Below are 67,467 nucleotides of genomic sequence, written 5' to 3'. Positions count from 1 at the left end.
AGAGTGCAGTGGGGGGGAGTCCAGCTCTAGGGTACAGTGGGCAGGAGTCCAGCTCTAGGGTACAGTGGGGGGGAGTCCAGCTCTAGGGTACAGTGGGGGGGAGTCCAGCTCTAGGGTAAAGTGGGGGGGCAGTCCAGCTCTAGGGTACAGTGGGGGGGGATCCAGCTCTAGGGTGGGGTGGGGTGGGGGGGAGTCCAGCTCTAGGGTATGGGGGGTGGGCGGGGAGACCTGATCTAGGGTACAGTGGCGGGGGGGGGGGAGTCCTGCTCTAGGGTACAGTGGCGCGGGGGAGACCTGCTCTAGGGTACAGTGGCGGGGGGTACGGGGGGAGTCCAGCTCTAGGGTACAGTGGCGGGGGGGGGAGACCTGATCTAGGGTACAGTGGGGGGGCAGTCCAGCTCTAGGGTACAGTGGGGGGGGGATCCAGCTCTAGGGTACTGTGGGGTGGGGGGGAGTCCAGCTCTAGGGTACGGGGCGGAGGGGGAGTCCAGCTCTAGGGTACAGTGGGGGGGAGTCCAGCTCTAGGGTACAGTGGGGGGGAGTCCAGCTCTAGGGTACAGTGGGGGGGGAGTCCAGCTCTAGGGTACAGTGGGGGGGAGTCCAGCTCTAGGGTACAGTGGGGGGGAGTCCAGCTCTAGGGTACAGTGGGGGGGAGTCCAGCTCTAGGGTACAGTGGGGGGAGTCCAGCTCTAGGGTACAGTGGCGGGGGGAGACCTGATCAATGGTACAGTGGCGGGGGGAGACCAGCTCTAGGGTACAGTGGGGAGGATTCCAGCTCTAGGGTACAGTGGGGTTAGTCCAGCTCTAGGGTACAGTGGGGGGAGTCCAGCTCTAGGGTACGGTGGCGCGGGGGAGACCTGCTCTAGGGTACAGTGGCGGGGGGGGGAGTCCTGCTCTAGGGTACAGTGGCGCGGGGGAGACCTGCTCTAGGGTACAGTGGGGGGGGGGGGGGGGAGTACAGCTCTAGGGTACAGTGGGGGGCGACCTGCTCTAGGGTACAGGGGGGGGGGGGAGTCCAGCTCTAGGGTACAGTGGGGGGGGATTCCAGCTCTAGGGTACGGTGGGGGGGAGTCCAGCTCTAGGATACAGTGGGGGGAGACCTGCTCTAGGGTACTGGGGGGGGGGGGGGGGGAGTCCAGCTCTAGGGTACATTGGGGTGGGGAGTCCAGCTCTAGGGTACAGTGGGGGGTAGTCCAGCTCTAGGGTACAGTGGGGGGAGTCCAGCTCTAGGGTACAGTGGGGGGGGGGGTTCCAGCTCTAGGATACAGTGGGGCGGGTCCAGCTCTAGGGTACAGTGGTGGGGGGGAGTCCAGCTCTAGGGTACAGTGGGGGGGGGGGAGTCCAGCTCTAGGGTACAGTGGGGGGGAGTCCAGCTCTAGGGTACAGTGGGGGGGTGTCCAGCTCTAGGATACAGTGGGGGGTCCAGCTCTAGGGTACAGTGGGGGGGGGAGTCCAGCTCTAGGATACACTTGGGGGGGGAGGACCTGATCTAGGGTACAGTTGCGGGGGGGAGACCTGCTCTAGGGTACAGTGGGGGGGGGGGGGGGGAGTCCAGCTCTAGGGTACAGTGGGGGGGGGGGGGGGGGGGAGTCCAGCTCTAAGGTACAGTGGGGGGGGGGGGGGGGGGAGTCCAGCTCTAGGGTACACTAGTGGGGGGGGGGGCGGGGGGAGTCCAGCTCTAGGGTACAGTGGCGGGGGGGGAGACCTGATCTAGGGTACAGTGGCGGGGGGAGACCTGCTCTAGAGTGCAGTGGGGGGGAGTCCAGCTCTAGGGTACAGTGGGCAGGAGTCCAGCTCTAGGGTACAGTGGGGGGGGGAGTCCAGCTCTAGGGTAAAGTGGGGGGGGGAGTCCAGCTCTAGGATACACTTGGGGGGGGAGGACCTGATCTAGGGTACAGTTGCGGGGGGGAGACCTGCTCTAGGGTACAGTGGGGGGGGGGGGAGTCCAGCTCTAGGGTACAGTGGGGGGGGGGGGGGGGGGGGGAGTCCAGCTCAAAGGTACAGTGGGGGGGAGGGGGGGGGAGTCCAGCTCTAGGGTACACTAGTGGGGGGGGGGCGGGGGGAGTCCAGCTCTAGGGTACAGTGGCGGGGGGGGAGACCTGATCTAGGGTACAGTGGCGGGGGGAGACCTGCTCTAGAGTGCAGTGGGGGGGAGTCCAGCTCTAGGGTACAGTGGGCAGGAGTCCAGCTCTAGGGTACAGTGGGGGGGGAGTCCAGCTCTAGGGTAAAGTGGGGGGGCAGTCCAGCTCTAGGGTACAGTGGCGGGGGGAGACCTGCTCTAGAGTGCAGTGGGGGGGAGTCCAGCTCTAGGGTACAGTGGGCAGGAGTCCAGCTCTAGGGTACAGTGGGGGGGAGTCCAGCTCTAGGGTACAGTGGGGGGGAGTCCAGCTCTAGGGTAAAGTGGGGGGGCAGTCCAGCTCTAGGGTACAGTGGGGGGGGATCCAGCTCTAGGGTGGGGTGGGGTGGGGGGGAGTCCAGCTCTAGGGTATGGGGGGTGGGCGGGGAGACCTGATCTAGGGTACAGTGGCGGGGGGGGGGGAGTCCTGCTCTAGGGTACAGTGGCGCGGGGGAGACCTGCTCTAGGGTACAGTGGCGGGGGGTACGGGGGGAGTCCAGCTCTAGGGTACAGTGGCGGGGGGGGGAGACCTGATCTAGGGTACAGTGGGGGGGCAGTCCAGCTCTAGGGTACAGTGGGGGGGGGATCCAGCTCTAGGGTACTGTGGGGTGGGGGGGAGTCCAGCTCTAGGGTACGGGGCGGAGGGGGAGTCCAGCTCTAGGGTACAGTGGGGGGGAGTCCAGCTCTAGGGTACAGTGGGGGGGAGTCCAGCTCTAGGGTACAGTGGGGGGGGAGTCCAGCTCTAGGGTACAGTGGGGGGGAGTCCAGCTCTAGGGTACAGTGGGGGGGAGTCCAGCTCTAGGGTACAGTGGGGGGGAGTCCAGCTCTAGGATACAGTGGGGGGAGTCCAGCTCTAGGGTACAGTGGCGGGGGGAGACCTGATCAATGGTACAGTGGCGGGGGGAGACCAGCTCTAGGGTACAGTGGGGAGGATTCCAGCTCTAGGGTACAGTGGGGTTAGTCCAGCTCTAGGGTACAGTGGGGGGAGTCCAGCTCTAGGGTACGGTGGCGCGGGGGAGACCTGCTCTAGGGTACAGTGGCGGGGGGGGGAGTCCTGCTCTAGGGTACAGTGGCGCGGGGGAGACCTGCTCTAGGGTACAGTGGGGGGGGGGGGGGGGGAGTACAGCTCTAGGGTACAGTGGGGGGCGACCTGCTCTAGGGTACAGGGGGGGGGGGGAGTCCAGCTCTAGGGTACAGTGGGGGGGGATTCCAGCTCTAGGGTACGGTGGGGGGGAGTCCAGCTCTAGGATACAGTGGGGGGAGACCTGCTCTAGGGTACTGGGGGGGGGGGGGGGGGGAGTCCAGCTCTAGGGTACATTGGGGTGGGGAGTCCAGCTCTAGGGTACAGTGGGGGGTAGTCCAGCTCTAGGGTACAGTGGGGGGAGTCCAGCTCTAGGGTACAGTGGGGGGGGGGGTTCCAGCTCTAGGATACAGTGGGGCGGGTCCAGCTCTAGGGTACAGTGGTGGGGGGGAGTCCAGCTCTAGGGTACAGTGGGGGGGGGGGAGTCCAGCTCTAGGGTACAGTGGGGGGGAGTCCAGCTCTAGGGTACAGTGGGGGGGTGTCCAGCTCTAGGATACAGTGGGGGGTCCAGCTCTAGGGTACAGTGGGGGGGGGAGTCCAGCTCTAGGATACACTTGGGGGGGGAGGACCTGATCTAGGGTACAGTTGCGGGGGGGAGACCTGCTCTAGGGTACAGTGGGGGGGGGGGGGGGGGGAGTCCAGCTCTAGGGTACAGTGGGGGGGGGGGGGGGGGGGGGGGAGTCCAGCTCTAAGGTACAGTGGGGGGGGGGGGGGGGGGAGTCCAGCTCTAGGGTACACTAGTGGGGGGGGGGGCGGGGGGAGTCCAGCTCTAGGGTACAGTGGCGGGGGGAGACCTGCTCTAGAGTGCAGTGGGGGGGAGTCCAGCTCTAGGGTACAGTGGGCAGGAGTCCAGCTCTAGGGTACAGTGGGGGGGGGAGTCCAGCTCTAGGGTAAAGTGGGGGGGGGAGTCCAGCTCTAGGATACACTTGGGGGGGGAGGACCTGATCTAGGGTACAGTTGCGGGGGGGAGACCTGCTCTAGGGTACAGTGGGGGGGGGGGAGTCCAGCTCTAGGGTACAGTGGGGGGGGGGGGGGGGAGTCCAGCTCAAAGGTACAGTGGGGGGGAGGGGGGGGGAGTCCAGCTCTAGGGTACACTAGTGGGGGGGGGGCGGGGGGAGTCCAGCTCTAGGGTACAGTGGCGGGGGGGGAGACCTGATCTAGGGTACAGTGGCGGGGGGAGACCTGCTCTAGAGTGCAGTGGGGGGGAGTCCAGCTCTAGGGTACAGTGGGCAGGAGTCCAGCTCTAGGGTACAGTGGGGGGGGAGTCCAGCTCTAGGGTAAAGTGGGGGGGCAGTCCAGCTCTAGGGTACAGTGGGGGGGGATCCAGCTCTAGGGTACTGTGGGGTGGGGGGGAGTCCAGCTCTAGGGTATGGGGGGTGGGCGGGGAGACCTGATCTAGGGTACAGTGGCGGGGGGGGGGGGAAGTCCTGCTCTAGGGTACAGTGGAGCGGGGGAGACCTGCTCTAGGGTACAGTGGCGGGGGGGAGACCTGCTCTAGTGTACAGTGGGGGGGGGCGGGGTGTGAGTCCATCTCTAGGGTACAGTGGGGGGGGGGGGGGGGGGGGCTGTGAGTCCATCTCTAGGGTACAGTGGGGGGGAGTCCAGCTCTAGGGTACAGTTGTGGGGGGGGGGGGGGGGGGGAGTCCTGCTCTAGGGTACAGTTGCGGGGGGGAGACCTGCTCTAGGGTACTGGGGGGGGGGGGGGGGGGTCCAGCTCTAGGGTACAGTGGGGGGGAGTCCAGCTCTAGGGTACAGTGGGGGGGAGTCCAGCTCTAGGGTACAGTGGGGGGGGGGGGGGGGGGGGGGGGAGTCCAGCTCTAGGGTACAGTGGGGGGGGAGTCCAGCTCTAGGGTACAGTGGGGGGGGGTCCAGCTCTAGGATACAGCGGGGGGAGTCCAGCTCTAGGGTACAGTGGGGGGGGGGGTCCAGCTCTAGGGTACAGTGGGGGGGAGTCCAGCTCTAGGATACAGTGGGGGGGGGGGGTCCAGCTCTAGGGTACAGTGGGGGAGTCCAGCTCTAGGGTACAGTGGCTGGGGAGTCCAGCTCTAGGATACAGGGGGGGGGGGTCCAGCTCTAGGATACACTTGGGGGGGGGGGTCCAGCTCTAGGGTACAGTGGGGGGGAGTCCAGCTCTAGGATACACTTGGGGGGGGGGTCCAGCTCTAGGGTACAGTGGGGGGGAGTCCAGCTCTAGGGTACGGTGGGGGGGAGTCCAGCTCTAGGATACACTTGGGGGGGGGGGGGTCCAGCTCTAGGGTACAGTGGGGGGGAGTCCAGCTCTAGGGTACAGTGGGGGGGGAGTCCAGCTCTAGGGTACAGTGGGGGGGGAGTCCAGCTCTAGGGTACAGTGGGGGGGGAGTCCAGCTCTAGGGTACAGTGGGGGGGAGTCCAGCTCTAGGGTACGGTGGGGGGGGAGTCCAGCTCTAGGGTACAGTGGGGGGGGAGTCCAGCTCTAGGGTACAGTGGGGGGGGGGGGGAGACTCATTATTTATTGAAAATCGGCATCAAACTCATAGCGTGCACTTTGAACACCCTGTGAAGTTGACCATCATGTATTTTAATCTGTAGCCTAAGAAACGACATGGTCGTAGTGGAGGGACTGCACACCTTATCATCATGTGACTCCAACATTTGATCTGAGCTTTATCTTGGCCAGGTCGCAGTTGTAAATGAGGACTTCTTCTCAGCTAGCTTACCTGGTTAAATAAAGGTCAAATATAAATGTCTGTATAAATGTATTTGTGTATATAGGCGTTTCCACGGCCATATCTCCCATAATACATTTTACGGACACACAAAGATCCCATGTAATATGAACATGATCTGTAACCATTTTATAAAATTGTACTGAAATGTTGTTAATTGTTTGTATGGTATGGCTTTACTGACATATACACTTTGGCTGGAAACGTGGTCTCCGACGGGCCGTAGAATCTACTGCGGGCCGTGGGGTCTACTGCGGGCCGTGGGGTCTACTGCGGGCCGTGGGGTCTACTGCGGGCCGTGGGGTCTACTGCGGGCCGTGGGGTCTACTGGGGGCCGTGGGGTCTACTGCGGGCCAATATTACTCTGAATGATAAAATCACATTACAGCTACTACTGCCAGTCTGTCACTCCCACACACGTAATGTATTTTGAAGTCTGTTATAAAATGCATTTTAATGTTTAAAAATGGTTTTATAATGTATATTACTGCCTTAATGTTGCTGGCCCCAGGAAGACTAGCTGCTGCCTTGACAGGAACTAATGAGGATCCATAATAAACCCCAGGAAGAGTAGCTGCTGCCTTGGCAGGAACTAATGGGGATCCATAATAAACCCCAGGAAGAGTAGCTGCTGCCTTGGCAGGAACTAATGGGGATCCATAATAAACCCCAGGAAGAGTAGCTGCTACCTTGGCAGGAAGTAATGGGGATCCATAATAAACCCCAGGAAGAGTAGCTGCTGCCTTGGCAGGAACTAATGGGGATCCATAATAAACCCCAGGAAGACTAGCTGCTGCCTGGGTAGGAACTAATGGGGATCCATAATAAACCCCAGGAAGAGTAGCTGCTGCCTTGGCAGGAACTAATGGGGATCCATAATAAACCCCAGGAAGACTAGCTGCTGCCTTGACAGGAACTAATGGGGATCCATAATAAACCCCAGGAAGAGTAGCTGCTGTCTTGACAGGAACTAATGGGGATCCATAATAAACCCCAGGAAGAGTAGCTGCTGCCTTGGCAGGAACTAATTGGGATCCGTAATAAATACAAATATACATGACAGCCTGATTATTATTACTACTCTGAGGAGCTGATATACAGTATCTATAGTGTTCCAGCTACAGGACCGGTCTCCAGTCAGCCAAGCTGATCTATATATCTATATATCTATAGTGTTCCAGCTACAGGACCGGTCTCCAGTCAGCCAAGCTGATCTATATATCTATATATCTATAGTGTTCCAGCTACAGGACCGGTCTCCAGTCAGCCAAGCTGATCTATATATCTATATCTATGTATCTATATTGTGTTTCAGCACCAGAAGAGTTGAGCTGTATCATAGGAGAGGTACGCTACAGGACAGGTCTCCAGTCAGCCAAGCTGATCTATATATCTATATCTATGTATCTATATTGTGTTTCAGCACCAGAAGAGTTGAGCTGTATCATAGGAGAGGTATGCTACAGGACAGGTCTCCAGTCAGCCAAGCTGATCTATATATCTATATCTATATATCTATATTGTGTTTCAGCACCAGAAGAGTTGAGCTGTATCATAGGAGAGGTACGCTACAGGACAGGTCTCCAGTCAGCCAAGCTGATCTATATATATATATCTATATATCTATATTGTGTTTCAGCACCAGAAGAGTTGAGCTGTATCATAGGAGAGGTATGCTACAGGACAGGTCTCCAGTCAGCCAAGCTGATCTATATATCTATATCTATGTATCTATATTGTGTTTCAGCACCAGAAGAGTTGAGCTGTATCATAGGAGAGGTACGCTACAGGACAGGTCTCCAGTCAGCCAAGCTGATCTATATATCTATATCTATGTATCTATATTGTGTTTCAGCACCAGAAGAGTTGAGCTGTATCATAGGAGAGGTACGCTACAGGACAGGTCTCCAGTCAGCCAAGCTGCTGCGCCAGCTGAAGAGGAGAGACCGCCTCAGTCACAAGCTCCAGAAGAACTATGACATCATCACCGCCTGTCTGCAGGCCGTGTCCCAGAAGAGAAGTAAGGAGACGCGGTAGTGCCCTGTGTAGTCGTGCTCCCTATTCCCTATGTAGTGTCGTGCTCCCTATTCCCTGTGTAGTGTCGTGCTCCCTATTCCCTGTGTAGTGTCGTGCTCCTATTCCCTGTGTAGTGTCGTGCTCCCTATTCCCTGTGTAGTGTGGTTCTCCTATTCCCTGTGTAGTGTCGTGCTCCCTATTCCCTGTGTAGTGTCGTGCTCCCTATTCCCTATGTAGTGTCGTGCTCCCTATTCCCTATGTAGTGTCGTGCTCCCTATTCCCTGTGTAGTGTCGTGCTCCCTATTCCCTATGTAGTGTCGTGCTCCCTATTCCCTATGTAGTGTCGTGCTCCCTATTCCCTGTGTAGTCGTGCTCCCTATTCCCTATGTAGTGTCGTGCTCCCTATTCCCTATGTAGTGTCGTGCTCCCTATTCCCTGTGTAGTGTCGTGCTCCCTATTCCCTATGTAGTGTCGTGCTCCTATTCCCTGTGTAGTGTCGTGCTCCCTATTCCCTGTGTAGTGTGGTTCTCCTATTCCCTGTGTAGTGTCGTGCTCCTATTCCCTGTGTAGTGTCGTGCTCCCTATTCCCTGTGTAGTGTCGTGCTACCTATTCCCTGTGTAGTGTCGTGCTCCTATTCCCTGTGTAGTGTCGTGCTCCCTATTCCCTGTGTAGTGTCGTGCTCCTATTCCCTGTGTAGTGTCGTGCTCCTATTCCCTATATTACCCTGACCACACCCTCCAGACGGTGTGCCCAGGGCCTCCAGACGGTGTGCCCAGGGCCTCCAGACGGTGTGCCCAGGGCCTCCAGACGGTGTGCCCAGGGCCTCCAGACGGTATGCCCAGGGCCTCCAGACGGTGTGCCCAGGGCCTCCAGACGGTGTTCACACCCCTCCACTTTTTCCACATTTTATTGTTACAGCCTGAATTTAAAATGGATTCAATGTAGTTTTTTTGTTGCTGCGTACTGGTGTTCCCTATATTTATATTTCTATATTTTGGGGGCAATGAGCACATTTTATGTCTTGTGAGCGGAAACTTGAACATTGAGAAAGTTGTGCAACTTCCGGTGCACGTTCACAGTTTTAGACAGTAGCCAATAGGCTGTACCCTTACAGTTTCAGTAGCCAATAGGCTGTACCCTTACAGTTTTAGACAGTAGCCAATAGGCGGTGCCCTTAGTTTTAGACAGTAGCCAATAGGCTGTGCCCTTACAGTTTCAGTAGCCAATAGGCTGTACCCTTACAGTTTTAGACAGTAGCCAATAGGCGGTGCCCTTAGTTTTAGACAGTAGCCAATAGGCTGTGCCCTTACAGTTTCAGTAGCCAATAGGCTGTACCCTTACAGTTTTAGACAGTAGCCAATAGGCGGTGCCCTTAGTTTTAGACAGTAGCCAATAGGCTGTGCCCTTACAGTTTCAGTAGCCAATAGGCTGTACCCTTACAGTTTTAGACAGTAGCCAATAGGCGGTGCCCTTAGTTTTAGACAGTAGCCAATAGGCTGTGCCCTTAGTTTCAGTAGCCAATAGGCTGTGCCCTTACAGTTTTAGACAGTAGCCAATAGGCTGTGCCCTTACAGTGTTAGACAGTAGCCAATAGGCTGTATGTACCCTTACAGTTTCAGTAGCCAATAGGCTGTACCCTTACAGTTTCAGTAGCCAATAGGCTGTGCCCTTACCGTTTAGACAGTAGCCAATAGGCTGTATGTACCCTTACAGTTTCAGTAGCCAATAGGCTGTACCCTTACTGTTTTAGACAGTAGCCAATAGGCTGTGCCCTTACAGTTTTAGAGAGTAGCCAATAGGCTGTACCCTTATAGTTTTAGACAGTAGCCAATAGGCTGTGCCCTTACAGTTTTAGAGAGTAGCCAATAGGCTATTGTGGCTATTTTGAGCATAATGTAGTCCTACCAACAAAACCAATGGAACAAATTCCATGACATTTTCACATGGCAATAGCTTCTGATTTCTATGGCCTACAGTAGTCTGTCTATATGTGGTGTTCAATTCAGGCCTACATTGATGGGCTTGACATTAATGATAGATTTGACTTGATCTTTAACACCATGGGTCTGTAAATTGTATTGTGTTGTATGATGCAAGAAACCACGTATTGTTATTACCATGCAGTAAAGTAGACCACATTGTGGGCTACCCTTCCGCCTATTGGCTTATTTGCATATTCAAGCCTGTCTCAAAATACAACACTGCCCCTTTACGACATACGCTTGTTTACGTCGACTGTCTTTTCAGACTGCTTGAAATGTAGCCGACACGTGTTGTATACATGCCTTGTTATCTAGTGATGTAGCAGCGATGACAGTCTCTCCATTCACAATGGCTCTCTTTTTGGGGTTGTTGCTCTGCCGAGCTTCCCCTCTCCACCCCTCCCTTCACATTACTTCATCACGGCTTTCTTCTCCTCCGCCACCATACCGCATCCATCCATCCATCCCTCCCTCCCTCCCTGTGACGCTGGGTAGGGGTGTATACCGGGGCAGCAGCTCCTGAGACCGCTGCAGAGCCGCATCTCCTCCATATGGTTAGGGAGGGAGGGACAACTGATCATCGATTAAGACAGATCTATATCTTCTAGCAACTCTTGAATCAATGTTTTAAAGGCATAATTGCGCGTGATTTCCTCCTGGATGGATCGGACATCAAGGCCATTTCCTGTGTGCGCGAGACTGTTGACAGTTCTTGGGTTGGACCGGAGACGGAAAGATCAATGTGATTGATCAACCTCCCTGCTCCCTGGAAGACATCGGGCTGTCGTGGAGCAGCTGGGCGACGGGATTCGCGTGGGACGGAGGGAATAACAGACATTTTTAGATTGAAGCAGCGCACAAAGGGGAATAAACATCAATGTAGTCTACCGACAATTACTTTTAGGCTACATGGTGCGTGTTTCGGTTTGATTGGGAAATGAAGCAGGCCCGGTTTAACGCGGGGAGGAGGGCTCGGTCTGGGCCGTGTGTGTTGCGGCAGGGTTCGAGCGGTGTCGGTAACATCATCAGTAACGTCCTGAAGAAAAGGAACGGAATCTCCCGGAGAGCGCCCCGTCTGCTCTGCACGCTCGAGCCAGGTGACCGAACGGAGCCCGTTCAGCTCCGGCCTGATTGATACTCTGTTCGTTTTTGTCTCAGGGGAGGGAGCGCTGTGGTCTTGTCTGTACAGAATAACATGTCACTGCTAGTTGTGGTGGCGTCATGGGGGTTGTTCATTCATTGTGGTTCTGAAATCATGGCGATAGTTTACATAGGCGTTTCATTCATGTGATTCCCCGTCAACCTTGTGTTAGGGCTGATAGGACTGATATAACTAAAGCCCTGTAGTTGAATTCCTTCATGTCGTCTTGTATTGGATGCAGCTGTCCGATGTAGCCTAGCTACATGTAGCCTAGCCCATAGGTCTAGTCATATCTATCTCTAGGAGGAGGGTGTCATGGTCGCTGTAATGTAAACACAGTGTCGGGGGCGACTCTGGTGGCCAGCAGCTGACCAGCTATAGAAGACCTGGCCAGATCTCAACATGGAGGAGACAGACAGCGCTCAGAGAGACCCAGGTTGGAGCTATACTCTAAACTGTATAAAAGGTTAGTGTAGGTGGGGAGAGTTAGAGAGACCGGTGTGAGCTGGTAGCATGAAGCCGTGCAGAGCGGGGCAAATGGCGGCTGTGTGGTCGCTAGCTGGCCGCCTGACAGGTTAGGGCTGGAGGAACGGGTTCAGTCTGAATCATTCTCTTTCCCGTTTGTTTCATTTAAGGATGCTCTGATCTGGGTTATAGTTTCGTTACTTCCGTTGTGTGAGTTTCAGAGCGTCAGGTTGTGGTCGTTAGGACTTGTTGTAGTGTAACTCGAGAGCGAAACCGGAAAGGATTCAGCACCACAGTGGCGGACAGCAACATCTAATAAAACACAACCTGGGGCGAATTCGTCATGGAAACGTTTACCGTTTAAGAACCAAACGGAGGCAAACAGAGCAAAACTATAGTTTTTATTGGACAAATCCGGCTGGATGCCACCCTGTTTTAGTTCTGTTTGCTCCCGTTTTAAGAAACGTTTTGCAACAGAATTAGCTTAATGAATAGCCCCAGAGAGCCTAGCACCTCACAGCTGTTCGGTGGTGCTGAAAATAGATTAAGAGTAAATCATTGGAAGAACGCAAAGTCATTGTCACTAATATATTTCCACATCGCCATGTTTCAGTACCATGATACATGTGATTTGTTTAGCCCAGGTGCACACGGATAGCAGTGACCTCATTACATGTGATTTGTTTAGCCCAGTTGCACACGGATAGCAGTGACCTCATTACATGTGATTTGTTTAGCCCAGGTGCACACAGATAGCAGTGACGTCATTAGTAATGGACGTGCTTATTTTCCTCCCCGCATGTCACTGTACTTAGACTGATGATATGATGTACCTGATTAGTCAGTAGGCCTTGTTAGAGAGCTTTCTGTGTGTGTGGTGACTGACCGTTCTGCTACAGTGGAGTTCTTCAGTCTGTACACTGTTCTCTGTAGGAGTGGACACCAGGTTAAAGTTCACCATCGAACCTTCTCTGGGCAAGAACGGCTTCCAACAGGTCAGTATGGTCGTGTCCCATCACATCTTTAGCCCTGTTTCAGGTGTCTGTGTGTGTATCATATTTATGTGGATCTGATCTGTCTGAATCTGATCTGTGTGTTCTCTCTCTCCCCAGTGGTATGATGCTCTGAAGGCTGTGGTCAGACTTCCTACAGGCATCCCTAAAGAGTGGAGGAAGAGGGTACGTCATAGTAGTGCTACTGATATAACAGATGTGATGGTTCTTCCCATCTCTCTAGTGGTGTTTATTCTGACTGGCCAGCCAGAGGTCCCAGTTGATTGGTGTTTATTCTGACTGGCCAGCCAGCGGTCCCAGTTGATTGGTGTTTATTCTGACTTGCCAGCCAGCGGTCCCAGTTGATTGGTGTTTATTCTGACTGGCCAGCCAGCGGTCCCAGTTGATTGGTGTTTATTCTGACTGGCCAGCCAGCGGTCCCAGTTGATTGGTGTTTATTCTGACTGGCCAGCCAGCGGTCCCAGTTGATTGGTGTTTATTCTGACTGGCCAGCCAGCGGTCCCAGTTGATTGGTGTTTATTCTGACTGGCCAGCCAGCGGTCCCAGTTGATTGGTGTTTATTCTGACTGGCCAGCCAGCGGTCCCAGTTGATTGGTGTTTATTCTGACTGGCCAGCCAGCGGTCCCAGTTGATTGGTGTTTATTCTGACTGGCCAGCCAGCGGTCCCAGTTGATTGGTGTTTATTCTGACTGGCCAGCCAGCGGTCCCAGTTGATTGGTGTTTATTCTGACTTGCCAGCCAGGGGCCCCAGTTGATTGGTGTTTATTCTGACTGTAGACAGAAGGAAACACATCAGATGTGCAGGACAAGCAGTATTTTGATGGCTGTAGATTTCTGTTACCATGGAAATACCTGTGCATTAGCCAGGTGGTAATGCAGCCATTACAACTAGAGCATGCTAGTTAACTCTCTCCTGTAGAACACTGTGAGGGCCCACTGGGACAGGCTGAATTTCTTCAGCTTCCTGAGGTTGAAGAGTCGCAGTCTTCGCTACGGTGTCAGTGTGGTTTGACCATTTCAGCTCCTCTGAGATGGGTACGCAGAGGAACTTGAGGTTTTTGACAGTCTCCACTGCTGCCCGAATGATGAGGACGTGGACATACCCAGCCTGGTTCCTCCTGAAGTCCACAATCAGCTTCTTTGCTTTGCTGATGTTCAGGGAGAGGTTGTTTACCTGACACCACACCGTCAGAGTGCCTACCTCCTCTCTGTAGACCGTCTGGTCGTTGTTCAGGGAGAGGTTGTTTACCTGACACCACACCGTCAGAGTGCCTACCTCCTCTCTGTAGGTTGTCTGGTCGTTGTTCAGGGGGAGGTTGTTTACCTGACACCACACCGTCAGAGTGCCTACCTCCTCTCTGTAGGTTGTCTCGTTGGTAATCAGGTCTACTGTCTCGTCGTCAGTGAACTTGATGATGGAACTGTGTGAGGCCAGTCGTGTGTGTGTGTGTACAGGGAGTACACAAGGTGGTTGATGTGCTTAAATGTTGTGCTCTGAAGTTCAAGTACTGGAATATCTTGAAAATCTGACATTTTCTCCAGTTGGTACATGAAATGTACTTGAATTAAAATGAAGAGAACAGAATATTATCAAATGTTAATATGAAAAATGTATTGGTCTTGTGAATTCATTTCCAGGCAGACTAGAGTTATATTTCCTCACGTGTTTCGAGCTCTGGTTGCCAGGCGAGCTCGCTCATTCTGCCCACACTGCCACTCAGCCAGGTAGGTACAGAACTGACAATACTCAGAAGGCTTCTTGACCTGAGTTCTAATCGTTGATCAACGCCCAGAAGGCTTCTTGACCTGAGTTCTAATCGTTGATCAACGCCCAGAAGGCTTCTTGACCGGAGTTCTAATCGTTGATCAACGCCCAGAAGGCTTCTTGACCTGAGTTCTAATCGTTGATCAACGCCCAGAAGGCTTCTTGACCTGAGTTCTAATCGTTGATCAACGCCCAGAAGTTCTAATCGTGCCTACCTCTGAGTGGCTCATTATGAACAAGTGGAATCATGAATGATTCATGCGTGCTCATTATGTTCGTCTGCTCCCTCTGAATCATGAATAATATGTGCTCATTATGTTCGACTGCTCCCTCTGAATCATGAATGATTCATGTGCTCGTGTTCCCCTGGATTTGCCTTGTTAGCAGCTCGTTCATTCACCACTCTGTCTGACAGGAAACGCCGCCCACGACATACAGTAGGCAGAGAGGTGAAAAGAAATGGCTTAGTCCAGACCTAAAGTGGCAGAGAGGTGAAAAGAAATGGCTTAGTCCAGACCTGAAGTGTCAGAGAGGTGAAAATAAATGGCTTAGTCCAGACCTAAAGTGGCAGAGAGACAGTGGGGATTTTTTTAAACTTCCCTTGACACTATCACATCTATTTTGTGAAGTGCTCCAGTCCCTCCTGCAGCAAAGCACCCCCACAACATGATGCTGCCACCCCCATGCTTCACGGTTGGGATGGTGTTCTTCGGCTCGCAAGCCTCCCCCTTTTTTCTCCAAACATAACGATGGTCATTATGGCCAAACAGTTATATTTTTGTTTCATCAGACCAGAGGACATTTCTCCAAAAAGTACCATCTTTGTCCCCATTTGCAAACCGTAGTCTGGCTTTTTTTTCTAGAGGTTTTGGAGCAGTGGCTTCTTCCTTGCTGAGCGGCCTTTCAGGTTATGTCGATATAGGACTTGTTTTTACTGTGGATATAGATACTTTTGTACCTGTTTCCTCCAGCATCTTCAAGGTCCTTTGCTGTTGTTCTGGGATTGATTTGCACTTTTCGCACCAAAGTACGTTCATCTCTAGGAGACAGAACGCGTCTCCCTCCTGAGCGTTATGACGGCTGCGTGATCCCATGGTTTTCCTACTTGCGTACTATTGTTTGTACAGATGAATGTGGTACCTTCAGGCGTTTGGAAATTGCTCCCAAGGATGAACCAGACTTGTGGAGGTCTACAATTTTTTTTTTTTTTAGGTCTTGGCTGATTTCTTTTGATTTTTCCATGATGTCAAGCAAAGAGGCACTGAGTTTGAAGGTAGGCCTTGAAATACATCCACAGGTAAACCTCCAATTAACTCAAATTATGTCAATTAGCCTATCAGAAGCTTCTAAAGCCATGACATAATTTTCTGTAATTTTCCAATCTGTTTAAAGGCACAGTCAACTTAGTGTATGCAAACTTCTGACCCACTGGAATTGTGATACAGTGAATTATAAGTGACATTATTTTTCTGTAAATAATTGTTGGAAAAATTACTTGTCATGTACAAAGTAGATGTCCTAACCGACTTGCCAAAACTATAGTTTGTTAACAATACATTTGTGGATTGGTTGAAAAACAAGTTTTAATGACTCCAACCTAAGTGTATGTGAACTTCCCACTTCAACTGTACGCAGCCCTCGTTGTCCTCTGCAGCTCAGTTGTTTTGCTCAAAGCGGGAGAACGAGGGGTTTTAGCTCGTCCGGTAGGGCGGCATTGGCGTCCGCGACATGGCTGGCTTTTATTGTAATCCGTGAAAGTTAGGAGCCCCTGCCACAAACGCCTCGTGTCCGACCCGCTCAATTGCTCCTCCACTTTGTCCTATACTTCTGCTTTGCCATCTTGATCAATCTGCGTAGGTCGTATTTGTTCTGTTTAACCAAACTAGTGTCTCTGGTCACCCTGTCCGAAGCACCATCTCTCTCTCCTTCAGAGACGGCCCCTGGCTTCTTCACCTGCTGGATCGTCTGAGACCAGCCGAACAACTGATGAAACTGAGGAGGATTTCTGTCTGTAATAAAGCCCCGTTGTGGGAACAGAGTAATTCTGATTGGCTGGGCCTGGCTCCGCTGTGGGTGGCCCTATGCCCTCCCAGGCCCACCCATTGCTGTGCGCCTGCCCAGTCATGTGAAATCCATAGATTAGGCCCTAATTAATTTATTTCAGTTGACTGATTTCCTTCTGTGAACTATAACTTGTTGTGTTTTGTATTTTTATGTATATCTACCACCAAATATCTAACAGGTGACCAACCATACACATACACTGAGTGTACCAAACATTAGGAGCACCTTCCTAATATTGAGTTGCACCCCCTTTTGACAAGGTCCTGACACAAACCGGTGCACCTGGCACCTACTACCATACCCCTTTCAAAGGCACTTTACTGTGTCTCCTCTGTCAGGACTCTTTACTGTGGGTCTCCCCTGTCAGGACAGGACTCTTTACTGTGGGTCTCCTCTGTCAGGACAGGACTCTTTACTGTGTCTCTCCCCTCTTTCCTGTGCGTCTCCTCTGTCAGGACTCTTTACTGTGTGTCTCCTCTGTCAGGACTCTTTACTGTGTGTCTCCTCTGTCAGGACTCTTTACTGTGTGTCTCCTCTGTCAGGACTCCTCTGTCAGGACTCTTTACTGTGTGTCTCCTCTGTCAGGACTCTTTACTGTGTGTCTCCTCTGTCAGGACTCTTTACTGTGTCTCTCCTCTGTCAGGACTCTACTGTGTCTTGTCTCTGTCAGGACTCTTTGCTGTGTCTCTCCTCTGTCAGGACTCTTTATTGTGTGTCTCCTCTGTCAGGACTCTTTACTGTGTGTCTCCTCTGTCAGGACTCTTTACTGTGTGTCTCCTCTGTCAGGACTCTTTACTGTGTGTCTCCTCTGTCAGGACTCCTCTGTCAGGACTCTTTACTGTGTGTCTCCTCTGTCAGGACTCTTTACTGTGTCTCTCCTCTGTCAGGACTCTTTACTGTGTGTCTCCTCTGTCAGGACTCTTTACTGTGTGTCTCCTCTGTCAGGACTCTTTACTGTGTGTCTCCTCTGTCAGGACTCCTCTGTCAGGACTCTTTACTGTGTGTCTCCTCTGTCAGGACTCTTTACTGTGTGTCTCCTCTGTCAGGACTCTTTACTGTGTCTCTCCTCTGTCAGGACTCTACTGTGTCTTGTCTCTGTCAGGACTCTTTGCTGTGTCTCTCCTCTGTCAGGACTCTTTACTGTGTGTCTCCTCTGTCAGGACTCTTTACTGTGTGTCTCCTCTGTCAGGACTCTTTACTGTGTGTCTCCTCTGTCAGGACTCTTTACTGTGTCTCTCCTCTGTCAGGACAGGACTCTTTACTGTGTCTCTCCTCTGTCAGGACTCTTTACTGTGAGTCTCCTCTGTCATGACTCTTTACTGTGTCTCTCCTCTGTCAGGACTCTTTACTGTGTCTCTCCTCTGTCAGGACTCTTTACTGTGTCTCTCCTCTGTCAGGACTCTTTACTGTGTCTCTCCTCTGTCAGGACTCTTTACTGTGTCTCTCCTCTGTCAGGACTCTTTACTGTGTGTCTCCTCTGTCAGGACTCTTTACTGTGTCTCTCCTCTGTCAGGACTCTTTACTGTGTGTCTCCTCTGTCATGACTCTTTACTGTGTGTCTCCTCTGTCAGGACTCTTTACTGTGTGTCTCCTCTGTCAGGACTCTTTACTGTGTGTCTCCTCTGTCAGGACTCCTCTGTCAGGACTCTTTACTTTGTGTCTCCTCTGTCAGGACTCTTTACTGTGTCTCTCCTCTGTCAGGACTCTTTACTGTGTCTTGTCTCTGTCAGGACTCTTCGCTGTGTGTCTCCTCTGTCAGGACTCTTTACTGTGTCTCTCCTCTGTCAGGACTCTTTACTGTGTCTCCTCTGTCAGGACTCTTTATTGTGTGTCTCCTCTGTCAGGACTCTTTACTGTGTCTCTCCTCTGTCAGGACTCTTTACTGTGAGTCTCCTCTGTCAGGACTCTTTACTGTGCGTCTCCTCTATCAGGACTCTTTACTGTGTGTCTCCTCTGTCAGGACTCTTTACTGTGTCTCCTCTGTCAGGACTCTTTACTGTGCGTCTCCTCTATCAGGACTCTTTACTGTGTCTCTCCTCTGTCAGGACTCTTTACTGTGTGTCTCTCCTCTGTCAGGACTCTTTACTGTGCGTCTCCTCTGTCAGGACTCTTTACTGTGCGTCTCCTCTGTCAGGACTCTTTACTGTGTCTCTCCTCTGTCAGGACTCTTTGCTGTGTGTCGTCTAAGCACTAGTGTGTACAGTATAACTATATATGAATACTCTGTGTTCTCCAGGTATGGCTGACTCTAGCTGATCAGTACCTCCACAGTATCTCTATCGACTGGGACAAAACTCTCCGCTTCGCTTTCAACGAACGCAGTAACCCTGACGATGACTCACTGGGCATCCAGATTGTTAAGGTAACACCCAGACTGATGTTTGTGTAGCAGGATGTTTGTACATGGAATGCATCATGGAAACAACAGCTGTTTCCTCCTTCCCTTGTTCAGAGAGAACCATGAATTAGCAGGACAAGGTCCATATCTGTCTCTCTGTCTCTCTGTCTCTCTGTCTCTCTGTCTCTCTGTCTCTCTGTCTCTCTGTCTCTGTGTCTCTGTGTCTCTCTGTCTCTCTGTCTCTCTGTCTCTCTGTCTCTCTGTCTCTCTGTCTCTCTGTCTCTCTGTCTCTCTGTCTCTCTGTGTCTCTCTCTGTCTCTCTCTGTCTCTCTCTGTCTCTCTCTGTCTCTCTCTGTCTCTCTCTGTCTCTCTCTGTCTCTCTCTGTCTCTCTCTGTCTCTCTCTGTCTCTCTCTGTCTCTCTCTGTCTCTCTCTGTCTCTTTCTTTCTCTCTCTTTCTCTCTCTTTCTTTCTCTTTCTTTCTCTCTCTCTCTCTTTCTTTCTCTCTCTTTCTTTCTCTCTCTTTCTTTCTCTCTCTTTCTTTCTCTCTCTTTCTTTCTCTCTCTTTCTTTCTCTCTCTTTCTTTCTCTCTCTTTCTTTCTTTCTTTCTCTCTCTTTCTTTCTCTCTCTTTCTTTCTCTCTCTCTCTCTTTCTTTCTCTCTCTCTCTCTTTCTTTCTCTTTCTTTCTTTCTCTCTCTCTCTTTCTTTCTCTCTCTTTCTCTCTCTTTCTTTCTCTCTCTTTCTTTCTCTCTCTTTCTTTCTCTCTCTTTCTTTCTCTCTCCTTTCTTTCTCTCTCTCCCTGTAAAACTGTTGTTATATCATTAAATGCAGTCCTCTGGTTTGGCTGAATACAGTCTTGTTATTTCATGCAGTCCCCTAGTATGGATGAATAAAGTCTTGTTGTTCATTAGGACCTACACAGGACAGGTTGTAGTTCATACTCCGGCCAGGAGGGGGAGCAGGACCGGGTGGTGCTGAAGAGGGTGCTCCTGGCGTACGCTCGCTGGAATAAGGCTGTAGGATACTGTCAGGGCTTCAACGTACTGGCGGCGCTCATACTGGAGGTTACAGAGGGCAACGAGAGCCACGCACTCAAGGTACACACCAACACTGCTCTGAAAGGGGATGATTTATTACAACAACACTGCTGTGAAAGGGGATGATTTATTACAACAACACTGCTGTGAAAGGGGATGATTTATTACAATAACACTGCTGTGAAAGGGGATGATTTATTACAACAACACTGCTGTGAAAGGGGATGATTTATTACAACAACACTGCTCTGAAAGGGGATGATTTATTACACTCCAACACTGCTCTGAAAGGGGATGATTTATTACAACAACACTGCTGTGAAAGGGGATGATTTATTACACTCCAACACTGCTGTGAAAGGGGATGATTTATTACAACAACACTGCTGTGAAAGGGGATGATTTATTACAACAACACTGCTGTGAAAGGGGTTGATTTATTACACTCCAACACTGCTGTGAAAGGGGATGATTTATTACACTCCAACACTGCTGTGAAAGGGGATGATTTATTACAACACTGCTCTGAAAGGGGATGATTTATTACAACACTGCTCTGAAAGGGGATGATTTATTACAACACTGCTCTGAAAGGGGATGATTTATTACAACACTGCTCTGAAAGGGGATGATTTATTACAACACTGCTCTGAAAGGGGATGATTTATTACACTCCAACACTGCTGTGAAAGGGGTTGATTTATTACAACAACACTGCTGTGAAAGGGGATGATTTATTACACCAACACTGCTCTGAAAGGGGATGATTTATTACACTCCAACACTGCTGTGAAAGGGGATGATTTATTACAACAACACTGCTGTGAAAGGGGTTGATTTATTACAACAACACTGCTCTGAAAGGGGATGATTTATTACACTCCAACACTGCTGTGAAAGGGGATGATTTATTACAACAACACTGCTCTGAAAGGGGATGATTTATTACAACAACACTGCTCTGAAAGGGGATGATTTATTACAACACTGCTCTGAAAGGGGATGATTTATTACAACACTGCTCTGAAAGGGGATGATTTATTACAACACTGCTCTGAAAGGGGATGATTTATTACAACAACACTGCTGTGAAAGGCACTCACTTCCGTCATCATGAAGTGCTTTGAGAGACTAGTCAAGGACCATATCACCTCCACCCTACCTGACACCCTAGACCCACTCCAATTTGCTTACCACCCAAATAGGTCCACAGACGATGCAATCTCAACCACACTACACACCGCCCTAACCCATCTGGACAAGAGGAATACCTATGTGAGAATGCTGTTCATTGACTACAGCTCGGCATTCAACACCATAGTACCCTCCAAGCTCGTCATCAAGCTCGAGACCCTGGGTCTCGACCCCGCCCTGTGCAACTGGGTACTGGACTTCCTGACGGGCCTCTCCCAGGTGGTGAGGGTAGGCAACAACATCTCCTCCCCGCTGATCCTCAACACTGGGGCCCCACAAGGGTGCGTTCTGAGCCCTCTCCTGTACTCCCTGTTCACTCACGACTGCGTGGCCACGCACGCCTCCAACTCAATCATCAAGTTTGCGGACGACACAACAGTGGTAGGCTTGATTACCAACAACGACGAGACGGCCTACAGGGAGGAGGTGAGGGCCCTCGGAGTGTGGTGTCAGGAAAATAACCTCACACTCAACGTCAACAAAACTAAGGAGATGATTGTGGACTTCAGGAAACAGCAGAGGGAACACCCCCCTATCCACATCGATGGAACAGTAGTGGAGAGGGTAGCAAGTTTTAAGTTCCTCGGCATACACATCACAGACAAACTGAATTGGTCCACTCACACAGACAGCATTGTGAAGAAGGCGCAGCAGCGCCTCTTCAACCTCAGGAGGCTGAAGAAATTTGGCTTGTCACCAAAAGCACTCACAAACTTCTACAGATGCACAATCGAGAGCATCCTGGCGGGCTGTATCACCGCCTGGTACGGCAACTGCTCCGCCCTCAACCGTAAGGCTCTCCAGAGGGTGGTGAGGTCTGCACAACGCATCACCGGGGGCAAACTACCTGCCCTCCAGGACACCTACACCACCCGATGTCACAGGAAGGCCATAAAGATCATCAAGGACATCAACCACCCGAGCCACTGCCTGTTCACCCCGCTATCATCCAGAAGGCGAGGTCAGTACAGGTGCATCAAAGCTGGGACCGAGAGACTGAAAAACAGCTTCTATCTCAAGGCCATCAGACTGTTAAACAGCCACCACTAACATTGAGTGGCTGCTGCCAACACACGGACACTGACTCAACTCCAGCCACTTTAATAATGGGAATTGATGGGAAATGATGTAAATATATCACTAGCCACTTTAAACAATGCTACCTTATATAATGTTACTTACCCTACATTATTCATCTCATATGCATACGTATATACTGTACTCTATATCATCGACTGTATCCTTATGTAATACATGTATCACTAGCCACTTTAAACTATGCCACTTTGTTTACATACTCATCTCATTTGTACATACTGTACTCAATACCATCTACTGTATCTTGCCTATGCTGCTCTGTACCATCACTCATTCATATATCCTTATGTACATATTCTTTATCCCCTTACACTGTGTACAAGACAGTAGTTTTGGAATTGTTAGTTAGATTACTTGTTGGTTATTACTGCATTGTCGGAACTAGAAGCACAAGCATTTCGCTACACTCGCATTAACATCTGCTAACCATGTGTATGTGACAAATAAAATTTGATTTGATTTGATTTATTAAACTCCAACACTGCTGTGAAAGGGGATGATTTATTACAACACTGCTGTGAAAGGGGATGATTTATTACAACAACACTGCTCTGAAAGGGGATGATTTATTACAACAACACTGCTGTGAAAAGGCTTGATTTATCTGTTGTACTCATTCTAACTGATCCTCCGTCTCTCCTCCAGGTGATGATCTACCTGATAGACAAGGTGCTACCAGAGAGTTATTTTGCCAACAACCTGCGTTCTCTGTCTGTGGACATGGCTGTGTTTAGAGATCTCCTGAGGATGAAGCTGCCTCATCTCTCACAGCACCTACACCTCCTGCAGAAGACTGCTGATAGAGAGGCTGGAGGTGGGTCTGTCTCTGTCATACGGACCTCTACAACTCCCCTGACTAACGCCAGCGTGTGACACGGACCACTACAACTCCCCTGACTAACGCCAGCGTGTGACACGGACCTGACTAACGCCAGAGTGCGACACGGACCTGACTAACGCCAGCGTGCGATACGGACCTCTACAACTCCCCTGACTAACGCCAGCGTGTAATACGGACCAGACTAACGCCAGCGTGTGATACGGACCTCTACAACTCCCCTGACTAACGCCAGCGTGTGATACGGACCTCTACAACTCCCCTGACTAACGCCAGCGTGTGATACGGACCAGACTAACGCCAGCGTGTGATACGGACCAGACTAACACCAGCGTGTGATACGGACCAGACTAACGCCAGCGTGTGATACGGACCAGACTAACACCAGCGTGTGATACGGACCTCTACAACTCCCCTGACTTACGCCAGTGTGTGTCTTACAGGCAGCTACGAGCCTCCCCTGACCAACGTATTCACGATGCAGTGGTTTCTGACCATGTTTGCTACGTGCCTGCCCCCCAACACCGTGCTGAAGATCTGGGACTCTGTTTTCTTCGAAGGTTCTGAGGTTCTGCTGAGGGTGGCTCTGGCCATCTGGTCTCACCTGGGGGAGTGAGTACCCTAACCCCTACACACTGTATCCCTAACCCCTACACACTGCATCCCTAACCCCTACACACTGTATCCCTAACCCCTACACACTGTATCCCTAACCCCTACACACTGTATCCCTAACCCCTACACACTGTATCCCTAACCCCTACACACTGTATCCCTAACCCCTACACACTGCATCCCTAACCCCTACACACTGTATCCCCCAGGCATATAGAGTACTGTCAGACAGCAGACGAGTTCTACAGCACCATGGGATGGATCACTCAGGAGATGTTGGAGAACAGCCTCATAGACTGTAGCCACCTCATGCAGGTGAGAGATGTTGGAGAGCGGCCTCGTAGACTGTAGCCACCTCACGCGGGTTGGAGAGTGGCTTCGTAGACTGTAGCCACCTCATGCAGGTGAGAGATGTTGGAGAGCGGCCTCGTAGACTGTAGCCACCTCACGCGGGTTGGAGAGCGGCCTCGTAGACTGTAGCCACCTCACGCGGGTTGGAGAGCGGCCTCGCAGACTGTAGCCACCTCACGCGGGTTGGAGAGCGGCCTCGTAGACTGTAGCCACCTCACGCGGGTTGGAGAGCGGCCTCGTAGACTGTAGCCACCTCACGCGGGTTGGAGAGCGGCCTCGTAGACTGTAGCCACCTCACGCGGGTTGGAGAGCGGCCTCGTAGACTGTAGCCACCTCACGCGGGTTGGAGAGCGGCCTCGTAGACTGTAGCCACCTCACGCGGGTTGGAGAGCGGCCTCGTAGACTGTAGCCTCCTCACGCGGGTTGGAGAGCGGACTCGTAGACTGTAGCCACCTCACGCGGGTTGGAGAGCGGCCTCGTAGACTGTAGCCACCTCACGCGGGTTGGAGAGCGGCCTCGTAGACTGTAGCCACCTCACGCGGGTTGGAGAGCGCCCTCGTAGACTGTAGCCACCTCACGCGGGTTGGAGAGCGGCCTCGTAGACTGTAGCCACCTCACGCGGGTTGGAGATCGGCCTCGTAGACTGTAGCCACCTCACGCGGGTTGGAGAGCGGCCTCGTAGACTGTAGCCACCTCACGCGGGTTGGAGATCGGCCTCGTAGACTGTAGCCACCTCACGCGGGTTGGAGAGCGCCCTCGTAGACTGTAGCCACCTCACGCGGGTTGGAGAGCGGCCTTATTTAAAAAAGTGTTAAATAGATTTCCTTCTCACTCATCTACACACAATATCCTGTAATGAATAAGGTGAGAACTTGTCTGAACATTTTAGAAAAATCTTTGAGAATGAAAAGCCGAAATATCTCATTTACGTAAGTATTCACACCCCTGAGTCAATATGTTGTCTTGTTAGACTTCAGTGCAGATTTTGACATAATTAATCATAGTCTGCTGCTGGATAAACGTATGTGTTATGGCTTTACACCCCCTGCTATAATGTGGATGAAGAGTTACCTGTCTAACAGAACAGAGGGTGTTCTTTAATGGAAGCCTCTCCAACATAATCCAGGTAACAGAACACAGAGGGTGTTCTCTAATGGAAGCCTCTCCAACATAATACAGGTAGAATCAGGCATTCTCCAGGGCAGCTGTTTAGGACCCTTGCTGTTTTCAATTTTTACTAACGACATGCCACTGACTGAGTAAAGCCAGAGTTTCTATGTATGCGGATGACTCATTATACACATCAGCTACTACAGCGACTGAAATGACTGCAACACTCAACAAAGAGCTGCAGTTAGTTTCAGAGTGGGTGGCAAGGAATAAGTTAGCCCTAAATATTTATAAAACTTAAAGCATTGTATTTGGAACAAAACACTCACTAAACCTCAACTAAATCTTGTAATAGATAATGTGGAAATTGAGCAAGTTGAGGTGACTAAACTTATTGGAGTTACCGTGGATTGTAAACTGTCATGGTCAAAACATGTTGATGCAGTAGTAGCTAAGATGGGTAGAAGTCTGTCCATAAGAAAGCTCTGCTCTACCTTCTTAACAACACTATCAACAAGGCAGGTCCTACAGGCCCTAGTTTCTACCTTCTTAACAGCACAATCAACAAGGCAGGTCCTACAGGCTCTAGTTTCTACCTTCTTAACATCACTATCAACAAGGCAGGTCCTACAGGCCCTAGTTTCTACCTTCTTAACAGCACAATCAACAAGGCAGGTCCTACAGGCTCTAGTTTCTACCTTCTTAACATCACTATCAACAAGGCAGGTCCTACAGGCCCTAGTTTCTACCTTCTTAACAACACTATCAACAAGGCAGGTCCTACAGGCCCTAGTTTCTACCTTCTTAACAGCACGATCAACAAGGCAGGTCCTACAGGCTCTAGTTTCTACCTTCTTAACAACACTATCAACAAGGCAGGTCCTACAGGCCCTAGTTTCTACCTTAACAACACTATCAACAAGGCAGGTCCTACAGGCCCTAGTTTCTACCTTCTTAACATCACTATCAACAAGGCAGGTCCTACAGGCCCTAGTTTCTACCTTCTTAACAACACTATCAACAAGGCACGTCCTACAGGCCCTAGTTTCTACCTTCTTAACATCACTATCAACAAGGCAGGTCCTACAGGCCCTAGTTTCTACCTTTGTAACATCACTATCAACAAGGCAGGTCCTACAGGCCCTAGTTTCTACCTTCGTAACAACACTATCAACAAGGCAGGTCCTACAGGCCCTAGTTTCTACCTTCTTAACAGCACGATCAACAAGGCAGGTCCTACAGGCTTTAGTTTCTACCTTCTTAACAACACTATCAACAAGGCAGGTCCTACAGGCCCTAGTTTCTACCTTCTTAACATCACTATCAACAAGGCAGGTCCTACAGGCCCTAGTTTCTACCTTCTTAACAGCACTATCAACAAGGCAGGTCCTACAGGCCCTAGTTTCTACCTTCTTAACATCACTATCAACAAGGCAGGTCCTACAGGCCCTAGTTTCTACCTTCTTAACATCACTATCAACAAGGCAGGTCCTACAGGCCCTAGTTTCTACCTTCTTAACAGCACGATCAACAAGGCAGGTCCTACAGGCTCTAGTTTCTACCTTCTTAACAACACTATCAACAAGGCAGGTCCTACAGGCCCTAGTTTCTACCTTAACAACACTATCAACAAGGCAGGTCCTACAGGCCCTAGTTTCTACCTTCTTAACATCACTATCAACAAGGCAGGTCCTACAGGCCCTAGTTTCTACCTTCTTAACATCACTATCAACAAGGCAGGTCCTACAGGCCCTAGTTTCTACCTTTGTAACATCACTATCAACAAGGCAGGTCCTACAGGCCCTAGTTTCTACCTTCGTAACAACACTATCAACAAGGCAGGTCCTACAGGCCCTAGTTTCTACCTTCTTAACAGCACGATCAACAAGGCAGGTCCTACAGGCTTTAGTTTCTACCTTCTTAACAACACTATCAACAAGGCAGGTCCTACAGGCCCTAGTTTCTACCTTCTTAACATCACTATCAACAAGGCAGGTCCTACAGGCCCTAGTTTCTACCTTCTTAACAGCACTATCAACAAGGCAGGTCCTACAGGCCCTAGTTTCTACCTTCTTAACATCACTATCAACAAGGCAGGTCCTACAGGCCCTAGTTTCTACCTTCTTAACATCACTATCAACAAGGCAGGTCCTACAGGCCCTAGTTTCTACCTTCTTAACAACACTATCAACAAGGCAGGTCCTACAGGCCCTAGTTTCTACCTTCTTAACAACACTATCAACAAGGCACGTCCTACAGGCCCTAGTTTCTACCTTCTTAACATCACTATCAACAAGGCAGGTCCTACAGGCCCTAGTTTCTACCTTCGTAACATCACTATCAACAAGGCAGGTCCTACAGGCCCTAGTTTCTACCTTCGTAACAACACTATCAACAAGGCAGGTCCTACAGGCCCTAGTTTCTACCTTCTTAACAGCACGATCAACAAGGCAGGTCCTACAGGCTCTAGTTTCTACCTTCTTAACAACACTATCAACAAGGCAGGTCCTACAGGCCCTAGTTTCTACCTTCTTAACATCACTATCAACAAGGCAGGTCCTACAGGCCCTAGTTTCTACCTTCTTAACAGCACTATCAACAAGGCAGGTCCTACAGGCCCTAGTTTCTACCTTCTTAACATCACTATCAACAAGGCAGGTCCTACAGGCCCTAGTTTCTACAATCTTAACATCACTATCAACAAGGCAGGTCCTACAGGCCCTAGTTTCTACCTTCTTAACAACACTATCAACAAGGCAGGTCCTACAGGCCCTAGTTTTGTCACACCTGGACTACTGTTCAGTCGTGTGGTCAGGTGACACAAAAAAGGACTTAAAAAATTGCAATTGTCTCAGGACAGCACGGCTGGCCCTTGGATGTACACAGAGCGCTAATATTAATAATATGCATGTCAATTTCTCCTGGCTCAAAGTGCAGGAGAGATTGACTTCATCACTACTTGTATTTAGCTGTCTGTTCGAACTACTGGCACACAGCTCAGACACCCATACATACCCCACAAGACATGCCACCAGAAGTCTCTTCACAGTCCCCAAGTCCAGAACAGACTATGGGAGGCGCTCAGTACTACATAGAGCCATGACTACATGGAACTCTATTGCACAGTACTACATAGAGCCATGACTACATGGAACTCTATTCCACAGTACTACATAGAGCCATGACTACATGGAACTCTATTCCACAGTACTACATAGAGCCATGACTACATGGAACTCTATTCCACAGTACTACATAGAGCCATAACTACATGGAACTCTATTCCACAGTACTACATAGAGCCATGACTACATGGAACTCTATTCCACATCAGGTAACTGATGCAGCAGTAGAATAAGTTTTAAAAAACAGATAAAAAACACCTTATGGAACAGCGGGGACTTTGAAGCAACACAAACATTGGCACAGACACATGATAACACACACACACATGCTAGCATACGCACTATACACACACACACACACACATGCTAGCATACGCACTATACACACACACACACATGGATTTAGTACTGAAGATATGTGGTAGTGGTGGAGGAGGGGCCTGAGGGCAGACAGTGTCTTGTGAAATCTATGAATGTATTGTAATGTTTTAAAAATTGTATAAACTGCATTAACTTTGCTGGCCCCAAGAAGAGTAGCTGCTGCCTTGGCAGGAACTAATGGGGATCCATAATAAACCCCAGGAAGAGTAGCTGCTGTCTTGGCAGGAACTAATGGGGATCCATAATAAACCCCAGGAAGAGTAGCTGCTGTCTTGGCAGGAACTAATGGGGATCCATAATAAACCCCAGGAAGAGTAGCTGCTGTCTTGGCAGGAACTAATGGGGATCCATAATAAACCCCAGGAAGAGTAGCTGCTGCCTTGGCAGGAACTAATGGGGATCCATAATAAACCCCAGGAAGAGTAGCTGCTGTCTTGGCAGGAACTAATGGGGATCCATAATAAACCCCAGGAAGAGTAGCTGCTGTCTTGGCAGGAACTAATGGGGATCCATAATAAACCCCAGGAAGAGTAGCTGCTGCCTTGACAGGAACTAATGGGGATCCATAATAAACCCCAGAAGAGTAGCTGCTGCTTTGGCAGGAACTAATGGGGATCCATAATAAACCCCAGGAAGAGTAGCTGCTGTCTTGGCAGGAACTAATGGGGATCCATAATAAACCCCAGGAAGAGTAGCTGCTGTCTTGGCAGGAACTAATGGGGATCCATAATAAACCCCAGGAAGAGTAGCTGCTGTCTTGGCAGGAACTAATGGGGATCCATAATAAACCCCAGAAGAGTAGCTGCTGTCTTGGCAGGAACTAATGGGGATCCATAATAAACCCCAGGAAGAGTAGCTGCTGCTTTGGCAGGAACTAATGGGGATCCATAATTCAACCACACCTTTATTTATATATATTTTTTTACCTTAGCTAGGCAAGTCAGTGAAGAACACATTCTTATTTTCAATGATTGCTTTGGAACAGTTGGCTAACTGCCTTTCTCAGCGGCAGAATGACAGAGTTGTACCTTGTCAGCTCGGGATTTGATCTTTCAACCTTTCAGTTACTAGTCCAACGCTCTAACCACTAGGCTACGCTTCCGCCAAATACAAATACTTGGTAGAAGCACCTTTGGCAGCGTTTACAGCTGTGAGTTTTTCTGAGTGAGATTCTAAGAGCTTTGCACACCTGGATTGTACAATATTTGCACATTATTCTTCAAGCTCTGTCAAGTTGGTTGTTGATCATTGCTAGACAGCAATTTTCAAGTCTTGCCATAGATTTTCAAGACCATAAAATATATATTTTTTAATATATATATATATATATATATATATTTTTTTACATTTTATTTTAAGTCAAAACTGTAACTAGGTTGCTCAGGAACATTCACAATGTCTTCTTGGTCAGCCACTCCAGTGTATATCTGGCCTTGTGTTTTAGGTCGTTTTACTTCAGTGGCTTGTTGGAAACAGGATGCATGTTCTTTCCACTTTGTCTTATAGATTACTATTGTGGAGTAACTACAATGTTAATCCATCCTCAGTTTACTATCACAGCCATTAAACTCTAACTGTTTTAAAGTCACCATTGGCCTCGTGGTGAAATCCCTGAGCGGTTTCCTTCCTCTCTGGCAACTGAGTTAAGGAAGCCTGTATCGTTGTAGTAACTGGGTGTATTGATACACCATCAATAGTGTAGTAACTACACCATGCTCTAACAGATATTCAATGTCTGCTTTTTATTTGATTTTTTTACCCATCTAACAATAGGTGCCCTTTGCGAGACATTGGAAAACCTCCCTGGTCTTTGTGTTTTGAAATTCTGTGCTTGACTGAGGGACCTGACAGATAATTGTATGTGTGGAGAACAGACATGAGGTAGTCGTTCAGAAATCATGTTGAACACTATTATTGCACACAGAGTCCAGGCAACTTGTGACTTGTTGAGCACATTTTGACTCCTGAACTTTTTGACTCCTGAACTTATTTAGACACTTATTTACTGAAGACATTTCAACTTTTATATATATTTTAACGTAATTTGTAAACATTTCAAAATATATAATTTGTCTGAGTTTTTGTGTGTGTAGGCCAGTAACAAAACCTTTATTTCATCCATTGTAAATTCAGTAGTCATCTATCTATTCTGAACGCACTGTGTATCCACTCTAACACACAGCCTTTATTTACATCCACAAATGTTACATGAGTCATTTAGCAGACTCTCTTATCCAGAGCCACTACAGTAATGAGTCATTTAGCAGACTCTCTTATCCAGAGCCACTACAGTAGTGAGTCATTTAGCAGACTCTCTTATCCAGAGCCACTACAGTAGTGAGTCATTTAGCAGACTCTCTTATCCAGAGCCACTACAGTAATGAGTAATTTAGCAGACTCTCTTATCCAGAGCCACTACAGTAGTGAGTCATTTAGCAGACTCTCTTATCCAGAGCCACTCCAGTAGTGAGTCATTTAGCAGACTCTTTTCCAGAGAGACTTAGTAGTGAGTCATTTAGCAGACTCTTATCCAGGGAGACTTAGTAGTGAATCATTTAACATACTCACTGATTCAGAGCCACTACAGTAGTGAGTCATTTAGCAGACTCTCTGATCCAGAGCCACTATAGTAGTGAGTCATTTAGCAGACTCTTTGATTCATAGCCACTACAGTAGTGAGTCATTTAGCAGACTCTCTGATCCAGAGAGACATTTTCAAATTTGTTGGTACTGGTCCCTCGTGGGAATCGAACCCACAACCATGCCGCTGCAAGTGCCAACTGAGCCACACGGGACCAATCAGAATGCATGGATGTAATATCGGAGGAAAAAGCCCTTTCTCCTCCTCTGTGTTTCCCAGCTGTTTAAGCTGCCACCCTGATCCCTCTTTTCTCTCCAGACGGTGTACTCCATGGCTGTGTTTCCATTCCCTCAGCTGGCTGAACTCCGAGAGAAATACACCTACAACATCACCCCCTTCCCCACCTCCAACCCCAATGGCAGGTTGGTCAATGTCCCTACAGCATCACCCCCTTCCCCACCTCCAACCCCAACGGCAGGTTGGTCAATGTCCCTACAGCATCTCCCCCTTCCCCACCTCCAACCCCAACGGCAGGTTGGTCAATGTCCCTACAGCATCACCCCCTTCCCCACCTCCAACCCCAACGGCAGGTTGGTCAATGTCCCTACAGCATCACCCCCTTCCCCACCTCCAACCCCAACGGCAGGTTGGTCAATGTCCCTACAGCATCACCCCCTTCCCCACCTCCACCTCCAACCCCAACGGCAGGTTGGTCAATGTCCCTACAGCATCACCCCCTTCCCCACCTCCACCTCCAACCCCAACGGCAGGTTGGTCAATGTCCCTACAGCATCACCCCCTTCCCCACCTCCAACCCCAACGGCAGGTTGGTCAATGTCCCTACAACATCACCCCCTTCCCCACCTCCAACCCCAACGGCAGGTTGGTCAATGTCCCTACAGCATCACCCCCTTCCCCACCTCCAACCCCAACGGCAGGTTGGTCAATGTCCCTACAACATCACCCCCTTCCCCACCTCCAACCCCAATGGCAGGTTGGTCAATGTCCCTACAGCATCACCCCCTTCCCCACCTCCAACCCCAACGGCAGGTCTCCAACCCCAACGGCAGGTTGGTCAATGTCCCTACAACATCACCCCCTTCCCCACCTCCAACCCCAACGGCAGGTTGGTCAATGTCCCTACAGCATCACCCCCTTCCCCACCTCCAACCCCAACGGCAGGTTGGTCAATGTCCCTACAGCATCACCCCCTTCCCCACCTCCAACCCCAACGGCAGGTTGGTCAATGTCCCTACAACATCACCCCCTTCCCCACCTCCAACCCCAACTGCAGGTTGGTCAATGTCCCTACAACATCACCCCCTTCCCCACCTCCAACCCCAACGGCAGGTTGGTCAATGTCCCTACAGCATCACCCCCTTCCCCACCTCCAACCCCAACGGCAGGTTGGTCAATGTCCCTACAACATCACCCCCTTCCCCACCTCCAACCCCAACGGCAGGTTGGTCAATGTCCCGTAGTGTGTCTATCAGCTGATATCTACAGGCTGGTAAAGTGATGTTGTATCTCAGAGGAGGTCTCTGGGGCTGGTAAAGTGATGATGATGTTGTATCCCAGAGGAGGTCTCTGGGGCTGGTGAAGTGATGATGATGTTGTATCCCAGAGGAGGTCTCTGGGGCTGGTATAGTGATGATGTTGTATCCCAGAGGTCTCTGGGGCTGGTAAAGTGATGATGATGTTGTATCCCAGAGGAGGTCTCTGGGGCTGGTAAAGTGATGATGATGTATCCCAGAGGAGGTCTCTGGGGCTGGTAAAGTGATGATGTATCCCAGAGGAGGTCTCTGGGGCTGGTAAAGTGATGATGTATCCCAGAGGAGGTCTCTGGGGCTGGTAAAGTGATGTTGTATCCCAGAGGAGGTCTCTGTGGCTGATAAAGTGATGTTGTATCCCAGAGGAGGTCTCTGGGGCTGGTAAAGTGATGTTGTATCCCAGAGGAGGTCTCTGTGGCTGATAAAGTGATGTTGTATCCCAGAGGAGGTCTCTGGGGCTGATAAAGTGATGTTGTATCCCAGAGGAGGTCTCTGGGGCTGGTATAGTGATGATGATGTATCCCAGAGGAGGTCTCTGGGGCTGGTAAAGTGATGATGATGTATCCCAGAGGAGGTCTCTGGGGCTGGTGAAGTGATGATGTTGTATCCCAGAGGAGGTCTCTGGGGCTGGTAAAGTGATGTTGTATCCCAGAGGAGGTCTCTGGGGCTGGTAAAGTGATGTTGTATCCCAGAGGAGGTCTCTGGGGCTGGTGAAGTGATGTTGTATCCCAGAGGAGGTCTCTGGGGCTGGTATAGTGATGATGTTGTATCCCAGAGGAGGTCTCTGGGGCTGGTAAAGTGATGTTGTATCCCAGAGGAGGTCTCTGGGGCTGGTATAGTGATGATGTATCCCAGAGGAGGTCTCTGGGGCTGGTATAGTGATGTTGTATCCCAGAGGAGGTCTCTGGGGCTGTTGAAGTGATGATGATGTATCCCAGAGGAGGTCTCTGGGGCTGGTAAAGTGATGATGATGTTGTATCCCAGAGGAGGTCTCTGGGGCTGGTATAGTGATGATGATGTTGTATCCCAGAGGAGGTCTCTGGGGCTGGTAAAGTGATGATGTTGTATCCCAGAGGAGGTCTCTGGGGCTGGTGAAGTGATAATGTTGTATCCCAGAGGAGGTCTCTGGGGCTGGTATAGTGATGATGTATCCCAGAGGAGGTCTCTGGGGCTGGTAAAGTGATGATGATGTTGTATCCCAGAGGAGGTCTCTGGGGCTGGTATAGTGATGATGTATCCCAGAGGAGGTCTCTGGGGCTGGTAAAGTGATGATGATGTTGTATCCCAGAGGAGGTCTCTGGGGCTGGTGAAGTGATGATGATGATGATGTATTCCAGTGGTGGTCTAGGTGGCTGGGAGGGTGATGAAGACGAGGATGAAGATGAAGATGCAGTGGTGACAGCAGCGTTGGGATGTTTGGGTCCACTGGGGGGGCTGCTAGCTCCAGAACTACAGCGGTACCAGAGACACATTAAAGGTTGGTCTGACCCCTGACCTCTTACCTATTATCATGTACAGGACCCATAAGTCAGCATCTCACTGTTAGTCTACACCTGTTGTTTACCATGAATGTGACAAATAACATGTGATTTAATCCTCGTCAAGAGTTAATGTTTGTACCAGTGTCTCTCTACCCCCCCCCCCACCCCCCACTTGATCCTTCATTCTCTCATTCTCTTAAAGGGTCAAGGCCTTCACACCATTCTTTAGTCTCAACACTGTTGGCACCTAGATGCACTTCTGAGGGAGATTGGAATCAAATCTGTCACTGAACGTGGAATGTTAGTGATTATCTAGTAAGCCAAGTAGACATCCATGAGACTGGACAGAGTAGGTGACCTGTATATACAGAATAAAGACTGGACAGAGTAGGTGACCTGTATATACAGAATAAAGACTGGACAGAGTAGGTGACCTGTATATACAGAATAAAGACTGGACAGAGTAGATCCACTGTGTATATACAGAATAAAGACTGGACAGAGTAGGTGACCTGTATATACAGAATAAAGACTGGACAGAGTAGGTGACCTGTATATACAGAATAAAGGCTGGCAGAGTAGATCCACTGTGTATATACAGAATAAAGACTGGACAGAGTAGGTGACCTGTATATACAGAATAAAGACTGGACAGAGTAGGTGACCTGTATATACAGAATAAAGACTGGACAGAGTAGATGACCTGTATATATAGAATAAAGACTGGACAGAGTAGATGACCTGTATATACAGAATAAAGACTGGACAGAGTAGGTGACCTGTATATACAGAGTAAAGACTGGACAGAGTAGGTGACCTGTATATATAGAATAAAGACTGGACAGAGTAGATTACCTGTATATACAGAATAAAGACTGGACAGAGTAGGTGACCTGTATATACAGAATAAAGACTGGACAGAGTAGGTGACCTGTATATATAGAATAAAGACTGGACAGAGTAGATTACCTGTATATACAGAATAAAGACTGGACAGAGTAGGTGACCTGTATATTATTATTATTATTTACCTTTATTTAACCAGGTAGGCAAGTTGAGAACAAGTTCTCATTTACAATTGCGACCTGGCCAAGATAAAGCAAAGCAGTTCGACAGATACAACAACACAGAGTTACACATGGAGTAAAACAAACATACAGTCAATAATAAAGTATAAACAAGTCTATATACAATGTGAGCAAATGAGGTGAGAAGGGAGGTAAAGGCAAAAAAGGCCTTGGTGGCAAGGTAAATACAATATAGCAAGTAAAACACTGGAATGGTAGTTTTGCAATGGAAGAATGTGCAAAGTAGAAATAAAAATAATGGGGTGCAAAGGAGCAAAATAAATAAATAAATTAAATACAGTTGGGAAAGAGGTAGTTGATAGGGCTAAATTATATGTGGGCTATGTACAGGTGCAGTAATCTGTGAGCTGCTCTGACAGTTGGTGCTTAAAGCTAGTGAGGGAGATAAGTGTTTCCAGTTTCAGAGATTTTTGTAGTTCGTTCCAGTCATTGGCAGCAGAGAACTGGAAAGAGAGGCGGCCAAAGAAAGAATTGGTTTTGGGGGTGACTAGAGAGATATACCTGCTGGAGCGTGTGCTACAGGTGGGAGATGCTATGGTGACCAGCGAGCTGAGATAAGGGGGGACTTTACCTAGCAGGGTCTTGTAGATGACATGGAGCCAGTGGGTTTGGCGACGAGTATGAAGCGAGGGCCAGCCAACGAGAGCGTACAGGTCGCAATGGTGGGTAGTGTATGGGGCTTTGGTGACAAAACGGATTGCACTGTGATAGACTGCATCCAGTTTGTTGAGTAGGGTATTGGAGGCTATTTTGTAAATTACATCGCCAAAGTCGAGGATTGGTAGGATGGTCAGTTTTACAAGGGTATGTTTGGCAGCATGAGTGAAGGATGCTTTGTTGCGAAATAGGAAGCCAATTCTAGATTTAACTTTGGATTGGAGATGTTTGATATGGGTCTGGAAGGAGAGTTTACAGTCTAACCAGACACCTAAGTATTTGTAGTTGTCCACGTATTCTAAGTCAGAGCCGTCCAGAGTAGTGATGTTGGACAGGCGGGTAGGTGCAGGTAGTGATCGGTTGAAGAGCATGCATTTAGTTTTACTTGTATTTAAGAGCAGTTGGAGGCCACGGAAGGAGAGTTGTATGGCATTGAAGCTTGCCTGGAGGGTTGTTAACACAGTGTCCAAAGAAGGGCCGGAAGTATACAGAATGGTGTCGTCTGCGTAGAGGTGGATCAGAGACTCACCAGCAGCAAGAGCGACCTCATTGATGTATACAGAGAAGAGAGTCGGTCCAAGAATTGAACCCTGTGGCACCCCCATAGAGACTGCCAGAGGTCCGGACAACAGACCCTCAGATTTGACACACTGAACTCTATCAGAGAAGTAGTTGGTGAACCAGGCGAGGCAATCATTTGAGAAACCAAGGCTGTTGAGTCTGCCGATGAGGATGTGGTGATTGACAGAGTCGAAAGCCTTGGCCAGATCAATGAATACGGCTGCACAGTAATGTTTCTTATCGATGGCGGTTAAGATATCGTTTAGGACCTTGAGCGTGGCTGAGGTGCACCCATGACCAGCTCTGAAACCAGATTGCATAGCAGAGAAGGTATGGTGAGATTCAAAATGGTCGGTAATCTGTTTGTTGACTTGGCTTTCGAAGACCTTAGAAAGGCATGGTAGGATAGATATAGGTCTGTAGCAGTTTGGGTCAAGAGTGTCCCCCCCTTTGAAGAGGGGGATGACCGCAGCTGCTTTCCAATCTTTGGGAATCTCAGACGACACGAAAGAGAGGTTGAACAGGCTAGTAATAGGGGTGGCAACAATTTCGGCAGATAATTTTAGAAAGAAAGGGTCCAGATTGTCTAGCCCGGCTGATTTGTAGGGGTCCAGATTTTGCAGCTCTTTCAGAACATCAGCTGAATGGATTTGGGAGAAGGAGAAATGGGGAAGGCTTGGGCGAGTTGCTGTTGGGGGTGCAGTGCTGTTGACAGGGGTAGGAGTAGCCAGGTGGAAAGCATGGCCAGCAGTAGAAAAATGCTTATTGAAATTTTCAATTATGGTGGATTTATCAGTGGTGACAGTGTTTCCTATCTTCAGTGCAGTGGGCAGCTGGGAGGAGGTGTTCTTATTCTCCATGGACTTTACAGTGTCCCAGAACTTTTTTGAGTTAGTGTTGCAAGAAGCAAATTTCTGCTTGAAAAAGCTAGCCTTGGCTTTTCTAACTGCCTGTGTATAATGGTTGCTAGCTTCCCTGAACAGCTGCATATCACGGGGGCTGTTCGATGCTAATGCAGAACGCCATAGGACGTTTTTGTGTTGATTAAGGGCAGTCAGGTCTGGGGAGAACCAAGGGCTATATCTGTTCCTGGTTCTAAATTTCTTGAATGGGGCATGTTTATTTAAGATGGTTAGGAAGGCATTTTAAAAAAATATCCAGGCATCCTCTACTGACGGGATGAGGTCAATATCCTTCCAGGATACCCCGGCCAGGTCGATTAGAAAGGCCTGCTCGCTGAAGTGTTTCAGGGAGCGTTTTACAGTGATGAGAGGAGGTCGTTTGACCGCTGACCCATTACGGATGCAGGCAATGAGGCAGAGTAGGTGACCTGTATATACAGAATAAAGACTGGACAGAGTAGGTGACCTGTATATATAGAATAAAGACTGGACAGAGTAGATGACCTGTATATACAGAATAAAGACTGGACAGAGTAGGTGACCTGTATATATAGAATAAAGACTGGACAGAGTAGGTGACCTGTATATACAGAATAAAGACTGGACAGAGTAGGTGACCTGTATATACAGAATAAAGACTGGACAGAGTAGATGGCCTGTATATATAGAATAAAGACTGGACAGAGTAGATGGCCTGTATATACAGAATAAAGACTGGACAGAGTAGATCCACTGTGTATATACAGAATAAAGACTGGACAGAGTAGGTGACCTGTATATACAGAATAAAGACTGGACAGAGTAGGTGACCTGTATATATAGAATAAAGACTGGACAGAGTAGATGGCCTGTATATACAGAATAAAGACTGGACAGAGTAGGTGACCTGTATATACAGAATAAAGACTGGACAGAGTAGGTGACCTGTATATACAGAATAAAGACTGGACAGAGTAGGTGCACTGTGTATATACAAAATAAAGGCTGGACAGAGTAGATCCACTGTGTATATACAGAATAAAGACTGGACAGAGTAGGTGACCTGTATATAAAGACTGGACAGAGTAGGTGACCTGTATATAAAGACTGGACAGAGTAGGTGACCTGTATATACAGAATAAAGACTGGACAGAGTAGGTGACCTGTATATACAGAATAAAGACTGGACAGAGTAGGTGACCTGTATATACAGAATAAAGACTGGACAGAGTAGGTGACCTGTATATACAGAATAAAGACTGGACAGAGTAGGTGACCTGTATATACAGAATAAAGACTGGACAGAGTAGGTGAACTGTGTATATACAGAATAAAGACTGGTCAGAGTAGATCCACTGGGTTTATACAAAATAAAGGCTGGACAGAGTAGATGCACTGTGTATATACAGAATAAAGACTGGACAGAGTAGGTGACCTGTATATACAGAATAAAGACTGGACAGAGTAGATGCACTGTGTATATACAGAATAAAGACTGGACAGAGTAGATCCACTGGGTTTATACAAAATAAAGGCTGGACAGAGTAGATGCACTGTGTATATACAGAATAAAGACTGGACAGAGTAGATCCACTGGGTTTATACAAAATAAAGGCTGGACAGAGTAGATCCACTGTGTATATACAGAATAAAGACTGGACAGAGTAGATCCACTGGGTTTATACAAAATAAAGGCTGGACAGAGTAGATGCACTGTGTATATACAGAATAAAGACTGGACAGAGTAGATCCACTGTGTATATACAGAATAAAGACTGGACAGAGTAGATCCACTGGGTTTATACAAAATAAAGGCTGGACAGAGTAGATGCACTGTGTATATACAGAATAAAGACTGGACAGAGTAGGTGACCCGTATATACAGAATAAAGACTGGACAGAGTAGGTGACCTGTATATATAAAATAAAGGCTGGACAGAGTAGGTGACCTGTATATACAGAATAAAGACTGGACAGAGTAGGTGACCTGTATATACAGAATAAAGACTGGACAGAGTAGGTGACCCGTATATACAGAATAAAGACTGGACAGAGTAGGTGACCTGTATATACAGAATAAAGACTGGACAGAGTAGGTGACCTGTATATATAGAATAAAGACTGGACAGAGTAGGTGACCTGTATATACAGAGTAAAGACTGGACAGAGTAGGTGACCTGTATATACAGAATAAAGACTGGACAGAGTAGGTGACCTGTATATACAGAATAAAGACTGGACAGAGTAGATGACCTGTATATACAGAATAAAGACTGGACAGAGTAGGTGACCTGTATATACAGAATAAAGACTGGACAGAGTAGGTGACCTGTATATATAGAATAAAGACTGGACAGAGTAGATGACCTGTATATACAGAATAAAGACTGGACAGAGTAGGTGACCTGTATATACAGAGTAAAGACTGGACAGAGTAGGTGACCTGTATATACAGAATAAAGACTGGACAGAGTAGGTGACATGTATATACAGAATAAAGACTGGACAGAGTAGGTGACCTGTATATACAGAATAAAGACTGGACAGAGTAGGTGACCTGTATATACAGAATAAAGACTGGACAGAGTAGGTGACCTGTATATACAGAATAAAGACTGGACAGAGTAGATCCACTGTGTATATACAGAATAAAGACTGGACAGAGTAGGTGACCTGTATATACAGAATAAAGACTGGACAGAGTAGGTGAACTGTATATATAGAATAAAGACTGGACAGAGTAGGTGACCTGTATATACAGAATAAAGACTGGACAGAGTAGATGGCCTGTATATACAGAATAAAGACTGGACAGAGTAGATGCACTGTGTATATACAGAATAAAGACTGGACAGAGTAGATCCACTGGGTTTATACAAAATAAAGGCTGGACAGAGTAGATCCACTGTGTATATACAGAATAAAGACTGGACAGAGTAGATCCACTGGGTTTATACAGAATAAAGACTGGACAGAGTAGATCCACTGTGTATATACAGAATAAAGACTGGACAGAGTAGATCCACTGGGTTTATACAGAATAAAGACTGGACAGAGTAGATCCACTGTGTATATACAGAATAAAGACTGGACAGAGTAGATCCACTGTGTATATACAGAATAAAGACTGGACAGAGTAGATCCACTGTGTATATACAGAATAAAGACTGGACAGAGTAGATCCACTGTGTCTATATAAAATAACTGAATACCCTTCAAATTAGTGGGTTCGGCTATTTGAGCCACACCCATCGCTGACAGGTGCATAAAATCGAGCACACAGCCATGCAATGTTCCAACATCTAGTGGAAAGCCTTCCCAGAAGAGTGGAGGCTGTTATAGTAGCAATGTTCCAACATCTAGTGGAAAGCCTTCCCAGAAGAGTGGAGGCTGTTATAGCAGCAATGTTCCAACATCTAGTGGAAAGCCTTCCCAGAAGAGTGGAGGCTGTTATAGCAGCAATGTTCCAACATCTAGTGGAAAGCCTTCCCAGAAGAGTGGAGGCTGTTATAGCAGCAATGTTCCTACATCTAGTGGAAAGCCTTCCCAGAAGAGTGGAGGCTGTTATAGCAGCAATGTTCCAACATCTAGTGGAAAGCCTTCCCAGAAGAGTAGAGGCTGTAATAGCAGCAATGTTCCAACATCTAGTGGGAAGCCTTCCCAGAAGAGTAGAGGCTGTTATAGCAGCAATGTTCCAACATCTAGTGGAAAGCCTTCCCAGAAGAGTGGAGGCTGTTATAGCAGCAATGTTCCAACATCTAGTGGAAAGCCTTCCCAGAAGAGTGGAGGCTGTTATAGCAGCAATGTTCCAACATCTAGTGGAAAGCCTTCCCAGAAGAGTGGAGGCTGTTATAGCAGCAATGATCCAACATCTAGTGGAAAGCCTTCCCAGAAGAGTGGAGGCTGTTATAGCAGCAATGTTCCAACATCTAGTGGAAAGCCTTCCCAGAAGAGTGGAGGCTGTTATAGCAGCAATGTTCCAACATCTAGTGGAAAGCCTTCCCAGAAGAGTGGAGGCTGTTATAGCAGCAATGTTCCAACATCTAGTGGAAAGCCTTCCCAGAAGAGTGGAGGCTGTTATAGCAGCAATGTTCCTACATCTAGTGGAAAGCCTTCCCAGAAGAGTAGAGGCTGTAATAGCAGCAATGTTCCAACATCTAGTGGGAAGCCTTCCCAGAAGAGTGGGGGCTGTTATAGCAGCAAAGGAGGGACCAACTCCATATTAATGCCCATGACTTTGTAATGAGATGATGGCTGAGCAGGTCTCCACATACTTTTACAGTGCAGTGTATGTAGACCTAGAGTCCTGCTCTGCTCTCTCCTCCAGCCAGGTCCATTAGTTTAATGTAGTGGTAGACAGGGTTATCTGGGAAGGTGTCATGTCAGCTGCTGTTGATGTCAGACCTGAAAACACAGGAACAGCTGTGTCTCTACATGGTGTCAACACTGAGGTAATTTCCGAGGTGATATTTGAATCTCTCCTCTCCAGACCAGCGTGGGGGGGAGCAGGGCGGTAACATGGCAGACCTGAGTCCCGGGGCGGTGGATGGTGGCGGCAGAGCGGAGCATCAAGCGGCCATCAACAGCATGCTGCAGGAGAGAATGAGTACTGACATCACCGCTCTGAAGAAACAATACTCACGTATCAAGAGACATCAGCAACAACAGGCCAGGCAGCTGTACATACACACAGGTAACACACTGTCAACTCTACACACACACACTGTCAACTCTACACAACAACAGGCCAGGCAGCTGTACATACACACAGGTAACACACTGTCAACTCTACACACACACACACTGTCAACTCTACACAACAACAGGCCAGGCAGCTGTACATACACACAGGTAACACACTGTCAACTCTACACAACAACAGGCCAGGCAGCTGTACATACACACAGGTAACACACTGTCAACTCTACACAACAACAGGCCAGACAGCTGTACATACACACAGGTAACACACAGGTAACACACTGTCAACTCTACACAACAACAGGCCAGGCAGCTGTACATACACACAGGTAACACACTGTCAACTCTACACACACACACTGTCAACTCTACACACACACTGTCAACTCTACACACACACTGTCAACTCTACACAACAGGCCAGGCAGCAGTACATACATACAGGTAACACACTGTCAACTCTACACAACAACAGGCCAGGCAGCTGTACATACACACAGGTAACACACAGGTAACACACTGTCAACTCTACACAACAACAGGCCAGGCAGCAGTACATACACACAGGTAACACACTGTCAACTCTACACAACAACAGGCCAGGCAGCTGTACATACACACAGGTAACACACTGTCAACTCTACACAACAACAGGCCAGGCAGCTGTACATACACACAGGTAACACACTGTCAACTCTACACACACACACTGTCAACTCTACACAACAACAGGCCAGGCAGCTGTACATACACACAGGTAACACACTGTCAACTCTACACAACAACAGGCCAGGCAGCTGTACATACACACAGGTAACACACTTTCAACTCTACACAACAACAGGCCAGGCAGCTGTACATACACACAGGTAACACACTGTCAACTCTACACAACAACAGGCCAGGCAGCTGTACATACACACAGGTAACACACTGTCAACTCTACACAACAACAGGCCAGACAGCTGTACATACACACAGGTAACACACAGGTAACACACTGTCAACTCTACACAACAACAGGCCAGGCAGCTGTACATACACACAGGTAACACACTGTCAACTCTACACACACACACTGTCAACTCTACACACACACTGTCAACTCTACACACACACTGTCAACTCTACACAACAGGCCAGGCAGCAGTACATACACACAGGTAACACACTGTCAACTCTACACAACAACAGGCCAGGCAGCTGTACATACACACAGGTAACACACAGGTAACACACTGTCAACTCTACACAACAACAGGCCAGGCAGCAGTACATACACACAGGTAACACACACACACTGTCAAATGTCATGGAAATGTCCTGTATTTACCAAATCATGAGAGCAAACCACACACAAGTCAGAGTTATCATAAAGTCCATCTTTAATTATATGAGCTCCATCACAACCCTGTGACTCTCAGATAAATTCAGTGTCTATAAATGAATTCTCTGAGAGTCCCTTACACATTGCAACTGAGATCCTTTATAGCAAAGACACACATAGCCAGACAGCATTGGCTATAAATTATCGTTCAGCTTTGTCTCCTAAACTATGTTCTTATCTCGCTCTCAGAACATAAAACAAAACCTCATCAACATCCATATATCAAATACACCCTCCTTGACAAGATCACAGAGACACAGTGACTGGCACACAGACATACAAGCTTGACCTCTCCCCTCTCTGCGGCCCAAGTAACTGAACCCTGACAGAGAACAGATAACTGCAACCGGCCAACAGTATTATCCAAAAATAGACATTCTGATGAGAAGTAACTCATCAGCAAATAATGAATATAAAACATCTTATCTATGTTACCCAACTAATTCTGATTATTCCCCCACACAACTCTACACACACACACTGTCAACTCTACACAACAACAGGCCAGGCAGCTGTACATACTGGGGCAAAAACATATTTAGTCAGCCACCAATTGTGCATGTTCTCCCACTTAAAAAGATGAGAGGCCTGTAATTTTCATCATAGGTACACTTCAACTATGACAGACAAAATGAGGGAAAAAAATCCAGAAAATCACATTGTAGGATTTTTAATGAAATTATTTGCAAATTATGGTGGAAAATAAGTATTTGGTCACCTACAAACAAGCAAGATTTCTGGCTCTCACAGACCTGTAACTTATTCTTTAAGAGGCTCCACTTGTTACCTGTATTAATGGCACCTGTTTGAACTTGTTATCAGTATAAAATACACCTGTCCACAACCTCAAACAGTCCCACTCCAAACTCCACTATGGCCAAGACCAAAGAGCTGTCAAAGGACACCATAAACAAAATTGTAGACCAGCACCAGGCTGGGAAGACTGAATCTGCAATAGGTAAGCAGATTGGTTTGAAGAAATCAACTGTGGGAGCAATTATTAGGAAATGGAAGACATACAAGACCACTGATAATCTCCCTCGATCTGGGGCTCCACGCAAGATCTCACCCCGTGGGGTCAAAATTATCACAAGAACGGTGAGCAAAAATCCCAGAACCACATGGGGGGGACCTAGTGAATGACCTGCAGAGAGCTGGGACCAAAGTAACAAAGCCTACCATCAGTAACACACTACGCCGCCAAGGACTCATATCCTGCAGTGCCAGACGTGTCCCCCTGCTAAAGCCAGTACATGTCCAGGCCCGTCTGAAGTTTGCTAGAGAGCATTTGGATGATCCAGAAGAAGATTGGGAGAATGTCATATGGTCAGATGAAACCAAAATATAACTTTTTGGTAAAAACTCAACTCGTCGTGTTAGGAGGACAAAGAATGCTGAGTTGCATCTAAAGAACACCATACCTACTGTGAAGCATGGGGTGGAAACATCATGCTTTGGGGCTGTTTTTCTGCAAAGGGACCAGGACGACTGATCCGTGTAAAGGAAAGAATGAATGGGGCCATGTATCGTGAGATTTTGAGTGAAAACCTCCTTCCATCAGCAAGGGCATTGAAGATGAAACGTGGCCGGGTCTTTCAGCATGACAATGATCCCAAACACACCGCCCGGGCAACGGAGTGGCTTCGTCAGAAGCATTTCAAGGTCCTGGAGCGGCCCAGTCTCCAGATCTCAAACCCATAGAAAATCTTTGGAGGGAGTTGAAAATCTGTGTTGCCCAGCAACAGCCCCAAAACATCTCTGCTCTAGAGGAGATCTGCATGGAGGAATGGGCCAAAATACCAGCAACAGTGTGAAAACCTTGTGAAGACTTACAGAAAACGTTTGACCTCTGTCATTGCCAACAAAGGGTAATAACAAAGCATTGAGAAACTTTTGTTATTGACCAAATACTTATTTTCCACCATAATTTGCAAATAAAGTCATTAAAAATCCTACAATGCGATTTTCTGGTTTTTTTTCCACTTTTTGTCTGTCATAGTTGAAGTGTACCTATGATGAAAATTACAGGCCTCTCGTCTTTTTACGTGGGAGAACTTGCACAATTGGTGGCTGACTAAATACTTTTTTGCCTCACTGTACACACAGGTAACACGCTGTCAACTCTACACCACAACAACAGGCCAGGCAGCTGTACATACACACACACTATCAACTCTACACACACACTGTCAACTCTACACAACAACAGGCCAGGCAGCTGCACACACACACACACACACACACACACGTATATTGATCCGTACATCTATACAGACAGATGGTCACACCTATACAGACAGATGGTCACACCTATACAGACAGATGGTCACACCTATACAGACAGATGGTCACACCTATACAGACAGATGGTCACACCTATACAGACAGGTGGTCACACCTATACAGACAGGTGGTCACACCTATACAGACAGGTGGTCACACCTATACAGACAGGTGGTCACACCTATACAGACAGGTGGTCACACCTATACAGACAGGTGGTCACACCTATACAGACAGGTGGTCACACCTATACAGACAGGTGGTCACACCTATACAGACAGGTGGTCACACCTATACAGACAGGTGGTCACACCTATACAGACAGGTGGTCACACCTATACAGACAGGTGGTCACACCTATACAGACAGGTGGTCACACCTATACAGACAGGTGGTCACACCTATACAGACAGGTGGTCACACCTATACAGACAGATGGTCACACCTATACAGACAGGTGGTCACACCAACTGTAGATGGAGGAGGTGGTGGTGTCGATAGATGGATAGGTTGAGGAGGTGATGTCTATAGATGGATAGATTGAGGAGGTGGTGGTGTCGGTAGATGGATAGATTGAGGAGGTGGTGTCGATAGATGGATAGATTGAGGAGGTGGTGGTGTCCGTAGATGGATAGATTGAGGAGGTGGTGTCGATAGATGGATAGATTGAGGAGGTGGTGGTGTCCGTAGATGGATAGATTGAGGAGGTGGTGGTGTCCGTAGATGGATAGATTGAGGAGGTGGTGGTGTCCATAGATGGATAGATTGAGGAGGTGGTGGTGTCCGTAGATGGATAGATTGAGGAGGTGGTGGTGTCCATAGATGGATAGATTGAGGAGGTGGTGGTGTCTGTAGATGGACAGATTGAGGAGGTGTTTGTGACCTGTCTGTCAGGAAGCAGCAGGCTCTGGAACGGAGGGGGGTTTCTGGGCTGCTGTTAGCTGGTCTGGGGTGAGGATCTGCTGTTAGCTGGTCTGGGGTGAGGATCTGCTGTTAGCTGGTCTGGGGTGAGGATCTGCTGTTAGCTGGTCTGGGGTGAGGATCTGCTGTTAGCTGGTCTGGGGTCAGGATCTGCTGTTAGCTGGTCTGGGGTCAGGATTTGCTGTTAGCTGGTCTGGGGTCAGGATCTGCTGTTAGCTGGTCTGGGGTTAGGATCTGCTGTTAGCTGGTCTGGGTGAGGATCTGCTGTTAGCTGGTCTGGGGTTAGGATCTGCTGTTAGCTGGTCTGGGGTGAGGATCTGCTGTTAGCTGGTCTGGGGTGAGGATCTGCTGTTAGCTGGTCTGGGGTGAGGATCTGCTGTTAGCTGGTCTGGGGTCAGGATCTGCTGTTAGCTGGTCTGGGGTCAGGATCTGCTGTTAGCTGGTCTGGGGTCAGGATCTGCTGTTAGCTGGTCTGGGGTCAGGATCTGCTGTTAGCTGGTCTGGGGTTGGATGGTGCTGGTCTGGGGTCAGGATCTGCTGTTAGCTGGTCTGGGGTGAGGATCTGCTGTTAGCTGGTCTGGGGTTGGATGGTGCTGGTCTGGGGTCAGGATCTGCTGTTAGCTGGTCTGGGGTTAGGATCTGCTGTTAGCTGGTCTGGGGTGAGGATCTGCTGTTAGCTGGTCTGGGGTCAGGATCTGCTGTTAGCTGGTCTGGGGTCAGGATCTGCTGTTAGCTGGTCTGGGGTGAGGATCTGCTGTTAGCTGGTCTGGGGTGAGGATCTGCTTTTAGCTGGTCTGGGGTGAGGATCTGCTGTTAGCTGGTCTGGGGTGAGGATCTGCTGGTAGCTGGTCTGGGGTTGGATGGTGCTGGTCTGGGGTTGGATGGTGCTGGTCTGGGGTTGGATTTTGCTGGCTCTTCTCTGTGACTGACAGGAGAGTGTCAGTCTGTCTGGCCTGTTGGCTCCCCATCTAAACGCAGCATTACCTAATAGGAATCTACTACTTGTGTAACAGACTTCCATTGGATTTGGCTCCCGAGCTTCTATTCCCCAAACTATTTTTCTAACTCCCAGATGTGTCTGTCTTCAGTAATCAGGACTCAAAGCTCCTTATAACCCAAAGCAGTATTTTATGTAACTCTGTAAGCTTCTTCATCTTGTTCCCATGATAAATGTAAGCTCTGTGCTGAGGTCTGAGGTTGGGGCAGAGCCAGATTGTTGTCTTAATGCTAGATGTTTCTTATTGCTGCATGTGGAATCCTCTTTATGATCACGTCATGCTATGGTGTTATTATTGTCCTGCTGCTGCAGTAGGCAGACAGAACATTGACCTGTGTGTGTTCTCTCTGTAGATAGATGTCCAGCCACCAGCGTGTTAGCATCTCAGCTACATCCTTCTCCTGTCGTCAACCACCTGTTGCTAGGCAGGAAGCCCAGGAACAGCCTGAAACACCCTCCCTCCTCTCCCTCCAGCCTGCGAGGTGTCCCCCTGCCTCAGGCACAGTCCAGCCCTGCCACCCCTGGCCCTGCCCCTAACCCCACCCCTAGCGGTGAGAGGGGGAGGAACAGACTGGTATCTCAGGCTGAAAACTGTCAGAGCAGGGTGGGGTCCCCCTGGCGTGCCCACGTACGTGCCCACCGCAGGAACATAGCCCGGGCACGGGTACAGCTAGGGTTTGGAGACATGGAGGACAGACACCCTCATAAGTCGGAGGAGGACGGACACCCTCATCAGACGGAGGAGGACAGACACCCTCATCAGACGGAGGAGAGAGATGGAGTGGGTGAGGGAAAGGCTGATGATGATGAGGGTAGTCACCTCCCTGTGTCTCCTGCCCAGGCCTCCAGTAAGGAGGTGCCAGCTGTGGTGGAAGAGGAGGAGCACCTGTTGTCTCTAGAGCTGGACTCTGGATCAGAACTAAACCAGACCCCACCTCCACTACCCTCCTCTCCTGGTGAGACTGACCCAGACACACTACCCTCCTCTCCTAGAGGGACTGACCCACCTCCACTACCCTCCTCTCCTAGAGAGACTGACCCACCTCCACTACCCTCCTCTCCTAGAGAGACTGACCTAGACACACTACCCTCCTCTCCTAGAGGGACTGACCCACCTCCACTACCCTCCTCTCCTAGAGAGACTGACCCACCTCCACTACCCTCCTCTCCTAGACAGACTGACCCAGACCCACTACCCTGCTCTCCTAGAGAGACTGACCCAGACACACTACCCTCCTCTCCTAGAGAGACTGACCCAGACACACTACCCTCCTCTCCTAGAGAGACTGACCCAGACACACTACCCTCCTCTCCTAGAGAGACTGACCAACCTCCACTACCCTCCTCTCCTAGAGAGACTGACCCAGACACACTACCCTCCTCTCCTAGAGAGACTGACCCAGACACACTACCCTCCTCTCCTAGAGGGACTGACCCAGACACACTACCCTCCTCTCCTAGAGGGACTGACCCAGACACACTACCCTCCTCTCCCACCATCCCAGAGCTGTCTGTCCTGCCTCCTCTTCCTCGACCACCCTCATCACACCACCATCACCAGTCTGACCCTTCAATCTCCTCTCAGAACATCTACTGTATGAGACTCTCTCCTGGTAGCCCTGTTACCCTCACTAACACCTCTCCCCCTGTTACCCTCTCTAACCCCCCTACTCCTGTTACCCTCACTAACCCCCCTACTCCTGTTACCCTCACTAACCCCCCTCCCCCTGTTACCCTCTCTAACCCCCCTCCCCCTGTTACTCTCACTAACCCCCCTCCCCCTGTTACCCTCACTAACTCCCCTACTCCTGTTACCCTCACTAACCCCCCTCCCCCTGTTACCCTCTCTAACCCCCCTCCCCCTGTTACCCTCTCTAACCCCCCTACTTTTGTTACCCTCTCTAACCCCCCTCCCCCTGTTACCCTCTCTAACCCCCCTCCCCCTGTTACCCTCTCTAACCCCCCTCCTCCTGTTACCCTCACTAACCCCCCTACTCCTGTTACCCTCACTAACCCACCTACTCCTGTTACCCTCACTAACCCCCCTCCCCCTGTTACCCTCACTGACCCCCCTCCCCCTGTTACCCTCACTAACCCCCCTCCCCCTGTTACCCTCACTAACCCCCCTCCCCCTGTTACCATCACTAACCCCCCTCCCCCTGTTACCCTCTCTAACCCCCCCACTCCTGGGACCCTCTCTAAGCCCCCTCCTCCTGTTACCCTCTCTAACCCCCCTACTCCCCTCTCTTCCCCTGGTACCCTCACTAACCCCCCTCCTCCTCCTCCCCTCTCTAACCCCCCTACTCCCCTCTCTAACCCCCCTCCCCCTGGTACCCTCACTAACCCCTGCACTCCTGGTACCCTCTCTAACCCCCCTCCCCCTGGTACCCTCACTAACCCCCCTACTCCCCTCTCTAACCCCCCTCCCCCTGTTACCATCACTAACCCCCCACCCCCTGTTACCCTCACTAACCCCCCTCCTCCCCTCTCTAACCCCCATACTCCTGGTACACCGCTATCCCCCTCCATCCCTCTCTCCTGCCCCTCCACGCCCCAGGACCAACCCAGGGCCACCCCCCAGCAGGTGTTCTCTCCCTTCCCGAGTGTGAAACAGCACAGGAGGTCAGCTGCAGCCCGTAACCTGGGTCTCTACGGTCCCACAGCCAGAACCCCCACAGTTCACTTCCCTCAGCTCAGCCTGAACCGTCCCTCCTCCACTCTCTCCACCAGGAAGCGCTAGAGGCCACTCTTCACTGACTGACTGACTGGCTCTGGAAAATATACAGCCTGATTCTCTCTGATGGTCTGGATCTGTGGCGTTGGGACAGGGGACTGTACCTGAGAGGAACAGGCAGGGACAGTATCAGCTATGGTCTGATCCACTGCTGTAGTTAGGCCTTTAACTCTTCACAGTGTAGGTCACTCCCCTCTCAACCACTGGGAGAGGAAAAGCTGCTATGAAACCCACTATGTTGTAGTCATCTCCCTGCAGGAAGCTGTAAACTGGGTCTGTCTGGCTGAATGTCATCATGGGACATCTCTGTCCACTCACCTTCTCTTCCAGGTCAAGTTCTCTTCACCATAACACAATGTTGAACCCTTAAAGCTCCTTCCTCCTCTCAGCTGATTTCTGTTTCCACTTCCTGTCTGCCTGTTACTTCCTGTCAATGTCTCTCCACAGTAAGACTCCATACTAAAAGATCCATAGACCATATCATGCCATTGATCTGATTGTATTGTTCTCTACAGTCTGCCATTGATCTGATTGTGTTGTTCTCTACAGTCTGCCATTGATCTGATTGTGTTGTTCTCTACAGTCTGCCATTGATCTGATTGTGTTGTTCTCTACAGTCTGCCAATGATCTGATTGTGTTGTTCTCTACAGTCTGCCATTGATCTGATTGTATTGTTCTCTACAGTCTGCCAATGATCTGATTGTGTTGTTCTCTACAGTCTGCCATTGATCTGATTGTGTTGTTCTCTACAGTCTGACAATGATCTGATTGTATTGTTCTCTACAGTCTGACAATGATCTGATTGTATTGTTCTCTACAGTCTGCCATTGATCTGATTGTGTTGTTCTCTACAGTCTGCCATTGATCTGATTGTGTTGTTCTCTACAGTCTGCCAATGATCTGATTGTGTTGTTCTCTACAGTCTGCCAATGATCTGATTGTATTGTTCTCTACAGTCTGACAATGATCTGATTGTGTTGTTCTCTACAGTCTGCCAATGATCTGATTGTGTTGTTCTCTACAGTCTGCCATTGATCTGATTGTATTGTTCTCTACAGTCTGCCAATGATCTGATTGTATTGTTCTCTACAGTCTGCCATTGATCTGATTGTATTGTTCTCTACAGTCTGCCAATGATCTGATTGTATTGTTCTCTACAGTCTGACAATGATCTGATTGTATTGTTCTCTACAGTCTGCCATTGATCTGATTGTATTGTTCTCTACAGTCTGACAATGATCTGATTGTGTTGTTCTCTACAGTCTGACAATGATCTGATTGTGTTGTTCTCTACAGTCTGACATTGATCTGATTGTATTGTTCTCTACAGTCTGCCAATGATCTGATTGTGTTGTTCTCTACAGTCTGACAATGATCTGATTGTATTGTTCTCTACAGTCTGCCATTGATCTGATTGTATTGTTCTCTACAGTCTGCCATTGATCTGATTGTATTGTTCTCTACAGTCTGCCAATGATCTGATTGTGTTGTTCTCTACAGTCTGCCAATGATCTGATTGTATTGTTCTCTACAGTCTGCCATTGATCTGATTGTATTGTTCTCTACAGTCTGACAATGATCTGATTGTATTGTTCTCTACAGTCTGCCATTGATCTGATTGTATTGTTCTCTACAGTCTGACAATGATCTGATTGTATTGTTCTCTACAGTCTGCCATTGATCTGATTGTATTGTTCTCTACAGTCTGCCAATGATCTGATTGTGTTGTTGGTAAATGAACCCACACCATCCTGGTGTCAGAGGTCACTGCACTCCTAATAAAGAAGGTGAAAAGTTGCTGTCGGCTGTTTCATTTCATCTTGGTTAGAGCTCCATTCAATCTGCCTATAAAATGTCAATGTTCTGAGACGATAACGCAGACCTTCCATGCTACAGGTTGACCGCCCGGTTTCAGTGCTTTGGCGAGCTTGAAATGTACAAGTATTTTCCCATTGAGCAGATATATGCAGCGTGTACCGTAAACGCTGTCTCCACTAACGTTGCCTTTAAACTTCAATAACACTGTAGCTCTGAACTCAGGGTTATAACACTGTAGCTCTGATCTCAGCGTTATAACACTGTAGCTCTGAACTCAGGGTTAAACACTGTAGCTCTGAACTCAGACCATATAACACTGTAGCTCTGAACTCAGACCATATAACACTGTAGCTCTGAACTCAGACCATATAACACTGTAGCTCTGAACTCAGACCATATAACACTGTAGCTCTGAACTCAGACCATATAACACTGTAGCTCTGAACTCAGACCATATAACACTGTAGCTCTGAACTCAGACCATATAACACTGTAGCTCTGAACTCAGACCATATAACACTGTAGTTCTGAACTCAGACCATATAACACTGTAGCTCTGAACTCAGACCATATAACACTGTAGCTCTGAACTCAGGGTTATAACACTGTAGCTCTGAACTCAGGGTTATAACACTGTAGCTCTGAACTCAGACCATATAACACTGTAGCTCTGAACTCAGGGTTATAACACTGTAGCTCTGAACTCAGGGTTATAACACTAGCTCTGAACTCAGGGTTATAACACTGTAGCTCTGAACTCAGGGTTATAACACTGTAGCTCTGAACTCAGACCATATAACACTGTAGCTCTGAACTCAGGGTTATAACACTGTAGCTCTGAACTCAGACCATATTACACTGGAGCCAGGGTGGTCTAGGAGGGAGCCAGGGTGGTCTAGGGAGGAGCCAGGGTGGTCTAGGAGGGAGCCAGGGTGGTCTAGGGAGGAACAAGGGTGGTCTAGGGAGGAGCCAGGGTGGTCTAGGGAGGGAGCCAGGGTGGTCTAGGGAGGAACCAGGGTGGCCTAGGCAGGGAGCCAGGGTGGTCTAGGAGGGAGCCAGGGTGGTCTAGGGGGGGAGCCAGGGTGGTCTAGGGAGGAACAAGGGTGGTCTAGGGAGGAGCCAGGGTGGTCTAGGGAGGAGCCAGGGTGGTCTAGGGAGGGACCAGGGTGGTCTAGGGAGGGAGCCAGGGTGGTCTAGGGAGGAACCAGGGTGGCCTAGGCAGGGAGCCAGGGTGGTCTAGGGAGGGAGCCAGGGTGGTCTAGGGAGGGACCAGGGTGGTCTAGGGAGGGAGCCAGGGTGGTCTAGGGAGGAACCAGGGTGGTCTAGGCAGGGAGCCAGGGTGGTCTAGGGAGGGAGCCAGGGTGGTCTAGGGAGGGACCAGGGTGGTCTAGGGAGGAGCCAGGGTGGTCTAGGAGGAACCAGGGTGGTGTAGGGAGGGAGCCAGTGTGGTCTAGGGAGGGAGCCAGGGTGGTCTAGGGAGGAGCCAGGGTGGTCTAGGGAGGGAGCCAGGGTGGTCTAGGGAGGGAGCCAGGGTGGTCTAGGGGGGAGCCAGGGTGGTCTAGGGAGGGAACCAGGGTGGTCTAGGGAGGGAGCCAGGGTGGTCTAGGGAGGAACCAGGGTGGTCTAGGGAGGAACCAGGGTGGTCTAGGGAGGGAGCCAGATGGGGATAGGAGAAACATTAGCAAGAGGAACTTCCCAGGGTAAAGAGTGTGTGCCAGTGTCTGTAGCATTTCATTAACCAAAGGAATGTCCCATCTAGATGATGAGGGGTCATTAAACATGGAAAGTCATTAACCTCTTCTGTCCACATACTGGTTATGATGGGTATTACTGCTGTCCTCCTCATGGTTATAATGGAAATTACTGCTGTCCTCCTCGTGGTTATAATGGGTATTACTGCTGTCCTCCTCATGGTTATAATGGGTATTACTGCTGTCCTCTACATGGTTATAATGGCTTTACTGCTGTCCTCTACATGGTTATAATGGCTTTACTGCTGTCCTCTACATGGTTATAATGGGTATTACTGCTGTCCTCCTCATGGTTATGATGGGTATTACTGCTGTCCTCTACATGGTTATAATGGGTATTACTGCTGTCCTCCTCATGGTTATAATGGATATTACTGCTGTCCTCCTCATGGTTATAATGGGTATTACTGCTGTCCTCTACATGGTTATAATGGGTATTACTGCTGTCCTCCTCATGGTTATAATGGGTATTACTGCTGTCCTCCTCATGGTTATAATGGATATTACTGCTGTCCTCCTCATGGTTATAATGGGTATTACTGCTGTCCTCCCCGTGGTTATAATGGGTATTACTGCTGTACTCTACATGATTATAATAGGTATTACTGCTGTACTCTACATGGTTATAATGGGTATTACTGCTGTCCTCTACATGGTTATAACGGGTATTACTGCTACATGGTTATAATGGGTATTACTGCTGTCCTCTACATGGTTATAATGGATATTACTGCTGTACTCTACGTGGTTATAATGGATATTACCGCCGCCCGTCTAGCATCACTACTCTGGACGGTTCTGACTCGGTTCTGAATATGTGGACAACTACAAATACCTAGGTGTCTGGTTAGACTGTAAACTCTCCTTCCAGACTCACATTAAGCATCTCTAATCCAAAATTACATCTAGAATCGGCTTCCTATTTTGAAACAAAGCATCCTTCACTCATGCTGCCAAACATACCCTCGTAAAACGGACTACTCCCTAGAAAGGCCAGAACCTAGGAAGAAACCTAGAGAGGAACCAGGCTATGAGGGCTGTGTCCTCTTCTGTCTGTGCCGGGTGGAGATTATAACAGAACATGGCCAAGATGTTCAAATGTTCATAGATGACCAGCAGGGTCAAATAATAATAATCTCAGTGGTTGTAGAGGGTGCAACAGGTCAGCACCTCGAGTAAATGTCAGTTGGCATTTCATAGCTGAGCATTGATAGTATCTCCACCGCTCCTGCTGTCTCTAGAGAGTTGAAAACAGCAAGTCCTGGACAAGGTAGCACGTCCGATGAACAGGTCAGGATTCCATAGCCGCAGGCAGAACAGTTGAAACTGGAGCAGCAGCACGGCCAGGTGGACTGGGGACAACAAGAAGTCATCATGCCAGGTAGTCCTGAGGAATGGTCCTAGGGCTCAGGTCCTCCGAGAGAAAGAAAGACAGAGAGAACTAGAGAATTAGAGAGAGCATACTTAAATTCACACAGGACACCTGATAAGACCGGAGAAATACTCCAGATATAACAAACTGACCCTAGCCCCCCGACACATAAACTACTGCAGCATAAATACTGGAGGCTGAGACAGGAGGGGTCAGGAGACACTGTGGCCCCATCCGATGATACCCCCGGACAGGGCCAGGCAGGATTTAACCACACCCCAACCCCACTCAGGTCCTCCGAGAGAGAGAGAGAGAAAGAAAGAGAGAATTAGAGAGAGCATATGTGGGGTGGCCAGTCCTCTTCTGGCTGTGCCGGGTGGAGATTATAACAGAACATGGCCAAGATGTTCATAAATGACCAGCATGGTCGAATAATAATAAGGCAGAACAGTTGAAACTGGAGCAACAGCACGGCCAGGTGGACTGGGGACAGCAAGGAGTCATCATGTCAGGTATCTCTGTTTTGTCTGAGTATAAAAGTAGAGCATTTGCCGCCATCCACTTCCTTATGTCTGAAACACAGGCTTCCAGGGAGGGTAATTTTGGGGCTTCACCATGTTTCATCGAAATGTACAGCTGTGTGTCATCCGAATAGCAGTGAATGTTAACATGATGTTTCCGAATGACTTCACCAAGAGGTAGAATATATAGTGAAAACACTAGTGGTCCTAAAACAGAGCCATGATGGGGTCTAAAACCCCATCGTATACATTGTTTGTCTTCAGGAAGGCAATGAGTTGCTGCACAACAGCTTTTCCTAACATTTTTAAGAGGAATGGGAGTTTCGATATAGGCTGATTAGTTTTTATGTTTTCTGGGTCAAGGTTTGGCTTTTTCAAGAGAGGTTTTATTACTGCCACTTTTAGTGAGTTTGGTACACATCCGGTGTTTAGAGAGCCGTTTATTATGTTCAACATAGGAGGGCCAAGCACAGGAAGCAGCTCTTTCAGTAGTTTAGTTGGAATAGGGTCCAGTATGCAGCTTGAAGGTTTAGAGACCATAATAATTTTCATCATTGTGTCAAGAGATATAGTATTAAAAAATGTGAGTGTCTCTCTTGATCCTAGGTCCTGGCAGAGTTGTGCAGACTCAGGACAACTGAGCTTTGGAGGAATATGCAGATTTAAAGAGGAGTCTGTAATTTGCTTTCTAATGATCATGATCTTTTCCTCAAAGAAGTTCATGAATTTATCACTGCTAAAGTGAAAGTCATCCTCTCTTGGGGAATGCTGCTTTTCAGTAAACTTTGCGACAATATCAAAAATAAATTTTGGATTGTACTTATTTTCCTCAATTAAGTTGGTAAAATAGGACGATCGAGCAGCAGTGAGGGCTCTTCGATACTGCACGGTACTGTCTTTCCAAGCTAGTCGGAAGACTTCCAGTTTGGTGTGGCGCCATTTCCGTTCCAATTTTCTGGAAGCTTGCTTCAGAGCTCGGGTATTTTCTGTGTACCAGGGAGCTAGTTTCTTATGACAAATGTTTTTTGTTTTTAGGGGTGCGACTGCATCTAGGGTATTGCGCAAGGTTAAATTGAATTCCTCAGTTAGGTGGTTAACTGATTTTTGTCCTCTGACGTCCTTGGGTAGGCAGAGGGAGTCTGTAAGGGCATCGAGGAATCTGTGTTGTCTGAGAATTTATAGCACGACTTTTGATGCTCCTTGGTTGGGGTCTGAGCAGATTATTTGTTGCAATTGCAAACGTAATAAAATGGTGGTCCGATAGTCCAGGATTATGAGGAAAAACATTAAGATCCACAACATTTATTCCACAGGACAGTGAGTAGGTCCAGAGACATGTTGGACAAAACTGAGTCGACGATGGCTCCCAAAGCCTTTTGGAGTGGGTCTGAGGACTTTTCTATGTGAATTTTAAAGTCACCAAAAATTAGAATATTATCTGCTATGACTACAAGGTCCGATAGGAATTCAGGGAACTCAGTGAGGAATGCTGTATACGGCCCAGGAGGCCTGTAAACAGTAGCTATAAAAAGTGATTGAGTTGAGCTGCATAGATTTCAAGACTAGAAGCTCAAAAGACGAAAACGCAGTCTTTTTTTTTTTTGTAAATTGAAATTTGCTATCATAAATGTTAGCAACACCTCCGCCTTTGTGGGATGCGTGGGGGGACCATAGGTCACTAGTGTAACCAGGAGGTGAGGCCTCATTTAACACAGCAAATGCATCAGGCTTAAGCCATGTTTCAGTCAGGCCAATCACATCAAGATTATGATCAGTGATTAGTTCATTGACTATAACTGCCTTGGAAGTGAGGGATCTAACATTAAGTAGCCCTATTTTGAGATGTTAGGTATCACAATCTCTTTCAATAATGGCAGGACTGGAGGAGGTCTTTATCCTAGTGAGATTGCTAAGGCGAACACCTCCATGTTTAGTTTTGCCCAACCTAGGTCGAGGCACAGACACGGTCTCAATGGAGATAGCTGAGCTGACTACACTGACTGTGCTAGTGGCAGACTCCACTAAGCTGGCAGGCTGGCTAACAGCCTGCTGCCTGGCCTGCACCCTATCTCATTGTGGAGCTAGAGGAGTTAGAGCCCTGTCTATGTTGGTAGATAAGATGAGAGCACCCCTCCAGCTAGGATGGAGCCCGGCACTCCTCAAGCAAGTCAGGCTTGGTCCTGTTTGTGGGTGAGTCCCAGAAAGAGGGCCAATTATCTACAAATTCTATCTTTTGGGAGGGGCAGAAAACAGTTTTCAACCAGCGATTGAGTTGTGAGACTCTGCTGTAGAGCTCATCACTCCCTATAACTGGGAGGGGGCCAGAGACAATTACTCGATGCCGACAAATCTTTCTAGCTGATTTACACGCTGAAGCTATGTTGCGCTTGGTGACCTCTGACTGTTTCATTCTAACATCGTTGGTGCCGATGAGGATAACATCTCAATACTCTCTACACTCGCCAGTTTTAGCTTTAGCCAGCACCATCTTCAGATTAGCCTTAACGTCTGTAGCTCTGCCCCCTGGTAAACAGTGTATGATCGCTGGATGATTCGTTTTAAGTCTAATACTGCGGGTAATGGAGTCGCCAATGACTAGGGTTTTCAATTTGTCAGAGCTAATGGTGGGAATCTTCGGCGTCTCAGAACCCGTAACGGGAGGAGTAGAGATCAGAGAAGGCTCTGCCTCTGACTCCGACTCGCTGCTTAATGGGGAAAACCGGTTGAAAGTTTCTGTCGGCTGAATGAGCGACACCGGTTGAGCATCCCTACAGCATTTCCCTCCAGAAACCATGAGAAAGTTGTCCGGCTGCGAGAAGATTTCTACAACTACAGTGCCTTGCGAAAGTATTCGGCCCCCTTGAACTTTGCGACCTTTTGCCACATTTCAGGCTTCAAACATAAAGATATAAAACTGTATTTTTTTTGTGAAGAATCAACAACAAGTGGGACACAATCATGATGTGGAACGACATTTATTGAATATTTCAAACTTTTTTAACAAATCAAAAACTGAAAAATTGGGCGTGCAAAATTATTCAGCCCCCTTAAGTTAATACTTTGTAGCGCCACCTTTTGCTGCGATTACAGCTGTAAGTCGCTTGGGGTATGTCTCTATCAGTTTTGCACATCGAGAGACTGACATTTTTTCCCATTCCTCCTTGCAAAACAGCTCGAGCTCAGTGAGGTTGGATGGAGAGCATTTGTGAACAGCAGTTTTCAGTTCTTTCCACAGATTCTCGATTGGATTCAGGTCTGGACTTTGACTTGGCCATTCTAACACCTGGATATGTTTATTTTTGAACCATTCCATTGTAGATTTTGCTTTATATTTTGGATCATTGTCTTGTTGGAAGACAAATCTCCGTCCCAGTCTCAGGTCTTTTGCAGACTCCATCAGGTTTTCTTCCAGAATGGTCCTGTATTTGGCTCCATCCATCTTCCCATCAATTTTAACCATCTTCCCTGTCCCTGCTGAAGAAAAGCAGGCCCAAACCATGATGCTGCCACCACCATGTTTGACAGTGGGGATGGTGTGTTCAAGGTGATGAGCTGTGTTGCTTTTACGCCAAACATAACGTTTTGCATTGTTGCCAAAAAGTTCAATTTTGGTTTCATCTGACCAGAGCACCTTCTTCCACATGTTTGGTGTGTCTCCCAGGTGGCTTGTGGCAAACTTTAAACAACACTTTTTATGGATATCTTTAAGAAATGGCTTTCTTCTTGCCACTCTTCCATAAAGGCCAGATTTGTGCAATATACGACTGATTGTTGTCCTATGGACAGAGTCTCCCACCTCAGCTGTAGATCTCTGCAGTTCATCCAGAGTGATCATGGGCCTCTTGGCTGCATCTCTGATCAGTCTTCTCCTTGTATGAGCTGAAAGTTTAGAGGGACGGCCAGGTCTTGCTAGATTTGCAGTGGTCTGATACTCCTTCCATTTCAATATTATCGCTTGCACAGTGCTCCTTGGGATGTTTAAAGCTTGGGAAATCTTTTTGTATCCAAATCCGGCTTTAAACTTCTTCACAACAGTATCTCGGACCTGCCTGGTGTGTTCCTTGTTCTTCATGATGCTCTCTGCGCTTTTAACGGACCTCTGAGACTATCACAGTGCAGGTGCATTTATACGGAGACTTGATTACACACAGGTGGATTGTATTTATCATCATTAGTCATTTAGGTCAACATTGGATCATTCAGAGATCCTCACTGAACTTCTGGAGAGAGTTTGCTGCACTGAAAGTAAAGGGGCTGAATAATTTTGCACGCCCAATCTTTCAGTTTTTGATTTGTTAAAAAAGTTTGAAATATCCAATAAATGTCGTTCCACTTCATGATTGTGTCCCACTTGTTGTTGATTCTTCACAAAAAAATACAGTTTTATATCTTTATGTTTGAAGCCTGAAATGTGGCAAAAAGTCACAAAGTTCAAGGGGGCCGAATACTTTCGCAATGCACTGTATCTGTACTTACTGGTGGCACAGACGCTGTTTCATCCTTTCCTACACTGAAATTACCCTTGCCTAACGATTGCGTCTGAAGCTGGGCTTGCAGCACAGCTATCCTCGCCGTAAGGCGATCGTACTCCTGTATATTATGAGTACAGCGACTGCAATTAGAAGGCATCATGTTAATGTTACTGTTGGAGGTCCTGACGAACCATGTCCAGATAAAGCGTCCGGAGTGAAAAAGTTGAATGAAAAGAAAGTTGAGCGAGGGGAAAAAATTAAAATATAAAACGGTAATTATAAAGTAAAAACCGTAAAGTTAGCAAAGTAATGTTAGCATGGGTAGAACTACTACCACCCTGTCTGACTGATGGGTAGAACTACTACCACCCTGTCTGACTGATGGGTAGAACTACCTCCACCCTGTCTGACTGATGGGTAGAACTACTACCACCCTGTCCTCTTTCTGAGGACATCTTCATCTCACTAACCTTGCCAGTCAGTCTGTTCTGTTCTGGAGGATTCTTTACTGAGATCTAATTAAACCATTAAGCTGTTTCTAATCTGACCCACACAACCCTAGACAGCTCCTAGCCAGTCCCACACAGCCCTAGACAGCTCCTAGCCAGTCACACACAGCCCTAGACAGCTCCTAGCCAGTCCCACACAACCCTAGACAGCTCCTAGCCAGTCACACACAACCCTAGACAGCTCCTAGCCAGTCCCACACAGCCCTAGACAGATCCTAGCCAGTCACACACAACCCTAGACAGCTCCTAGCCAGTCCCACACAGCCCTAGATAGCTCCTAGCCAGTCACACACAACCCTAGACAGCTCCTAGCCAGTCCCGCACAACCCTAGACAGCTCCTAGCCAGTCCCACACAGCCATAGATAGCTCCTAGCCAGTCACACACAACCCTAGACAGCTCCTAGCCAGTCCCGCACAACCCTAGACAGCTCCTAGCCAGTCCCACACAGCCATAGATAGCTCCTAGCCAGTCCCACACAGCCATAGATAGCTCCTAGCCAGTCCCACACAGCCATAGATAGCTCCTAGCCAGTCACACACAACCCTAGACAGCTCCTAGCCAGTCCCACACAGCCATAGATAGCTCCTAGCCAGTCCCACACAGCCATAGATAGCTCCTAGCCAGTCACACACAACCCTAGACAGCTCCTAGCCAGTCACACACAACCCTAGACAGCTCCTAGCCAGTCCCGCACAACCCTAGACAGCTCCTAGCCAGTCACACACAACCATAGATAGCTCCTAGCCAGTCACACACAACCCTAGACAGCTCCTAGCCAGTCACACACAACCATAGATAGCTCCTAGCCAGTCACACACAACCCTAGACAGCTCCTAGCCAGTCCCGCACAACCCTAGACAGCTCCTAGCCAGTCACACACAACCATAGATAGCTCCTAGCCAGTCCCACACAGCCCTAGATAGCTCCTAGCCAGTCAAACACAGCCATAGATAGCTCCTAGCCAGTCACACACAACCATAGATAGCTCCTAGCCAGTCCCACACAGCCATATATAGCTCCTAGCCAGTCACACACAGCCATAGATAGCTCCTAGCCAGTCACACACAGCCATAGATAGCTCCTAGCCAGTCCCACACAGCCCTAGATAGCTCCTAGCCAGTCACACACAACCCTAGACAGCTCCTAGCCAGTCCCACACAACCCTAGACAGCTCCTAGCCAGTCCCACACAACCATAGACAGCTCCTAGCCAGTCACACACAACCCTAGACAGCTCCTAGCCAGTCACACACAACCCTAGACAGCTCCTAGCCAGTCACACACAACCCTAGACAGCTCCTAGCCAGTCCCACACAACCCTAGACAGCTCCTAGCCAGTCACACACAACCCTAGACAGCTCCTAGCCAGTCCCACACAACCCTAGACAGCTCCTAGCCAGTCCCACACAGCCATAGATAGCTCCTAGCCAGTCACACACAACCCTAGATAGCTCCTAGCCAGTCTCACACAGCTCTAGATTGCTCCTAGCCAGTCCCGCACAGCCCTACAGAGCCCCTAGCCAGTCACACACAGCCCTACAGAGCCCCTAGCCAGTCACACATTGCCCTACAGAGCTTCTAGCCAGTCACACACAGCCCTACAGAGCTTCTAGCCAGTCAGACACAGCCCTACAGAGCTCCTAGCCAGTCACACACAGCCCTACAGAGCTTCTAGCCAGTCAGACACAGCCCTACAGAGCTCCTAGCCAGTCACACACAGCCCTACAGAGCTTCTAGCCAGTCACACACAGCCCTACGGAGCTTCTAGCCAGTCACACACAGCCCTACAGAGCTCCTAGCCAGTCAGACACAGCCCTACAGAGCTCCTAGCCAGTCACACACAGCCCTACGGAGCTTCTAGCCAGTCACACACAGCCCTACAGAGCTTCTAGCCAGTCAGACACAGCCCTACAGAGCTCCTAGCCAGTCACACACAGCCCTACAGAGCTCCTAGCCAGTCACACACAGCCCTACGGAGCTCCTAGCCAGTCACACACAGCCCTACAGAGCTCCTAGGCAGTCACACACAGCCCTACAGAGCTTCTAGCCAGTCACACACAGCCCTACGGAGCTTCTAGCCAGTCACACACAGCCCTACAGAGCTCCTAGCCAGTCAGACACAGCCCTACAGAGCTCCTAGCCAGTCAGACACAGCCCTACAGAGCTTCTAGCCAGTCACACACAGCCCTACGGAGCTCCTAGCCAGTCACACACAGCCCTACAGAGCTCCTAGGCAGTCACACACAGCCCTACAGAGCTTCTAGCCAGTCACACACAGCCCTACAGAGCTCCTAGCCAGTCACACACATCCCTACAGAGCTTCTAGCCAGTCACACACAGCCCTACGGAGCTTCTAGCCAGTCACACACAGCCCTACAGAGCTTCTAGCCAGTCAGACACAGCCCTACAGAGCTCCTAGCCAGTCAGACTCCAAGAGACAGCTTCTAGCTAGTCACACACAGCCCTACAGAGCTCCTAGCCAGTCAGACTCCAAGAGACAGCTTCTAGCCAGTCAGACACAGCCCTACAGAGCTCCTAGCCAGTCAGACTCCCAGAGACAGCTTCTAGCTAGTCACACAAACACACACACCCTTACATATTCCCACAACCCTGAGTGGCCCCTAGCCAGTCCCATCCAGTAAATATCCCGTAAAGACCTGACTCTGGAGAGGAGATGGTAACAGAGAGGCATCAGGAGTCTCATGGGAGAGCTGTCTCCAGCTGTTTCTCAAACATTTAACAAGACTCCTAGACACTCTCACATAGAGAGACATAGTGGCACCGAGGGACGCAGATATCTACAGGGAAGAGAGACTACACCCAGACCAGACATACACTATTGTGTTCTACTCAACTGTTTCTGTACATTAACTGTGTTCTACTCAACTGTTTCTGTACATTACTGTGTTCTACTCAACAGTTTCTGTACATTACTGTGTTCTACTCAACAGTTTCTGTACATTACTGTGTTCTACTCAACAGTTTCTGTACATTACTGTGTTCTACTCAACTGTTTCTGTACATTACTGTGTTCTACTCAACTGTTTCTGTACATTACTGTGTTCTACACTACTGTCTCCATACATTACTGTCTCCATACATTACTTTGTTCTACACGACTGTCTCTGTACATTACTGTGTTCTACACTACTGTCTCCATACATTACTGTGTTCTACTAAACTGTTTCTGTACATTACTGTGTTCTACACTACTGTCTCCATACATTACTTTGTTCTACACGACTGTCTCTGTACATTACTGTGTTCTACACTACTGTCTCCATACATTGCTGTGTTCTACACTACTGTCTCCATACATTACTGTGTTCTACACTACAGTCTCCATATATTACTGTGTTCTACACTACTGTCTCCATACATTACTGTCTCCATACATTACTGTGTTCTACACTACTGTCTCCATACATTGCTGTGTTCTACACTACTGTCTCCATACATTGCTGTGTTCTACACTACTGTCTCCATACATTACTGTCTCCATACATTACTGTGTTCTACACTACTGTCTCCATATATTACTGTGTTCTACTCTACTGTCTCCATACATTACTGTCTCCATACATTACTGTGTTCTACACTACTGTCTCCATATATTACTGTGTTCTACTCTACTGTCTCCATACATTACTGTGTTCTACACTACTGTCTCCATACATTACTGTGTTCTACACTACTGTCTTCATACATTGCTGTGTTCTACACTACTGTCTCCATACATTACTGTCTCCATACATTGCTGTGTTCCTCAGAGCGTCTTGTGGTGTTTTACATCAGTGTTCCTCAGTGTGCGTACCACCACCAGTCTATCAGGGGATGCTGGTGGACAATGGGAGAATTGTTATATAGGGGCTGGATGTGGATTGGGCTGGTCCCAAAAGGGAACCTATTCTCTATATAGTGCACTACTTTTGACCAGGGCCCATAGGGAATAGGATGCTATTTGTAGCAGGGGCTGGCTGCTGGCGGGACGAGAGTGATGAGGTCACAGCTCTTATAACAGACCACATGGGTTAACCCTAACCCTAACAGACCACATGGACCCAATTAACACTACAGCCTCTCTGTCTGGACCAGGAGAAACAACCCTAACCCTAACAGACCACATGGACCCAATTAACACTACAGCCTCTCTGTCTGGTCCAGGAGAAACAACCCTAACCCTAACAGACCACATGGACCCAATTAACACTACAGCCTCTCTGTCTGGACCAGGAGAAACAAACCTAACCCTAACAGACCACATGGACCCAATTAACACTACAGCCTCTCTGTCTGGACCAGGAGAAACATCCCTAACCCTAACCCTAAAAGACCACATGGACCCAATTAACACTACAGCCTCTCTGTCTGGTCCAGGAGAAACAACCCTAACCCTAACAGACCACATGGACCCAATTAACACTACAGCCTCTCTGTCTGGACCAGGAGAAACAACAGACCCTACAGACACTAATGACAGCCTCTCTGTCTGGACCAGGAGAAACAACAGACCCTACAGACACTAATGACAGCCTCTCTGTCTGGACCAGGAGAAACAACCCTAACCCTAACAGACCACATGGACCCAATTAACACTACAGCCTCTCTGTCTGGTCCAGGAGAAACAACAGACCCTACAGACACTAATGACAGCCTCTCTGTCTGGACCAGGAGAAACAACCCTAACCCTAACAGACCACATGGACCCAATTAACACTACAGCCTCTCTGTCTGGACCAGGAGAAACAACCCCAACCCTAACAGACCACATGGACCCAATTAACACAACAGCCTCTCTGTCTGGACCAGGAGAAACAATCCTAACCCTAACAGACCACATGGACCCAATTAACACTACAGCCTCTCTGTCTGGACCAGGAGAAACAACAGACCCTACAGACAGTAACGACAGCCTCTCTGTCTGGGCCAGGAGAAACAACCCTAACCCTAACAGACCACATGGACCCAATTAACACTACAGCCTCTCTGTCTGGTCCAAGAGAAACAACCCTAACCCTAACAGACCACATGGACCTAATTAACACTACAGCCTCTCTGTCTGGACCAGGAGAAACAACCCTAACCCTAACAGACCACATGGACCCAATTAACACTACAGCCTCTCTGTCTGGACCAGGAGAAACAACCCTAACCCTAACAGACCACATGGACCCAATTAACACTACAGCCTCTCTGTCTGGACCAGGAGAAACAACAGACCCTAAAGACACTAATGACAGCCTCTCTGTCTGGACAAGGAGAAACAACCCTGACCTTAACAGACCACATGGACCCAATTAACACTACAGCCTCTCTGTCTGGTCCAGGAGAAACAACCCTAACCCTAACAGACCACATGGACCCAATTAACACTACAGCCTCTCTGTCTGGTCCAGGAGAAACAACCCTAACCCTAACCCTAACAGACCACATGGACCCAATTAACACTACAGCCTCTCTGTCTGGACCAGGAGAAACAACAGACCCTACAGACACTAACAACAGCCTCTTTGTCTGGACCAGGAGAAACAACAGACCCTACAGACACTAACAACAGCCTCTCTGTCTGGGCCAGGAGAAACAACCCTAACCTTAACAGACCAAATGGACCCAATTAACACTACAGCCTCTCTGTCTGGTCCTGGAGAAACAACCCTAACAGACCACATGGACCCAATTAACACTACAGCTGTCTGACCAGGAGAAACAACCCTAACCCTAACAGACCACATGGACCCAATTAACACTACAGCCTCTCTGTCTGGTCCAGGAAAAACAACATACCCTACAGACACTAATGACAGCCTCTCTGTCTGGTCCAGGAGAAACAACCCTAACCTTAACAGACCACATGGACCCAATTAACACTACAGCCTCTCTGTCTGGTCCAGGAGAAACAACCCTAACCCTAACAGACCACATGGACCCAATTAACACTACAGCCTCTCTGTCTGGTCCAGGAGAAACAACCCTAACCCTAACAGACCACATGGACCCAATTAACACTACAGCCTCTCTGTCTGGACCAGGAGAAACAACCCTAACCCTAACAGACCACATGGACCCAATTAACACAACAGCCTCTCTGTCTGGACCAGGAGAAACAACCCTAACCCTAACCCTAACAGACCACATGGACCCAATTAACACTACAGCCTCTCTGTCTGGTCCAGGAGAAACAACAGACCCTACAGACACTAATGACAGCCTCTCTGTCTGGTCCAGGAGAAACAACCCTAACCTTAACAGACCACATGGACCCAATTAACACTACAGCCTCTCTGTCTGGACCAGGAGAAACAACCCTAACCCTAACAGACCACATGGACCCAATTAACACTACAGCCTCTCTGTCTGGTCCAGGAGAAACAACCCTAACCCTAACAGACCACATGGACCCAATTAACACTACAGCCTCTCTGTCTGGACCAGGAGAAACAACCCTAACCCTAACAGACCACATGGACCCAATTAACACTACAGCCTCTCTGTCTGGTCCAGGATAAACAACCCTAACCCTAACAGACCACATGGACCCAATTAACACTACAGCCTCTCTGTCTGGACCAGGAGAAACAACCCTAACCCTAACAGACCACATGGACCCAATTAACACTACAGCCTCTCTGTCTGGTCCAGGAGAAACAACCCTAACCCTAACAGACCACATGGACCCAATTAACACTACAGCCTCTCTGTCTGGTCCAGGAGAAACAACCCTAACCCTAACAGACCACATGGACCCAATTAACACTACAGCCTCTCT

At 48.7% G+C, this 67,467-nt stretch overlaps 1 protein-coding gene and 1 long non-coding RNA gene across 2 annotated transcripts; both read left to right on the top strand.

Annotated features, from left to right (window-relative positions):
* The first annotated feature begins 7,678 nt into the window (after positions 1-7,678).
* LOC118936630 (TBC1 domain family member 30-like) lies at positions 7,679-52,054 on the top strand. The gene is made up of 13 exons (XM_036972736.1): positions 7,679-7,922; positions 12,441-12,502; positions 12,620-12,685; positions 18,586-18,711; positions 19,597-19,782; positions 22,660-22,828; positions 23,296-23,464; positions 23,677-23,782; positions 31,334-31,437; positions 33,903-34,042; positions 41,723-41,926; positions 47,876-49,777; positions 49,955-52,054. The coding sequence occupies exons 1-13, from the start codon at positions 7,736-7,738 to the stop codon at positions 50,260-50,262; spliced, it is 3,729 nt and encodes a 1,242-aa protein (XP_036828631.1). The 5' UTR covers positions 7,679-7,735; the 3' UTR covers positions 50,263-52,054.
* LOC118947718 lies at positions 34,244-38,566 on the top strand. The gene is made up of 3 exons (XR_005041889.1): positions 34,244-35,048; positions 37,678-37,791; positions 38,354-38,566. It is a non-coding gene; the product is annotated as an uncharacterized LOC118947718 (long non-coding RNA).
* Positions 52,055-67,467: the final 15,413 nt, after the last annotated feature.

Source organism: Oncorhynchus mykiss, unplaced genomic scaffold, assembly GCF_013265735.2.
Source record: "Oncorhynchus mykiss isolate Arlee unplaced genomic scaffold, USDA_OmykA_1.1 un_scaffold_191, whole genome shotgun sequence".
In the NCBI taxonomy this organism is placed as follows: Eukaryota; Metazoa; Chordata; class Actinopteri; order Salmoniformes; family Salmonidae; genus Oncorhynchus; species Oncorhynchus mykiss.
This window is presented reverse-complemented; position numbering and strand designations above follow the sequence as displayed.

Coding starts and splice junctions, on each gene's coding strand:
- LOC118936630 (XM_036972736.1), top strand. CDS start 7,736: ATGTATCTATATTGTGTTTCAGCACCAGAAGAGTTGAGCTGTATCATA. Junction 12,503..12,619: donor GCAAGAACGGCTTCCAACAG/GTCAGTATGGTC, acceptor CTCTCTCCCCAG/TGGTATGATGCTCTGAAGGC. Junction 23,783..31,333: donor ACTGTAGCCACCTCATGCAG/GTGAGAGATGTT, acceptor TTTTCTCTCCAG/ACGGTGTACTCCATGGCTGT.